We start from the raw sequence: 65239 nt of genomic DNA, 5'->3' as shown, positions 1-65239 counted from the left end.
GGATCCCTCGTCTCCTCCGAGAATATTCTCCTCCTGCACTTCCCGACGGCGACGTGAATATTTCATACGGAAAGTACAAGGAGTCCAGATATGCCGTTCGTCCTTCTGCGTTTGTCGCTAGCTAGACCCTAAGGAGGCTTTCTGTCGACGACATTGGACTGCGTGAGCTACATATGTCAGACTGAATGTTACCAACCCCATGATGGAAGGGAGCAGAAGTCCATTGGGCTGGCAGTACGAGAACTCCATCTCGGCCTAGCAACCCCTCGACCTGTTTCCCGAATGCGTCAAGCTCGCGTAAATCTTCCTTATGTTTGGCGCGGCTATGGGATCTATAGTGTTTCTCCAATGCCGAGACGAGCGGGGCGTAAACCGTGAACTTCGACAGCCCTGGATCGAGGGTAGATCATTATCTCATTATGGAAACGCTGCCCCTCCGACCGAGGCATCCTGTATTTAATCGATGCTCCTGGGAATTTCCCAAGCTTCGGGCCATTCGATTGGGCCTCGGAGTTTCCTCTGCTCACAGTGCGAGAAATGTCGGCAGATCGATTGTAGGTCTCATGATCTCCCCATGTTCCCGGAAGGGATCCTTCAAACATCCATCAGGCTCTGCTCATTTATTCGGGAAAAGGGAATCGGCACCGAGTGATCGAATGCAGAATTCATCGCGGTGAAGAATTCACCTCGAGTCTAATCTGAGATTCCATTCTCAAAGCTACGCTCGGGTACGGCTCGCTCGAGCAATCAAGTCGGCCAGACGAGGGAATTCAAGTACAAGAGATCTACATATAGTTTTGTGACTCACCGAGAATTTTCCCGGCCAGTTGGAGGAATACGTTGACGCCGCCGGTCTGGAAGGCCTCATCAAGCGGAACCGTTCCGATGTCCACGAAGCGGGCGAAGCACCAATCGAACGAGTTTTTAAATGCTCCACATTCGAACGCTCTGGGCTTGCAGCCTGTGTTCAACAACTCGTTTAGAGCAATTTGCACCGCGGAACTTTTGCGAAAGTCGCTCGAGAGCGAGCTTACATAGAACACATTCAAATCGCAGACATCAACTTTTTTGTCAAGTCCGAGACGAGCATCGTTCCGGCTCAAAACTTTCAACATCGGTAGAAGGTCGTCAGCGGAGCGTGTCATGGGACCAGGAGACGGAAAATCCTTGATAGGTCCGGGCAGGACGGGATGGGTTCCTTGTAGACTCACGCAGCCCTGGGTAGGTTTGTGACCGAATATCCCGCACCAAGCCGCTGGCGTCCGTATGGATCCCGAGAGATCTGTCCCTATACCGATGACAGAACACGCGGAACCGAGAAGAGCCCCTTCTCCCCCTGCAAAGTACAGTTGATTGACGAAGCTCCTCGATTCTTTATGTCGAGCCCCTAATCGTCGGATTCGAAAACTCTCGTTCCCGTTGAGTTCACGGACAAGGAATTTTGAACTCGAGATAATCGCACCGCTGCTTCCACCGCATGTTCTGTGGAGATCGTATGGATTGTTGGTGCGGCCATGTGGTATGCTCGAGGTCTCGACCCACATCGAGGCTTCCGGTATTGTGGAAGAGCAGAGAACGATGGCACCGCTCGCTTCCATCGCTTCCACGACATCGGCGCTGCCATGATAGGTTTCCCCTTTACGATCGACGAGTCCTATGCAGCTGCATAAACCTGGAAAATGGGAAAGTTCCATAGGGCGTCGAGAACGTCATCACGTTGTCTTTCGCGTCTTGCCGTCGATGGCGTAAGAGCATAAGATCGGACTGAGACTCGCAGCGATCGAATTCACCCAATCCTACTTACCATCGACAGCGACCGATTCTTTCACCGAAAACGGAACTCCGTAGAATGGTTTCGCCTCGAGAAGCGCCTCCCTGTCCCCATTGTATGATTCCAGTTCTCTATCCAACGTCCGCGCCCTTTCCAATGCAGCCGAGAATCCTTCATCCGCCACGGCTTTGATCAGTTTATCCACCTCACGAATCCGTTCGATGAAGGCGTTCAAGACAGTCTCGCTCCTGGTCTTCAATACAAAATCAGAAATCAGGCCTGAACTCGCCTCCGATGAGCACAGTATCTCATAGACTCATGGAGAGTTGTCGAGGAGTCGATTCTTCACGGATGTGGGTCAGATACTAATCATTTGTCGAAATCGGGATGAAACCTCTCCGTAGACGATCATGCGCGCAAGATCTGTCGCGCTCCTCAGAATCAGCGTGGAGGTGATCGGCGGAATCCGATTTCTACCATCGCGTGTCCCGACGTGATACATCCGTTTGGAGATCTCGAAAATCCACGCTACAGCCGACAGTAGAAGTTCGACTGCGAGTCGACAAGGTTCGCTCGTGAAGTTCCTTGAAGGAACGTATCCGGCTAAATCTCCTGACTTGGCGAAGGGCGAGCTTTTGAGTCGGATCCATTTCATCCAGTCGCCAACCTGTATTCGGGTCTCCTCAACTAGTAATGAATTGCCCGCGAATACAGCGATATCCAGCCCGAGAACACGCAGCCCAGGGCGAAACCGGGGAATTTATTCACCTGATCAATCCCATGTGGAACTTCCAGCGTCTACAGGAGTGTTGGCGTCGTAGGAGAGACGGAAACCCGCGTGAAGCGAAACTTCCGACCTGTCGAAAACAGCGACCGACCGACTAAGCCCCGCCGCGACGGAGAGTTACACTACTTGTTGGAGATGATCTCGATCGAGTGCCGCTATCACTCGACATGAAACGACGAAAGCGGAGGAAAGGAGACGAGGGAGAAAGATAACAAAACTTGGCGAGAGAAAGAGAGGAACATAGACAAAGCGAAACTTCAACGAGAGTGACGAGCGCCGGAGCTCGCAGCGACTCGACCTCCGACTCTGCGGATGATCGCCGAGAACTAGCGATTTTCGACAAATATCCCGTAGACCAAAATAATTTCACTTCCTGATCGCATGATTCCCTAGTCGCGACGTCTTCTGCTGCCTTCCAGGTTCCGGGGGATTCTCTTCGACTTCTTGACTCGCTGTAACATACGGAGAACCGAGAGGACGGGCTGCCAGCTGAGTGACGCGCGAACTCATCCTGGACCGAAAGTTCCAATTTTTGCGACGGCAGTGACATTGGCAGAGTCACTTTGTCCTGCAACGCGTGCGCCCATCCCATCAGCGAACTGTTCGCTGACTTATCCTGCAATTCGTTTGTGCTCTCTTTTGCTGCGGACGTGTGATTAACGGTTAGAGTGTGTCCTAGCGACAACTTTCAGCGAGTTCGTGTGTCGGTATCACGCAGGAGTCCCCTCTCCTCGTATATCGTTTGATATGTGGTCCGACTAATGCCGTATTTCGCCAGCGCGGATCGCTGGTACCTCGTTCATTGCGGTGCATTCCGCATAAAAAGTCGACGAGGGCGCGTGCGATCACAAGTAAGTTCCCGTCGTGAGTTTTTGCTGGTTTCCGCGGGGAAGTTTCGAGCGAATAAGAGTTCCCGCACAGCCTTATTCCGAACTAATTAATCCTCGATCCCGACGCGTCTGTGGAGCTTCATATTGTATTCCTGCATTAGAAGTCATAGTCCCCGCTCAGGAATCGCCGGACTCCCCCGATCGCATTCTACGCGGCGTCCGCTCGACGTCATCTGCCCTCTGTGACGACAAGCCAGTGCTATGCATGAATAAAGATTTTCTGCTCATTTCGAATGTCAACTTCAGTTGTTTTTGCGATGTTCTCCCACGTCTTTTTTCACGCTCGGAGCTCATTCGGCTGGTTCCTTCTCGTGCCCGATCCGTTGTCCACTCCGAGTGTCAATTCACAGGCACGCATTTTCTCAATGTTTCCCATGCGTTCCATAAAAACTAAGTTCTGAACCGAGTCATTCAGTCAGGATCCGTTGTCCCCGTCGTCCTTTCTGCCTGTCATCTGTCCTTCTGTCTCCTGCTTGCCTGACGGAGCGGCTGGTTCGCTCGGTTGCGGGAGCCTGATCATTTGCAAGTGCCATTGCCGCATCCGGTATGACTTCCGCTCATCAGAATTCGCTAAGACGGCTCCTTTCTGCAGCCCCGAGAGTAAGGGCAGCCGCGGCAGGAGAAGAAGCCCGCCATCCTGTCGACAAACTGATTTTTAACTCGGTTCGCTCAATATCCTCTCTTCTTTCTTTTTTCTCTCGTCTCTATATATTTTTCCCAACTTTCTCCTTGGCCCGTCCTTCTCGTTCCGCTGTCGAATCGGTCAGTCGTGTCACTGTATACTATAGACCCATTGTATGCGTGTATATGCGATGATGTCATGGCACATCAGGCGATCCGTGTGCATATGAAACAACCAGATATCCGCCCCGCTGATGATGAGGGAGAGATGACATCGTCCTTTTGGAATCCGGATTTCACTTTGCGCTCAATGGATGTTCGACGTCAGTGCCAATCTACCACTGATGACGAGATCTAACTCATTTGCCTCGGTCGGCGTGTGGGAGAAATTCATCACAAGAACTAGCTGCTCGGCATTCCATCGAACTCGATCTGCTACTTTTCTTCGCTTGCCACTAGACGAACTGCCTCGCTCGCGCTCCTCTGTCTGCTTTCTGAATTGAGAAAATGCGGACGCAGCAATCTTCTATTTCGAATGCTTTCCCCACAACGTTCGCGCCGCCGCTTCCGAGCGGTGTCTGAGTGAGTGGTGAACGTTTCGTGTGCGCGAACGAAGGCAATTAGCAAAATAAAAAGAGGCATTAGCGCCGAGGTTCCTGATTCGAAATCTAGTTATGGGCGCTACCGGTCGTGACCGCGTACATCTGCTGCCGGTATCGCTTCTTCATCTTGTTATCTTTGGTCCACCCGTCCGAACGTTCTCCGACTCGCCGTACAATACGATGTCGGCTTACGGTCAAGAATCGGCGACGATAGCTTCGGGAGTGCTTTTTCTAACAATGTGCTCGCCGACAAACATCCGAACGCTCAGGTAGGCATACGAGCGAGCTCAGTCAGTCAGAGCGCTCTTGAAGCACCTCCTTCACATTTTGCCTTATCGGTAATTCACCGAAAAGCTAGACGTTCCTCTGCTCGGCTGTCCGTTAACACGTCGCTATTAGTGAGCGAACGCGGCGGATAGCAGCACCGGGGAATGGTTCCGCCCAGACAGCTGGCACCAACACCTCCACCAGGCTAGCGATTCTCATTCCCCGCGCCTATCTGTCTGTTCGCACCTCTTTGAACTCTTCACGATCCGGCAGCAGGAGCAGCCTCCGACAACCCGCTCGACAAACCATTAAGCTCATTTAGAACAGACAAGCGTCTTTAACGAGAAGGCAAATGCCTGACGTCGATTGAAAGAATTTGATTCGGTGCTCAGCTTCTACGCACGATAGGAGCTGCTACCCATCGAATATTCGATCAGTCATCAAGCGTTCCCCTTCCGACTCTCGACGCTCGCGTAAGGAGTGGAACTTCCGAAAGTCTTCCGGGAAAAAACATTCTCCCTCAGCTCCGATGAATTGTCACCGGGAGATTCGTCGCCAATTTTCGTTACAGCGATGGCTCGTCACCGTCGACTTGGTGAATCTTCGCGCAGGAAGAAGAATCATAAATTCTGACTCCGCTGGCTCAACGGGTGGTGCTTCTGGCGGCAAATTTGAACAGCATGTAGTCCGCTCGAAATATGATGATGAACATGATCCGATTACCGCCGGTAACTGCCGGCAACTCCGATGAAGCAAAGTCGCTTGGTCTATGGACCGGCCTGCCGCCCGCTCCGTCGGTCCGGCGGCAATCCGTCGATGCGATGCGCTGACAGCGGTAACGACAACAAGTACCGAGGAGCAGCAAGTGAAGAGACGCCGCGCTCTGTACCGTCTCTTATTAGTGCAGCGGCAGTACCGGGATGTAGGTACGGCTAATCTTGCTTTTTCATTTCTTTTTCTGTGCGTTTCCTATTCGATCCGAAGATGAGACTGAAGACGGAGGGAATGAGGAATTCAACAAGCCGAGGGCGAAACAGGTCTCCTGAGCCGAGCTCCCTCCCGAGTTCGCGGCGCCGGCGTCGGGTCGGGATTCGGAGGGAATTCAATCATATTCGAATGGAAACGAATCGGTCAGGCGAGGAAAATGTTCATAGCGCCGAGAGCGAATCCTTCATCGATCTACTCAAAGCTCATTGAGTGTTGAAATCAATGATTCGAGGAACGATTCTCCGTCGATCGCTTGTTACTCATCTCGGGAACCACAACGAAAAACCGACTCGACGGAATCTTTCCCGAGAGAACAAGGATTCATTCCTCTAGCACTCCTTGAGTTTAGCCTCTAGCAGCCGTCTCTCAATACTCCCGACGCGTAGTCCCAACCTTTCAGGCTAATTCCTGCCGGCGAGCATTCCTTCGATCCTTCCATGGCGATCAAGGGCTGACCCCGAGGGATCGTCGTAAGTCTCGGCGACGAGCTTAGGTGTTTCTTCCGAGCTGATTTGTGGAGAGCCGTGATCAATCGGACGGCCCCCGGGCCAACCTCGAGCCCACGTTTTCATGATATAGCTCTGACGCATCCATCTCCTGTGGAACCACCGAGTGTTGTGCTATACGGTGTCGAAGGATGCGAGTTGATGCCATTTGTTCCTCGCCAATGGAGCAATGACGGTATTTTTCGATAATCACTGGGCGTTCACCCATTCGACGCGATGTCTTCCCAACCAGAGACACCCGCTCTGACGAACAGAATCGACGACATTTATCGCATTTCTATGCAGTGACGAAGGTTTTGCGTTCCGCCATATCTTCGGCATACGGAAGCGAATGCCGAAAGAGACGGAATTTCGATCAGCCGAGATCGGTGGATGCGTGGGTTCGATCGATATTCTCGAGTGCGTTCCTGGACGCTCACCGGCGCGGAGTATAATCGCCTTCCCCCGAAGCCTGAGAATTCAATTGAGATCGGTGCACGCTTGACAAGCTGCGTTGTTAATTGCATTAATGAGCTGGTTCCGAAGAAAAAAGGCGGAGGCCTCCTGTTGACGGGTAAGCGCAGAATGTTTAGTCGGCGTCGCGCGTAGAAATTTGATCTGAAGGTGCAGGAGGTTCTTAATGAAAATCACTTGGCACCTCACTTCGAAGCCGGATCGGGAGGAGTTCTCTGCTCTTCGCTTCTATGCAGCTCCTTTTCCCCGACACTCGCTACGAAAATGATGAAGACCGAGGAGACTTGTACACACTGGGGCCCGGAGCTCCGTCAGCAGAGATCAAAGATAACCTCTCACTCGACTTTTCATCGGCGATTACTCAAACCAGACAAACTGCCCCGTCATCGTCTTCATCGAAAGCCAATGTACACTTTTCGAAGGAGGATGAAACTCCGTTACACTCACCCCTAAAAGCTTCAAATCCAAGTCACTCTCCGCGCGAGCGGATGAAAGCTCAGTGAGCGCGACACGGAATTCTAAAGCTATATCCGAAGGCCATGTTGGTTCGCGGAATTCCGAATTTTTCGACGTTTCCTATTGAGGGAAAGTCTCGGTCAAGGTGGTTACCGTTTGGTGTCGTCGGCATCTTCCGATGATACACTTGGCTTCCTCAGCTCATGGATATTTTTTTCTTCTCCGGAGAGCTTTGCCGAGGGAAACTCTCGCCGACGTGTCGCTACCTTTCATCAGAGAAGAAACGAGCGCCGTCATCGTATTTAACAAATTCTGTTTGCAGCAAGTGTTGGCACCTCCCACAAGACGACGGAGCCGACGCGTGGTGCGGTATCCGGGTCCCGACTCACTTAATGTCCAGGGTAATAGAATATGTTATTCCATTTCACTCGGAGTTTTCGTAGTGGCGTAAATTGTCGGCAATTATCCATCCTAATGTTCGTCCATGGAATTTATGCCGCGGCCTGATTCAATTACATAAACGCCCACCCCGAACAAAGCCGGTGAGCGACAGCGGGCGCGGTGAATTCAGCGAATCGACGTATACGATTGCATTCGGTCAACTTCGATCGAGAACTCTTCCAGCTCCGGAGGAAACCTCCGTCGCTACGGTTTGTGATTGGCTTGAGCGAGCGACGATGATGAACGTCGCAACGATTGGTCAATATTGTCGATGGATTCTGCGGATCCGAGACTGACAGAGATGGAGACGAGACGTTTTGCTTGATGCCGCAAAACCGTCGCGTCGGCGTCGTCCCGAACGAGGTCTGCCATTCGAGGTTGCACTGTATCCCCTGGATCCGGGCGCTTCTTCGTTCTTTCGTTCGAGTCGGAGGGCTGGTTCGCCGCGATGGCTCGGATCTAAAGGGTCGTCGTACGCGAGGATGGGATCCACTGCTTTTGTCGGGCGTGTAGATTTTCCGTGAAGTGATCACCGCGAGCATGGGAGCGAACGATCAAATCTGCCATTTCTACAAATTCATTAAAACTCACACCATTTTGGAGCTGGAGTTTCTTTCCCGTTGTCCCTCCGGAGGGTGACGCGACTTGTCCTTGAATTCATTCACCGATTGGAACCAAGATGAGCTCTTCAAGAAAAATCACGAGCTCGAGTATTTGTCACCTCCGCAACCACTCCAGCGCTCATAGTGCTCCGCTGTTTCGAGATACACTTCCATACGAATTACCAACATTCACATCGAAGTTGAGAGGAGTTCGACCGACGCGACGCTGCACAAGCGCGTCATCCTGGGGCTCCGCATCATCTTCAATAGAAGTATTACTAATATTGTTGGTGTCGTCCTAGTTAATGTGGAAATCTGAGTGATGAAGACGGATTGGATCGCCGCCGGAGAAACGAATGAACAACCAACCAAGCGACCACAAATCGGGTTCAACAAGAAAATGAATTTGGCGCGGCGCGGCGAATCACTCCACCCCGAAAAATTGTTCACGCCAAACATCTACGCAGTCCATGAAAATCGCTTAACATCGCCGCCCGAGCATCAACGTGCGATGACGCTTTCCGTCATGAGTTCCAGTAGCGTCGTTTTTCTTCCTCAAACGTTGCGCGTTGGCAGTTATCGAGCCGGTATCCACTCGATATCGATAGCAATGAGAAAGCGATGTTCGGTGATCTGCAAGCGGTAGCGCTGTACACCACAATCGAGGTGAAGGACGAAAATAGCTTCGTCTGTGCGAGGTTCCGGAATCCCAGAATGTGCACCGGTGTGTATTCCGGCATCAAGGAGATTTCAATGAATTTTTAATTCGCGCGGAGCAAAGTTCGTTCATCACGATATCAGGGCTTCCGCGCTGCCTCCTCCGAATCGATTCGGGATTAAAGCTTCCGAGGCTCTCTCGAGAACCGCTGCGAGGCAGACATGCGAAGCCTCTCTAACGTGAACGTCGAGACTCGTCGGCGTGTCACCGTAGAGCTCTCCAGAACAAACTTGTGGAGTAAATTCATGAAGTCGACAACCGGCATCCGCAGTGGTCCTCTAACGTGTTTCAGAGATTCATGTCACCGAGTTCTTCTTTTGCCATCCGCATTTCGAGAGCGTTCCTGCTGGGGCCACGATCCCTGAAACTTCATTCGACTAGACGCAGCGGTTCCCTCGATCACAGGTTCATAAATAGTCTGCGGAATTGAGCTTGAAGCTCATCCGGTCACTCCGCTCAGTCAGCGTAGCAGTCTTCGCTGAAAGTTGAATCATCGTCGCTCGGTGGAAGTCCGCGCGCGACAACAGTTGAAGAATGAAGAAGGGAAAGGGAAGAAAGAAGGTTTATGTCTTTATGCTGCTGAGCTAATAGAGTGAGTTCTCGAGGAAAACATAACATCATTAGGCGGAGCAATCCGAATAGAAAAAATATGGCACACGAACGTTAAAGGTTCATAGAATTCCAGAGTTTTTTTTGCTCCATAAAACGACCTTCTGCCAGCTCGTGAGCTCTGACAGTCATCGCGATGTCAAGTGGCCAGTACTTACGATATGAAAGAAAGACTCAATTATTCAGTCGCAGTTTAAAGCAGTTTCTCTACCGTCAGAAGAGACGCCTCGAGCTCTTGAGCGTGAAACGGTGAATGTTCAGTGCGGCTCGTACGAAGCCCTTCTTTATAGCCACTCATCGCTTTTTCTCATTTTTCGCGTCGTTTTACTAAAGAGCGAGCAGAGGCTAGTTGCTAGGTAGATCTGGAGCCTGGCAACAAGCGAGCGACCGAAGAAAATTGTGCAAATTTCCATTTCATACTCGGGTACACTATTTATCTCACTTAAATCGAGTTACTTTAATAAGCCTGTCGGCACGTACCGTTCTGCTGCTTGCCTCTGAACCACGGTACGGCGGCTTCACGCTTAGCTTTCGCCGGTGTATTTCTACGCAATCCAAAGTCGATCCGCAGGTTCGGATATTTGTTCCGCGGTCTCTCTTTTGGTTCGGAGAGTTTGTTCAACAAAATGGTTCATGTCGTGTCCATTCGTTCCGGACTCGGTTCGTTTTCCCCGCAAGCGTCCAACCAAGCTCGACTCTCATCGACACAAGATATCTGAGAACCGCCGCACCGCATCGGAAACAGGGGTCTATCAGTGTTAACACGCTGTTTTCCGTCATTATAAGTTATAATTCCCCAAACAACATTACCCAAATTAAGCATAAATCGTAAAATGGACTCGTCTTTAGCCACTCATGTCCCCTCAAGAGCAGCGATAGTCGAACGTCTTCCACACCCGTATATAATGCGAGGTCTGTTCGGGACTCTCTTGTCGTGGTTATTCGAAAGCTGCGACAAATCCACGGAAGATCCCTAGGAAAAGCGAGCACGAGGCTCTGTCCTTGCACCCGAGCGACCGTCAGCAGGTGATCTGGATGGTACACGCCGTGTCGTAAGCCACAATGTTCGTTGGATAGCAAGAGGGAACCGAACATTCCCGGATCGGGATTATATCTCGGAAAGCTTGGTATACCGTGATTAAATGATTAGTACGCTTCATTTCTCGCACGTTCGCTTGGGCAGCTCTTCGAGGGAGCAGGCAAACCGTTGAAAATGAAGGAAGAGGTCAGGTCTATCATCATCTATTCAAAATGGGGTGAAGTTTAAGATGATAAATGTAATCTGCGCCCCGAGTTTGTGTCTATCATTTACTTACGTGGCGTGTCATCGTATCATCGTAGTAGTGTTTGCAGAAGTGTTATCTTTTGGTTGAAATCTCTGAGCAGACCACTTATGATCTCATTTACATCATGAAGCATGATCGTTTGTTGAGCTGCTGCTGGCGTCGTCGGTGCTGGTTCGGCTGCCGCCACCGCTGCTGCCGCCACTTAAAGAGCTATCAGCGATGTTGTTTGATTAGATGAAGAAGCTCATTAGTAGTTAGAGCCACAGAGCCGGCCAGGCAAGAAGGTACACAAGCAGGCGGCTTGACGGACGGACAGACAGACAGGTCGTTTGCCGATTTCTTCTGCAGGCGTACTATGTTTGGTATCCACGGCGGCGCGCGGGGAAAATGCCGGAGCAAATCGTTTTAATTCACGTCTTGTTCGATCATCATTTCAGAAACTTCTCTGAATCCTGTTGTCGTCATCGTCGGATCCGTTGTCGGAGTCGTCGCTCTACGGGGTGGTCTCCGGCTGTCTTCAGCAAAACCGAGCGACCGAACGGCAGACCGATTGAACGAGTGAGACGATCATATGGAAAGGAAAGATAGATCTCGAGGAAGCAAGACAGATAGGAACAAAGATGATTCGTCGAAGACGATGTTTTTGCCAGACGAAAGAGAGAAAAAACATTTAATATAATTCCGAGTCCTGTTGTCCCCCGGTCGAGTGAGAGCCGTCGCGGTGGTACCGAAGACTCGAGCAGCGGCAGGCGCCGCACCGGATGCTTAATCCTGCTCAGTTTTAATCCCTCTTGTTTCAGCCTAATCGTACTGTTACGGATCGATTCCTGACTAGCCCCATCCTCGGCTTTCAGACCCCCACCTTCGTGATCATACGTCTTCACGGCGGTGACCTACCGCGTCGAATTATGGAATTTGTATTGTCAGAGCGATGGCGCGCGGATGGGTTGACGGATCATGGGCAACTCGTAGATGGATTCCAGAGCTATCGTAGAGAAAAAATGGAAGGAAGGAATCGGGAAGAATATCGGTTGAGAATGAATATTGCTGACAAAATCAACCTCCTCTCTCTCGGGCTCTTTCTTCCGCTCGCTCAATCGATCGGAGTAGCATTTTCGCCGGAAATAGACTCATGGTCTCAATACCCGCCGAGGCATTTAACGAGCGGGTGACTGGTATTTCGATGAGCCCGTGCTCTCGAATCTGATGAGACATAATCGTCTTGTCGTGCTGAAGGTTTTACTCAGAAAATGAGACGACTTTCGAATTAATGACCTGGGAGACGTTTAACAAAACCTGTGATATTGCTACTCGTTCACGAACGACGACAAGTGCTGCTTCTCGGTCAGGATACGAAATCATGATTACCGTTCTAATTTACTCTCCCGTATTAAGAGCCAAGAGAATCGATTTTATGTTATTTGGACGATCGCAGCCGTGCTCCCGGAGCAACGGCGTGAGTTCTCTACTCGGGAAAGAGAACGGAATAGGGGATCTTCCGCACGGGACAGTCTTTGGTACGGGAGTTTCCCCCAGTCGTCTAACGGCCCGATCGATAGTTCGCGTCGCGTGTCAGGCTCTCGGCCTTGGGGGAGCACGCGGGAAGATCTTTTCGAATTTTAGCAGATCCGAATGTTTAGAAATCCAGCACAAATGAGGAAAATCATTTCGGTCGAGTCGTTATAATCAATGATTCGGATCTTAATGATTCCGAGCTAATGAAAAATGGAACTAATTGTCTCCGCCTGCCCAAGTCCATCCCTTCACCCCCGATTACTCTCGACGAATTCGGAGTAGTTCAACACCGCAGCAACCGCAGCGATCGCCGGTGCCGGAACCCGGCGCTTGGGGATGACTCATGATACGAATCGAAATCTCTGAGTTTATGAACGAAGACCGGTCGCGTGGATATTCCTTACGAAATGTCCCGAGGTACAGATTAATCTTATACATACTCCTTTACGTTAGATGGGAGACTGACGCTCGGAAGTGCTCATCGATCGAGGCGATGGAATTAAGTTCATAAAGTTCGACGAGCCATTATCAAGCTTTACATCAGGCGATATTGCCTCACCCGTTCCTCCAGAAATTGATGCATTCGAGTCTCTAAGAAGGAAACTCAAGGTATGTGCAACCTCGTGGAACCACCTTGTTGATCAGAGTTCTCGGAGTGTTGCTCTCATCTGCTGAACACTAGTTAGCTCCCTATCCCCTTGAACAAGAGCCCATCCTCAAAGCGAGGAATTCCCGTTTAGTCCTCGGAGGAACTCTTTCCGAATCCCAGACGCATGGAGCGCGAGGAGTCTCGGATCCTGCGGTGACCTCGCTCATCCGGGGCGCTGAAGTCTCTGACACGCTCTCTGACTGCTACAACTTCCTTTGGAGACCCCTCAAAGCTGCCGCTCCGGGTCCACGAGAATTTCCTTCGGAAAGTCTGCCTTTCCTCGATGCTCCCCACCGATACGATTTCTCAAAGGGAACTGCAGCCGATCCCTTCCGATACACGTCACATGTTGATACATTATGGCTTCATCATATTTCGGGAGGCGAGGATTTCCTCTCTTATTTAAGCCAGATATTTTAACGACGATTACGATGGAGCGACCCGCGAGTCGGTGCAACAGCGGCGGCGACTGCGGCGGCACCAGCCGCCAATTTGCGTCACGACTCGAACATGGCCCCGAAGCCAGGGATGGTAGGTAAATACGACCAACTATAATAGCGGCAAGTTTAAAATTAATGGAGGCTTTCAGTCATTCCGCCACTCTGAGGTTTCGTATTTCGATTCAGGTCCGACACTCGAGCTCTTCGTCCGGCTGCGGAAACGATCCGGCGATTCCGATCCGCCGTGAGGACGCGCTGATGCGAGCCTCCCATTCCACTTCAGGTATTCTGGCTCGCTAGGGACTCATTGATGTTCTTCCGGAAAAACAATAATTTGTGGAGAGTGATGCCCACTCCGTTGTTGTTTAATTCTCGAGGTGCCCACTCTCGCTCTCCTCGTGCACGAATCACACACCTAGCCGAGCCCTGAGAGGACCGGGCTTCTTTCGACGCGGATTCTTCGGGAAGCCTCATTCTGCGGAGGAGGAAAAATACGCTCAATCTCGAGAAATCCGCTGAACCTCTGGAGGGGAGGAGGGAGGGGGGGGGGGTGGCATTCAATGTATACAGCCCTATTCGTGAATTTTTCATTATTTGCTTTTAGGTAAATTTCGATTCGATTTCACCGAGAGGATACACGGAAGTGTTCTATTTGGAGTGAGCTTCAACGCATCCGGCGTGGTGACGAGGCGATCCGTCGGAGGAATCATCAAACATTCGACGCGCCACCGCGTCGAACACGTAATTACCGGATCCGATGACAGAGGAAACACATTTTCTGCCCAACGGAATGCTCAGGTATTGCACCATGTCTCCGCGAGGAAAAGTGTCCACCTCATTTGGCAGATTGACGAAGCCGTTGAGCGCTCAGTCGTGCAGACAAACGTATGCGTCGACCGTCCGCCAAGAAAAAGAACAGCCATAACACGCCAATAAATGTTCGATAATGTTCCGGTAATTCACACTTAATCATTCGCGTCCGCGAATTTGATGACGGTCGACGCGGCATCGGAGGCGAAAAGAGCACCGCATCGTGGATCTTCTCTCGCTCGAGCTAACTGACTTTTGGCTGGTCGCTCGCTCGATCGTCTACTCGCCACTCCACCGTCGAAATCAGCAGTCAGTGAGCAAAACTGTACGGCGTACAGCCCGCCTGCCGTTCGTCCGGTCGAAAACGCGTCCGTCCGTCGACTGGCCGAGCGAGCGACCGGCTCACTGAACGGACTGCTTGTCGAACGGCATCCGCTTGACGATTCGATGGGTGCCGCTCAAAAAATATAGATCGATTTTGAATGACTAGAGCGACCAAGTAGGACCCGAAGAGAGACGGACGCGCGAGGAAAAGACATTTAGGTTCAGAAGCGCCCATCGGGCAAGTGAGCGATTCAGGGATACCAATCGTTGAGAAAAAGGTTCACTCTGAGTGCGCAGGCGCGAGGGACGGCAGGGAACAGTACTTCGCAGATGGAGATGGAATTTCTGACCTCCCAGTGAATGATACCGAATAAGATATCCGTGACGTCTAATTCCACACATCGCACTGATCACGATCGACAGCGACGTCGGGTACGATCTTCCTCCACGTTAGGGAACAGACTCCGGAGCGGCGCGAAATTCAACTCCATACCGGTCATTTTCCAGACCACCCTTACTCTCTGGCCGTCTTGGAAATGCTGCGAGGAGAACAAGGAAGAGAGACCGCGGCTGAGACATGTGGACCATGCCTTCCTTGGCGGACATGATCCCTGAGTATGAGTCGAGTCTCAGGGAAAAAACTCGTTGATGACGCGATGATTCTCTCCGCCTGCTCATGCCGTATCCTCCCCGAGATGTTCCAAGTGTTCTTCTCGATCTCCGCGGATGACTTATTCGCTTCATTGAATAAGCCTAATTCGCGATGATACATGGGGTACGTGTCCATGAATCGGAGAGGGGTACCGCGACTTCCTGGAGGCAAAATGAGGGGGACCTTGAGGAAATTAGATTACCTAAACACCGTATGTGTGACGGTCCTCTTGCCAGGGAATTTCTCAGGGGAGAACGGAGAAAAATGAAACTGCGACGCGTAACACTCCAGGCGAGGAATAGAAGTGATTCACGACTCGAGAGCGGCTGGATCTTCGATGGCGATGCGGTGCGACGTACAGCGCCGGGCAGCAGCGATCGCTGGGTCGGTGGATCCATTGTGATGTATCAGCTCTGGAAGATTTTTTTGGCGTGGCGTTTATTTTCTCATTTGTCATTTTGTTCCGTTCGGTTGTGTGTTAATTGTTGTAATATCTCTCTGTGTTTCCCCGTACAGAGTCAACCGCCCGCCTGACCGTCCATCCCTTCATCTGCCCGCCCGTTATTCCGCCTGCCCACCCGCCGGTCGGTTCGCTCCGTTTCCTTTGGTCCACCTGTTCATTCGGACTCATTCGTTCGCGACCTCGATTTGGACAGACGTATCTCAATGACATTTCGCGGTTTGTTGACTCATTCTCCTGGATTGGAACGATTCCTCATCTCCAGAAGGGAAGGGAACGAACAAGAAGGACCAGCGGAGCAGATGCGCCACAAAACCGCGGGCTCTCTGCCCGATCGTCGAGCAAGCGAACGAGCGAGCAAGCGGGCTGCCCACCGTCGCTATCAGATAACGCGCACAGACACATCGCGTCGCTTGTGATTGTTCCTTGAGTCAGGGTAAGAACAAGGTCTTAGAAAGAACGGGTAACTGCGGGACCGAGAGCGCGAGATACAGCAATACCAGCGCGACCGCAGGAGGACGAGCGGAGATGAACTTCTCATCGTCTTCGTCCCCGTACCCAACAGTCGGCCGGGTAATTATTGTATTTCGTTACAAATCGTTGTTTGCCCGTAGCTATCTGGTTCTGTATCGCACTGTTGTCTCTGCTCGGATGCAAAGACAAGAAATCAGGCAAGCGACAATCATCAAGTATTAGAAACCGAAAGCCGACTTGCCGCATGAACAATGATACGCGGGCCGGACCCATATGTTGGATTCGCAGGGGAAAATTTATCTCGATTGTTGATTGATGGACTCGGGTCAGCGCCCCCTCGTGAAGCCCTCGAAGCCTATGTCTTTCTTAGTTCCTCCTCTCATTGTTAGATACACTGTTTTCGGGAGTGATCGCCATGTAAGTGAAAGTTGGCTCCCGGTATCATTTCCGCCGAATCCGAGCTCCTTGCGAGATGGAGGTTAGGTGCTCATCCTGCACATCAGCCGAAAGTTAGAAATCCCCGATTTTGCTAATGCCCTGAGCGACGAGGGAAAGTGAATGCCGCGAATAAGAAAACCGGAATACAGTAGCGTAGAACTCGATGTCGAGTCCTCGCGCGGGAGCCGCGATCGAAGATCTATGAGCTGCTCCCCAAATAATTCCTTGCTGCAAACCCTGAATCCTCCTAGATTATAAGTCGGTGCATCCCGCGGATGATACGATGATTTGACGCACCCGATCGCTCGCCCACTGGCCTGAATGTCGGACCTGAGCTAAGTTTGGGAAGCTGCTCGATTACTGCTCCGATGTTTCTGGAGAGAGTGAATCAACATTGTGCGCGATCATCGGAAATAAATTCACGCGGCCAAATGAAACGATATTACCTCTCACAAGCGAAGAATGAGCGAACGTGGCCGTGCGAACGACAAAGAAGACGGTGGCGATGAAGCAAATGGACCGATGGACCGATAGACAATTAGGCGCAATTTAAAAGAGATCATTACAGAAGAGAAATTCTGTGTGTGACGAGGGCGCGGCACCCCTAGCAAACCTACATGTGCTCACAGACAGAGAAAATGGTCGGGGAGATATTTATCAGTTGACTGAAACTGAACATTGGACGATTACAAACTCGATTTCGCTCGCTAATCACGAATTTATCTAAATTTTCGATTCATTGAGCGATCTGTGGAGCGGTTCCTCGCAATTGGCGTTGAATAGGCACTGAGAGATTGACAAATCGAGACCCCAATCGATTTTCTCCGCTCCTTCAGAAGTTGGAATCTTTCATCGTTCATGAATAAGGGCGGACGTCGAGTCGCGGAATATTCTCTGCGTAGAGGTCTGCACAGGACTCATGCCGTCATGAAGATATCCACGCTGGCTGACCATGAGATGGCTATTGAGGTTCCGAAGAAGATATTCGATGATAATAATAATTGTCTTTCCGAGGCGAGCTCAATCTCGCCTTGAAAATTCTCCCCCAACAAGGGTACGGTTGCATCTCGTTGTTGTTGTTGCTGTCGTTGATGATGTGCTTGTAAGTGATTCTCCCGAAGAATGAGAACGGCGTTTAGTTTATGGTCGTCAATTTGCCGTGTAGGTGATATGGGAGAGTCATAAAAAATAATGACCGACCGCAACAATGCGGACTTGAGTAAATTCTACTCTGTGCCGTGTTCTGTGAGTCGCGTGAGCTCGAAGCTCGCCGAATCTATCTAAGAGAGGTTCTGAGGAAACTAGAATGCCTTCGACGTGAGCCACAGCTCAAATGCGTCAAACTATTTATCCAAGCGGTTATGCAGAACGAAGCTCTGAGCGAGAAGAGCAAGATTGGAGTCAGGTAAACTCCATGTTCCGATCTCAGATCGGAAATGATTCTAATCTGATTGCTACTTGAGGTAGCATCGTTGCCGTGTCGGAATGGATCGATTTGCGGACTTTGTCAGGTTAGTAGAGGAGAGAAGGGGCAAAACTCGGGAGACGGAACCTTGCGATCCAAAGCATGAAGAAATATCGGACTAAAATCAATTGAGAGTGAGCCGGTCGAGTGGAGAGCCTTCCGCCGACATCAGGCAAATACCGAATTCGTGATGTTCAGTACTGCCCGCCGCTCTCTGATAAATGTGGCTCTTTTTGCCGTCAATTGTTGTCGATTGCTAGACGGTGCGCTGGACGGCTGCGCCATTGTAAACATCTTCAGTGAACGAAAGAAATTAACCCCCCTAAAACCTGTGGCTGCTCTGTGCAGCTATTTGTCTATTACGGCAAAAATGCAACGAAAAATTAAAATGGACAGAGAAAAAGCGCGGCGCACTTCGAACAATAGACGAGCGCTCGAATGATGGCCGCTCTGAATTTTTCGACGTCGGCGCGGCTTTTGATACGATTTAAAGCGGGAAGAATAGAAAAAAACCAAAGAGATAGGAAAAAGTATAATTTGTTTTTATGGTACGATGGCCCTCATCGCTTTCCTGCCGTCATCAATCGAGGTACTGAATTGAACCGCGATGCGGTGCGAGTGTGAAGCACCCGGTTGACTTTCTACCGCTGCTCGTCGGAGGGGCTAGCAAGTCGTAAGAATCTCAAGGCTCCGAACTTTCCGCAAACTGATTTCTGTCGGAATTCTCCTCTGAGCACGGTAATGCCTCCCTTAAGGGGAGAATTTCGCGACCGCTTCTGCTCGAAGGAAAAGGCTCCCCCTACGACGTGGAGAATCATCGTCTCTCTAAATCTTTCTTCGCATTTCTCGCAGCCCCGTCGAGATGTAGCCTCTGCCGCGGGAAGCGTTTGTCTCGAATTCCGTTGGGTCACGAGGATTCATAAAACGTAAAACATACTCTATTATCGAGGAGCATCAGCGGAGTCCTTCCGGAAATTTCCCCACTCCCAATAATCAGGAGGATCTGACTGTACCTGTTCTGGGACAACGAGCTCCAGGCTGAGCCTGCGTCGGAGTTTTTCTGATGTCTTCATCCGACTATTCATCCGTGGGTGTGCTTCAAGACGTGAAAAGCAAACTGAAATCCTTCCAAGATCCAGGGATGCCTTCGAGGAACATTCTGTGCGGCTCGTCAAGTCGTCAGAGACTAAGGTCCCGTTGCGTGCTCCTCTCGTGAGCTTCGACCTATACGCAGGTATGCTCAGAGCTCGAACCTTGAAGCGTGCTCGACTCGGCGTGTTGTTTGACTGCGTCGAAGATACGACAGAGACGGTGATAGGGTTAATAGCATGTATGGAACCATTGATATTGACTCGCAATCGGCGAGCGGGCCGAGCAGCAGCAGCAGCGTCTTCTATCTATAACGAGGAGGCTGACTGACTTTGTGACTCTTTCCGGCCTCGGCGGCAGTCTGTCTGCTGGGGGCGTTTACGGTGACAGTTGGAGTCCGTCGTGAAGTAAGTCCGGAGTCGATTGATCTCATTGAGGCCTCATTCAGCCCATCATTGAGTAGTGGGTGGTGACAGACGAACGAACGGACGGACGAATTGACCGTCGAATAGACGAGGATGACGGACGGACGAACGCACGGGCGGATATACAGACAAACCAAGCAGCGACTGGTGGTCATCCAACCGACCGACTGGCCGGCCGGCCGACCGGCGGAGCGACCGTCCAACAATCAAGAGAACAGTAAACAATGCCGGACGGTCTGTCGTCGAAACAGATGCACACCCAAGGCTGAGAAAGCAATTCGACTGAATTGAACCACTTTGCAAACGATACACCAAACCTAGCCGGCCAGCGAGCGAGCGTGCACCCACCACTCACCGAAAGACCAACTATCTGTGAAAACCACTGACTGAGATTCACCGAAAACGCTGCGTCCAAAGGTTTGCCACAATTGAACAAGCAAGACCCCATTTATCCCTTCTCCGGATTGGTGTTCGAGGATCATTTTGTTGTTAACTTTGTCTTCATCCTATTGTTCTGCCCTCAATATCCATCTGATCTACACCGCAACTCATACGTATTCCCCCAGCTGTCCCGTAATTATCCGATTAAGGCATGCATGTATTCGCGTTGGTTTCCTGTGTGAGAAATATGCTGATTGAAAGATATACGAGGGGAATCATTAATGGGGGTGTGATGTCGAAACTGTCTTGTGGTAATTATGTCGTACGAAAGCCTCTCGATCCAGGACCAATGACTCGCATACACTCGGATCATGCCCTCGAGGTCTCAGCCTATCAAGAGTTCGGATACCTGCAGCTTCGGTAGATCTCCCTCGACGGACAGAATCCGGACGCCGTCCTAGAATGTCTTCCTCCTGTTCTGGATGAAGACTTCCGCGTTAAGTAAACGCGATCAGGTCGTAGGTCAATCTCCCCGTAGCAGGCACGTAGATCCGCAAATCGAGGTCGCTCTCCCTTATATGCAGGTGCACTCTCCGTGAGAATCAGGTCTGTGGTACGATCAGACTTTCGAGTATCGGGAGAATCCGTTTCATTCAGGACGAATCCCGATGTCCACGGAGGTATTGAATGATGGTGGTGTGCCATAGCGAGCCGCGTAGGCCGACGGGCTTTCGGTGAAAATGCGCTTGTCAGACTGATTTTGGATTCCTACGTTTCCTATGGGGATCGACTGAGCGAGGGAAGAAGTCGGTTTAGCATTACTGTTAAAGAGTACTTCAAGACTCGGCACGGTCAGAGTCGTCCCGGTGACGGCGGCAGATTTGGACATCCTCGTCGATGGGTTTTTCTCTGCGTTTTTCCCTGATTTTTTTTGGATTCATTTCTTGACTGGCTCGCTGACTGGCTACCCGCGCGTCAGTTCGCTCATCGTGAAGCCCTATACGACGGACCGCTACGGATGTGACAAGTGGTTCGTTCTTCCCTCGGACGAATCTAGCGATTGTCCGCCGACTGGCCGGGCGGCCGACTACTCGATACGTTCGGGGTGGCCCTCTGCTTTTAAAGACAAGTTGATCATGCGAGAAATTGGCCTACTTGATCTCTCGCTACTGGAAGAGCATCAGGCTATTGGCGTGAATGTTATTTCATCTTAGACAGTTTCAAAGTCGGACCACCCTCACACCCGCGTTGTTGAAGAACTGCGGGCGGGTGGGCAGGCGGGCGGGTTAGCGAGAGAAGCCGCGAGCGAACGTGCGAGTGAGAAGGCAGGCGGTGAATTAAGCGGAGGAGAGAGCATCCGCGCATAACAACCCACGGCGACATCGGGAGAGAAGATGAAAAAAATGCCACAGCTAAACGTCAGTATTTGAGTCGGCAAGTAGCAGGCTACCGCTTCGACGATCGGTCTGTCGGCCGGCCGGCCGGTCGGTCGGTCGCCCAAGCAGGCAGTTCCTCAGACAGTCTGTCAAGCATTCGGGCAAGACAGGAGGCAGGTCGTATCGTTGTCAGGTGCGATTGCCCGAGTGAGATCTTCATTTTTGATCTCCTTCAGAAATGACTGATTCTGTTGAGGTTCGGACGCTTTTGAATTCCGCCGTCGACTTGCCTCGATGGCTCGCATGATCGCGCGCGAAATTTTCTCCATGGATTTATACGACGTCGACGGCGCTCTTCGTGCAATGCAGAGAGGTCTCGAATACTATTCATTCCACGACTTCTACTGTGAAGTTTTTCAGAATAATTATCTCCGAATCCCGTGCTCCTTTGAAAATATGAGCCGTTCCATTGGACAACCACCTTCTCAATCCGTGATTAGCGCCGTAGCTCTGTGGATATTATTCCTGTTCCAGAAGCCGTAGAAGCTTTCGGAGCGCGAAACTCGGAGCCCAACCCTCTCAAAGTTCCTGGACTTCCAATGAAGCTGAGTGAGACGAAGAAGCACATTATGCTGCTACTCGCTGACGGTTTCCATGTTGTCTCTTCTTTCTTCAGCTGCTTTGTTTCCGTCGTTGCCGTTTCCCTCGTCTTCATCATTTTGGATGCGGGACGAGAGGAGCATGACTGAGACGGCTTTGTTCGGGGATTTGATGATCGGCACGACAACTGAGTCAACGTCAGTCAGTCGACTTTCGATTCTGTCGGATCGAGGTATAATGAGATGGCGGACATGCGGTCGGTCGCTTGATCGGTCGGTCGCTTCTCGTGCTCCGTTATTGATTGCGATTTCAGAACAGCGGCATTTGATGAAACGCTGTTAAAGAAATGATCTGCCTTGTGGGCGTCGGGCTTGACCCCGGGCTCGTTGTCGAGTGAGCGAGCGGGTGACTGACTGACTGACCGACGGATCGGCCGCTCGTTTCGATTGTCCGTTTTTCGAGCGTTTAGAGTGAGGAGAAAAGAAGAGGAAAGCAAAACGGAAAATCCAGAACAAAGTGCGCGCACGCTTGAATTGTTCATGCATCCAAATTGATTCGTGTATCTCGTGGGCGGCTCTTGTCTTCAACGAGTTCGTGAAGGTTGCCGCTCGCTTACTCCAATAAGGACTGCGACCGAAACTCGCGGACGACGTAAAGTCCAGTCGATTGAACGAGCTGCACGAGTAGGCTGTCAGATTACATCCTAATATTTCACCCTGAAGCCAAGTAGGCTGAATTACCGCCGCTAAGTGACTCAGCGAGGGAAACGAACAACGATGCACGACGCCTCGCCACTACTCACCCAGATCAACGTTCGCGCACGATTCGTCGTAGGCGTATGTGACAGATTGTCGTACTTGGAGTGAAGAGCTTCATTATCGGACCCTGTACAAAAACAATTGAAACGGCGAAGACTGCGAAGCGATTCTTAATGGGAGCAAATTTCGAACGAGGTAAAAGTCGATTGAGCCCGGAGCATTAGCCACATGCTCTGACCCGTCGAATCATTTCAAATCGCTGAGCCCAGCCGGCGAGGAAATTACCGTAGTGGTCACAGGGTGCTGCAACAATACATCACCGCACTTCGTGTCGGGGTGCTTGTTGACTATATCTCGATGAAACGTATCTCGTCAGTGAAATCCTCATGGAATAGACATGAATAGTTCCGTATGATTCCACGAACTCCACAACCGGAGTAATCACAGACCTCAAGAGGTCAGGGACGAGGAAGACCGTGTTCTGAGCGATTGGGGAGAGCAGGAGAGAAGAACGGAGAACGCTCTAGCTGCGTCCTCCGAGGCGTGCGGGTTGACAGGTTGTCATCTCGGCTTGTGAGCCCAGAGTCTCGAACGCTGCCTGAAACGCGATCGAGTGGGCTCAGCTCCCTTCCTTGCCTTTGAGTGGTGACAGCAGTTGACCCAGATCATTGGGAGGAAGCTCGATAAGAGAAGAAGAGAAGATAGGAAAATGAAGAAACGTTGCCCCTCTCTATGGAGACCCGCGGAACTCTGCGGGAAAATGGGCGTTCTCTCAAGCACTTCGACAACCATCGGAAATTAAGATCTTTCGAGGGACCATACATCGCAATATTATATTGTTCTGATTCCAGTAAATATACGTCAATAATCTCGCGGGAGACACCTGTTGATATCGTCTGCGTTCTGAAGTCTCAAGCGAGGGACGAAAGTTCGGACACGGATACCTTCACCCATTGCAGCTTGAGAGCGGGGTGGGAATCGTCGATTCGAGTGCTCTGCACCCGGATTCTCCGCAGTTCGAAGCGCTTGCAGTCCTGAACTGCGGCACGCTGACGTCCGATCGCATTCGGAAGATATTCAGCGCTCCGTTCAGAACGACCGTCCATAATCGAAACAGAATGAGGACTAAGCTCATCAGAACTTTAGACGTCTGATGAAGCAAAACGAATTCAGAATTTTTTGTCGCTTGAAAACTGACAGCGGCGTGGTTTGATGGATAATTCCGCGCATTTTTTCGCTTCTGTCTCAATGCTCCACATATGTTTGAAAGGCTAGATGCATTTACTCCCGGCTGCTCCCCACTCACTCTCACGCTAGCGGCTCGACTGGCTTGCGGCCTGTCTCGCTGTACCCTCGGTTTCGGCGAGGTTATTATCGAAACGAATCGAATCCAAATGACGCAGATGAATTGAGCGGAAGATTTTCATTTAGGGCCAATTAATTACGATCGCGATTTCAATTTCATTTTGAACGAATTCCGCCCCGAATGCTTCTGCCCTGCGACGACGGAGACGACAAATTCCCTCGAAGCGACCATCGCGGTCCGGGCTGATGCAGGAGAACGACGGCGAGCGGGAGCAGAAGGAGGAGGAGCAGAAGTCTAAATTCCTCGTATCACGCAAGATGCGCATCACTCTCCTCGAGAACGACGTTCCGTTTGTCCGGTTGAGTGTTCATTCGCTTGTCGGTGAGCGCGGCCGCCATGCGTTCGCTGTCCGTCAGTCTATTCATTCATTTCGTTCATCATCGTATCTGTGATGAACTCTTCCTCCCCCCCCCCTCGATGCTCTGTCTGCGGCTTCGATTGCCCCTCATGATCTCGTTCCCCTGTCGGAGCCCGGATTCCCTCCGAATGTCATTTCTCGGTAATGGAAAGAATTCCAACGATGAGCTCTCGTCTCGGTCGGGGGATTTGTTTTCGACCCACCCATCGATTCCTTGTTGCTCCTTCCTTCTATCGAGTGTGCTCCCGCGTTCACTTGCTATATCCCCCGTCGGAGAGACCTTGCTCGATCAGAACTCGCGATGGGGAGCCGGTCTCCGTCCGGAAGATTCCGGAGTTCACGTCTTCCGGCGAGCCGTTACCCCGAGGACTGGATTCGCTCCAATCTTACAAAGATATGCTGGTCGTCGCTCTGGTGATAATTATGGTGTCGATGACGTCGACAATGAAGAGACCATGGTGTCGATTTTCTGGTGTTTTCGGCGAATGCGTTCAATGTTTGCAAGCTCCGCCTCCGTGATCACGATCGTGCCCCTTCCTCTATATCCTTTTCGCTGTTACCTATTTGTTCGCTCATTGTGAGTAAGCGCGTTTGTGAGAAAAATGGAAACGGGGTGCGAGAGGCAGCAAGAGCGTGAGTTGCTCTACTCAGTTTCCATCGGTCAGCCTTTCGCTCGGTTGCCTGGTCGGTCGGTCAAACCGACAGACTTTTCGTCGATCGCTCCGTCGGTCGGTCCGTGGCCGACTGAATAGGCAGGCCGCTGGCAGCTTAACTACATCTAAATATCCTTCACTTTGGGGGTAATTTATATTAAATAAATAGCGGCCGTATTTCTTTTACGCGTGCTTGTGTGAGCGAGCGGGAGCGTCTGTTTGTATTCGCCTCTGATTGGCGCCGTACGTACAAATGTCGACGAGAAGCATCGTCAGAGCGAGGCAGCAACAGACAAGTCGACGACTACGACGGCGGCGACGATGGGAAGGAGAACAGACGCACGGGTACGGCACCCAAAGCGACTGCGGACCTTCTTAGGGAGACAAACAACGTTTAAATCATCGGAAATTCTGCTCCATTTTGGCCAAATTTCCACTAACTGCCCCCTATTATTTGATGCGATAATCGCTCCGTATAGCGTGGAGTGTCTGTCTGAAGCGCTGTTTACAGACATACGTTCGCATTCGGTGAGCGGCACACGAACCTGCAAAGGTAACGTGCGGCGCTGGATGTGACCATTGGTGGAACGAATAGGGGAAGCGCGGCTGGCCGGTACTCGGAAGCGGCGCTCGACCATTTTGCGACGGCCGAGGTTCTGGAAAGAATGAGGAATCAGAGTGATCTCCATGGGTTTCCAGGCTCGGGCCATCAATTGGGTTCTCCGCAGGCTGCTTCAATTCGCGAGCGAATTATTGACAACGGAACCACCTGCGAGGTTCAACGGGAGGAAACATCAGATTTTTCGGAGCTTTGGTCTCTCTGAGAGCGTCGATGGAGTTTCAATCTGTTTTCCTGGTGTGCGATACTCCTCCACCGTCAATACAGCTGGGTACGTCAACCCCCGTTTCGATGCGCCCAGATAGCGTTCTGGGATGTTCCCGAACAGCTCCAGCTTTCGATTGGATTTTACCTTGAATTTTCCTCCTGAAGAAAATAAGGCAGATGGACAGCGAGCTCTGACACTTCATTCTAGGCACGAGATATCCTTGCGACATATCTTCTTCATTCTCTATTGCTCAACGTCTTTCCCGATTCTACATCTCAGGGAAAGGTTTCGTAGCTGGATTTTGCTGCCCCCCCCCTTTGAGTGCCTGATGTCTGGCCGGGTAAATACTCGATTTCAGCTCGGGGCTGCCCTTGGTCCATCTTGATTCTCGGAGCTCAACTCAATTATTGTGACTTTCATTTTCAGGGTGAGCCTCGCTTAGACGATCACGCGATGAAACATGAGAGCCCACCGCAAGATCTCGTCGCGCCAACCGAGGGGAACGCTCTTACTACACTCGTCCGAGATGGAAATAATGTTCTTTTTAATAATAATTGTTGAATTATCGCATGTGATCGAGAGTCAGGACGTAAGGCGTTAGCAACTCCCTTCGCGACAAGAAGTTCACGTGAGCGGGTTCTGTGACGTCCACGGGACTCGTAGGCTATCGAATCGACCCCAGCGTCTGCATGACGATGCACTAAACGAGAACGGAGAGCCGTTCACTTTTATGGCTTAATTGGCTGAATCGTGATTACGGGATTCCGTCGATTTGTTCTGCTATTAGTCAGCTGGACCGCAGAAGACAAACGATAGAACGATTTGTACTGGCAGAAATCGGACCTCGCTGTGGGTTTTTCGGAAACAGTATCAGAACAGAATTATTGTGAGGGAGCGATTTCCTCTGCGATTCCAAGTTGTGAAACTTCCTCTTCCAGAGAATTCTGTGCGGAAAAATCAGAAAACCTACCACGCAGTTGCCGATGAACGGAAAACTGCAAGTTCTGCTCCAGACTCGCAGCTTCTCCCTAGGCGATAGCAATTCGAGGACCCTCGAGGTCGATGTCGGATCCGGGATAAAAACACGGGCGAGAATCGGGAAATCAGGCGATACCGTCTCCCCGGTACCGTCTCGTTCTAATTCTGAACTCGCTCGCTTGGCTTTACCTATGTAGCTTTGTTTCTACGGTCGTTGTCTCTTCGCTAATCGCTTGTTCGGCTGGCCCGATTCGGTCGTCTGCCTGCTCGGCGCGCCGCCGTCACCACCACCCAAGGCTCCTCATTGAGGTACTAACTGTAATTACAACAAGAAAAGGGAACGAATGAACGAAGCGACCGACCGTCGAGCGAACGGTCAAGTAGACGAAGACGTCGAAGCCAACCGATCGAAGGGCGGGCGGAGAAGCCATACGACGAATGGTCTTCTCCGCGTCAAACTCTTCCCCGGAGGAGACGCGAGAGTGGATTAGTCGAATCATTCTGGAGCTCATATACCCTGGAGTCGGCTTTATCCCTATGAATCGAAATCGTCGCTATAAGCTGAACATATTCGAATATCCTGCATTGAAGGAGGGTGAAGCTTTCTGGGAATGCAATCCAGCCGGAACCTGCGTCGTCACCAGTCAAGACCACGGGAAAGCTTTACTAACAGCTCGGTACATCCAATAGAGATAGGCGAGATCGCCACGGAGCTCCACTGGAGATGAGCTGTCTCGATTAGAAACCCGAAAACGGAACCCCACGTCGGAGATTCCCATTCAAGCTCTCGATCGTTGATGCTCCTATCCGTCCTGCGCATGGGGTGATTTGAGTCGATGCGGAAAGAGTCGGAGGCACGTTCTTGCTGAAAACATCTTTCCGATAATGCGCACAGCTACCGGAGAGCCTGTCCGGCAGAACGTCGACGTCACACGTCTTGAGTGTGAAGCACAATTTCATTTCTTTGTCTCTTCTGAACGTGAGATCTTTCTTCAGACCGTCGGTTCCAGCGCTAAGCCGACGTGCTTCGCGGTCGTTAGTCGCCGATTGCCGCGAGAAAGCGAGAATCTCATGAAAGAAACAACACGTGTTTAAATTACGTAGAAACTTCATTTGCATCATGTATCTTCTTTTACAGCCAGGCAGAGGAACGCTCGTACAAAAATACAATCGAGCCCTGAGGCGATCATGTGAACTTGGAATACCGTAAAATCATAACGCTAGAGGACTTGCTGACAAATCTCCGGCAACAATCTTACACACTCGTCCTTCTCCGATGTTTAAATTAGATTACTCCCTTAGACGGCTACGGTGTATGTTCCCCCTGTGGGAGGGGTCTATTGGCTCCGCACACGCGGTAATACTTTGATATTTATCATCACCATTTTCCCACAACTTCGAAGGAATTTTCCTACCTACTCAAGAGAATACTCATCTTCTCCAAGTCATGAATTACGCACTAGGCGCTGGCTATACAAATCGGACAGTCTCGACATTTGATCATCTCTAACACTTGATGAGGCACTCTCGAGCAGACACTTCCGGAAATCCGCAGTTGTCCCCATGATATAATTCATAATCACCGTCGAAAATTTCTGCCTCAATGAATGTCCCAGACCCTAGACGACAATCGAATGGGCTAGTCCGAATTATCGCTGAGTCTCCGTAGCTCTTCCTCGTGCTCGCGGGCTTTGGATCGGAGGATGTCGATACTGGATTGATTGTCATCTTTGCTGTCATCGAAGCTCGGAGCTTCTTTCGGTTCGACCTTTACGGGCGACCTCGAGCGTGAGGAACACGACTTCGTCGAGGCAGCTGGCGAGGGACTTCGGCTTTTGTCCTCGACCTTACCCTGAGCTGCCATGGCAGCCTGCAGCCACGCTTGCAGGTGGTTCGCGTAGGGACTGCTGAGGGCCGGCGGCAAGAATGGGTTGAATTGAGGAAGACCGGGCAACATGGCAGGCAAACCGGGAGGCAATGTCATGCCGGGCAGCATTAGCGACGCGGCCGGGCTCGGTGCGCCTCCGGGAGCTGTGCCGTACTGGAGCCTTTCGGTCGCTTGTTTCCGACCGTAAATGGACGCGAACGCCGCTGCAGCAGCTACAGATGGCTGGGCCGCCGCTACGGCCGCGGCGGCTACAGCTGCAGGGCCGGATTGTGTCGATCCCTCAGAGGACGTCGTCGACGGAGGCAAACTTTGCGGAGACGAATAGGGATTGAAGCCCGCACCGGGGTTCGGGTTGCCGTTGGCTTTCTCTTGCTTGCGCCATTTTGCGCGTCGGTTCTGGAACCAGACCTGCGGAAGAAGGAAGGGAGAAACTTTTAGCGAATCTGCTCGGAGGGTCAATCCCGATTGGCCTCGTCGGCCTCGGGTGCCATCGAAGGCATTCCTGGTGATTCTCAAGCGAATCCGCGGAGGCGTCGGTGCGGGTGCGATAGACGTTCCGGCGGGAGGTTTGCGAGATGATTGTAGGCTTCGATGGACATGTAGTCGGCATGCTGTCCGACGACTTTTACGCGATTGAGGGAGTTTATACGACTGAGTGAGTATGTGTGGCTACGAGTGTGTCTGGCTGTGTGCGCGAGCGAGGGAGCACGGGAGGCAGCGGGGGCTACTTCCATTCAAATAATTGAAGGAGATCAAAGATTCAAGTGACTTAAGAATCCAGTGGACCGACGGAGCGAAGAAGGCTCGCTCTGTTGGGAGGCCTCGACTCGCTGCCAGGCCGACGAGCATGTAGAGTGGCAGGCAGCTAAGCAACTAGTCCTGCCGAGTGAGCGAGCGAGCGGCAGACAAACCCGCTAAAAACGTGGCGACGACTCAAAACGATTTTTTGCCCCGAGGACGACCGGTGGTTACCACTTCGCTTCAAAATTCCACGATTCCATTCGTCCGCACATCCTCGCACGCCTCTCATTCGGCGAACGTCTTGTCGTTCGACGCAAGGACGACGCTACTCCATGAGCAGCGTTCGTCCAAAAAACGCTGACAACGATGACATCAACCAAAACGGTACCGACGGCGGCTACGGCGACTTCAACAAGAGCCGTGATGGCGGCAAAGCGCGCCGAGAATCCAACCTGTGCGTCAAGCCGACCCGGGACCCATCTCGAAACGGTATTTTATCATCAGACAGTCCGAACTCGAACCACCTGAGGGACTCGGCCACCTTGCGCGAAAACCCCTCGCTCGGCTCGACAGACTGCTGTTCTGGATCATCGCTCAGAATCTTTCCGTAGGTCTCCGAATTCGGACTCGGCCGTCAATGAGCTCTGAATGCACGCCAACAAACATGGAGTTCTGTGTGATAACCAACCCCGGGCTCAATCGAGTTCTCGAGAGCCCGAAATTATCCCAGGCGCCTTGGCATTACGGTGTAGTATTCCGGAGCCGTCACGTCCGAGGGAATATCCTGAGAGCGTCAGCTCAAAAGTTGTTTATACAACTGCACAGATTTGATTCGACTCGCTCTACGATGCGAAGCGTTCCAGACCTCAATGTCTGTAAAGCCGTCGACTTCCCCACCGTTCCCTGCTCCTCGAGCTTCATCAGGTGTTTTCGAATACAGACTGAGGAGCAACGAAGAAATTTAACCAAAACCGGAATTGAGCTCAGCGAGGAAATTAGCTTGAGATAACATCTCTCAATGAAGCAATTTGACCGATTCTCCCTTCTTCTTCCCGTAGTAGGTCCGCCGTGTTTGAGACAATTATTATTACAAACTTAGGGATGAACACAGAACTCTTGAAGCTGTTGCGTTAAGCCACTCGTTTTGTAAGTTTCGTCTCTTTTATTAGCGATGACGCTCTTCACCGCTGCGATGCTCAACACCGTCGAACAGACCTACCGACCAACCGACCGACTGCCTGAGTGAGTACCCCAGGACCCGTCGGAGCTCTCGGGAACGGATCCAAGCCGACAGCCGCCTATTGAAGGGCTAATGACTCGACGACACTCACTCGAGACGTGGAACCGGCAAGAATTCAGAATTACACCGTAATAAAAGGTAGGAGATTAGGTCTGTTAGCGCCCTACACTGCGTTCTCTGGCTTTTGTCGTTTCGCTTGGCGGTCTATCGGTCTATTTCACTCAGCAAAAAACTTATTCGGCTGCCTCATGGTCGTATGCAATTGTAGCTTCATATTGATCTCCGACTGCAGTTTCTGCCTGGCGGGAGGCTGAGCTCTCGGTATGCCTCTAAATATCCTCACCGAGGGTACGCGGCGATCACCACAGCAAAACGACGTGTGAGCATCAATTTCACTATTCATCAGCCGAGCATTTTGACCGACACCTCTCTTAGAAGCGACCTTTTTTCTCTTCTCGTGGAGAAGCCGAAAGTCGAGCGGATCGACCCTCTGCGCGACGCCTATTACGGCTGACGCCGCTGCTTGTCACTGCGTATGTTGCTTTCTGTCTACTAATGGTCATTCCAGACGATTGTTGCTTCCCTGTCGATCACGAAAGGACGATGTAGACGCCAATCGAGGCATGTTGAATAGTCACGTTCTCCGGGAAGATGATTGACACCCGTCATTGATAAGTTTGTCACTGATTCATCGAAAATGGAGACCCAGTTGCATCTACGGCATTCTGTTCTGTCACTGGATATTATAGATCGGGCGAATGGTCTTCAGGCACTCTGGAGCTGTGTCTTTGGGCGGGGGAACCGTTGGAAACCGTGCGAAAAGGCTAAATGACTCGATGGCAGAGGGATCATGGAGACAACTCAACCACAGAGCTCAACTCCGGATGATCCAGTCTCTGGAGGAATTGAGTGTGGTTGCCAAATCGGATTTAGCGATAGTAACTTGAACATGAACCTTTCTCAGCATGGACGAAGCTCTTTTGAAGAGTTCATGAGTCGAGAAATGAAAACTCCGTCACAATTCGAGCTATCCCACGTGTCATAACGAGTGAAGTCTGTCAATCGCGTCAAATTCTCGCCAAAAAAAAACACAGAAATCGCTCATGAAGTCTTAATTGAAGCCAGGCCGCTTCTGTCGCCGGCCGCCCCGTCGGCCGAGAGACCGAGACACCCGACGGACGAAAGAACGAAATTATTGACGACACTCGATTGCCGGCTCGAATTTCGCACTTTTCTCCCTGTTTTGGTCTTCTTCGACTCGTACTTCTCACTCACCCGGTTGGCAAATGAACGGGGGCTCGAATTTAAATTACAGAGTTGACTTGTCGTTCTCAAAGCGTTCGCTGCAGCTGTCCGACAAGCGGAGAACAGTCGTCGAACGGAACGTTTCATGCTTTCGGATACGGTGCGGTCGCCGTTGAAATCATAATTGCATCCATCGGCTCCTCGAGTTCTGCTCATCGTGGCGCAGAGGATCCACAGCAAGTTGTTCAACTCCTCCGACGAAAGGCCGCCCGCCTCCATGCCGAATGCGACAGAATCAATCGCGGGAGTAACTCGGAAAAGCCGAGGCCATCAGCCCGGAGAAATTATGTGAACCCTGGATCTCGGTGGTGCACTTTACGGTCTTCCTTCTTGTTCCGTTGCGCTTCAACGCCTCGGTTTCACGGCACTGGGATTCGGTTCTGCACCGAACATCTGGAGCACCCGAAACATCGGTCTGGCCAGCATACCTCCGTCCGAGATTCAGAAATGATTTTTAAGCGACCTGCGATTCAAGTACCTCATCGTCGTTGGCGGCGTCTGCTGTCCTGAGCGTGAATATCCGCGCTCATTCGGGCTCATTTTGACAGATAACTCGGAATCCGTCCTAACGTTCGACTTTTAGCAAAAAAAGGCTGAACGCGTCATGTCGAGGTGTTTCTGAGATGGAGTACGAGACCGACAATCAAGACATCATCTCAGCCTCCCCGTCGTTTTAAACAGGTGTCACAAAAGTGAAACAAATTGGGACGGCCTAGCGACGGAACTTACTTTAAGATCGGTTGCCGGCGCAACAACGACGACAATCAAGAAATGTTGGAAAAAACACAACCAACACCGCTCGAGCTGGCGCGAATATGCCGCCCAGCTCGCGTTCACTCCATCACAATTCTTTCAAGTGGATTGTTGTCAAACTACGGCGAGCAGCAGAAACAGAGCAGACCTGAGCGAGTTGATGGCTTAATTTCTTTTTCTCACTCTTTTCCTCTCTCATAGACGAAACTGACCAACCTGCCAACTGGCATCCGCTGCGAACGAAGCGCGGTCATCGGCTCTGGCGCCGCGTAAACTTAACCGAGCTCGGGCTGGTCCGAGAGCTCGTTACAGTCTTCTCTGAGAAATCCTCCATCGAATTTGAAACATGATCTCCGATCTAAATTCAGCCTGTCCCCAGACTTCGACCATCCGATCGGGAGTTTACTTGCAGGGGGAACAGATGGCAGGAGCGTCAGCTCGTTTTCCAACGATGCTCGAAAGTTCACAAGTGAAAAAAGGACTCGGTCTGCCCGAAACCACGACGAGCGTTGACTGTATTCGGAGGAATCATTCCGATTGCCCTTCATCGGCGCCGAATGAGCGTTGGTGGAAGGCAGGAGCTAGCTCCTCCGTTCGTTCGTCTGTTCGTCTCTGCGTCCCCCTTCGATGCCTACGGCTTGTCTAAAAAAGGCGCGAGGCGTCGACAGCAATTAGCTTTGTTACTTATAGCGGCTATTTCTGGCTGCTGTAATGCGATTTTGTTCAGGATAATTGTTTGTTAAAAACAAGAATAAAAAAATGACAGACGGACGGAAGACTCCGACAGAAATGCGAGAAGGGAAACTTCGAATGAGCGGTCGGCTCATTAATGTGGTTACTGCTCTTCACTCCCAGATCCATGACGTCATCCGGTGGGTCCGTCAGTTTCTCGATCGGTTCGTTGGTCTGCAGCTACTTCAATCTTAATGAGATGGAAAATTGTCAGAAAAATATGAGCATTCCAGACGAGAACTCAAATGAGACTGCGAGACGGCGATCCAAAGAGTAGACGGCATCCGGTGGCGCCAAGCCTCCACCGGGAGCCACTACGTCTCTTACTGACAGTCATTCCCCCGAGCTGCCGAACGCTCGAGCTCCATCGAACTTCAGAAGTTCGGAAGTCCAATGGGATAATAAGGTATCGCAATATCGATCGTGAGCTTCTGGAGGCACCGTGTCCGTCAAGGGCTGCCACTACCCGTTTCCGTTGCCTATTCCTACCATCGCATCGGTGTCGGTCTGTTCGGATATGATGGATGAGCGGCGGGGGCTTTTTGAGAGCTTATCTCCCCGACGTTCCTCTTAAGAAGCCACTCGTTGTATGAGTTCGCGCATTTGTGATTTTCGCTTGTGTTTGGTCTTTACCCGTCCACCTCTCCGCGCTTTTTCAGGGCAAGCGAGCGAGATTGCCAAATCTTCCCGCAAGGGTCTTAAGCCGTGATTGAGAGCGACGAATCTAATCGATACGCTGGATGGAGGGACGTGTCTCAGCCGCAAGGAGTCGCCGATCGAGAGTTCCGGTAGGAAACAACGGGAAGACCACTCTCACGCTGCTGTTTCGATGGGAATACGGTGGGAAAAGCCCCTCCCTCGAGTCACATGCGAATTAAGTGGAGAGGATCGATTGAACAGAGTGATTTTGGAATTAGGGAACTTACTTGGACACGAGCTTCGGTGAGGTCGACACGCATCGCCAGTTCTTCCCTGGAAAATCAAAGTATTAGGATTTGATATGGATGCTGCCGCTCCATTCAGAGTCTCTGTATGCCCCTCGGGTAAATCCGGGTATTGATTTATCACAAGATTTCAATTTATTCATTATCTCTATTATTCAGACCCTCAAAGTTTCGACGCAGCGATCTCAATCTCCCGTTCCGCCCGTCATCCGACTACGTATCGTGGCTACGATGCGGATGGACGTATCGATAGATTACAGCCGCATGGCCTTCATAGAAGTTGATGCTTAGAGGAGAAATACCCGGTTCCATTACGGCGTTGCATCGAGCTTTTCCACTGAGTGAGGAGCGAACGCAGACGAGAATGGCGACCGCTAACTCAGTATGCTCGAGCCGTAATTACTGCTCGATATTTACCGCCAGCCCAGCTGCTGATATTCGGCTAAACTTGAGCATATCGACAAGGAAACATCGATACTGCCTTCACTCCAAGACGTCTTCCGTCGACAGAATGCTCCCTCGGCGAAAAGGTTATGCTCAACTCATTGCCTGATCCTCCTGGATATTTTCTCTTCGACGATGTCTTCCCCCGGCTTCATTCAAGAGTTGCCCCAGCGAGAACCGGCATCGTACGTTTCGCTTTGCCCATTACAGGAGGCCGATGCGGAAATGGTGGATTTCTGTATTAGCGTCTTTAGTTTGCCCTTCGTATTCATCCCGGAGAAAAATAGTGCACTCGGTGGGTGGTTGGGTCTACTCGGCGAGACGATCGACCCACCGACCGACCGGCCGACCAACGGATCGATGTATCGACTGCCAACTTGTTCCGCTTTTTGGCTGTCGTCAATTTGTCGATCGTGATATTTGCTTAAGTAATTTGGGCTGCCGTACTTTAAGTGGATTATCCGTTTTCAGATGATTTTGTACAATTACTTGAAATTACATCAAGCGCTGCCTCCGCGTCTGGGAAGGAGTGCCCCCGTCTAGCCGTCGTCGCTCACTTATCTCTCCGCTTGGTGGTACCTAGTGGGTTTGTTCAGCGGATTTTCTTCTCCTCCTTTTTTCTGCTGCCATCATGGCAATTTCTCATGTTCTCGAATGAGTTCCTCGGGCGACCTTATGGCGCAAGCGAGATCCTCAGAAAATACATATAGTTGTGCTTCATAAACGATTTCCTCATATATTTGCCTGAATTGGTGGTGTAGAATTGGATTACGCCTGGACGGTCCTGCTCCTGTCATATGGCGTATCTCGAACGAGAGCGGACTGTCCGGTGGGCTGATGTTGACAGAGACCTTTGAATAGAGCGTCAAAGAAACGCCAAATGCTCTCGCACTGCCGAAGTGATTCTCCACGGTGGAGATATGTTGTTGTTTACAAAAACGCTTCCGTTGACGCCTCGCCACGCGAGCACAAAGGCCTCGAAGGGCGTGCGAATGCCCCACTCGCCGGTCAGAAGCGGCGAAAGACAGAGAGCGCAATCACAATAATGAGTTTAATACGAGGAGCTCGACGACCGTCGGAAATGAAAAGAAACCTCTGAACGTTGCCACCAACAAAACCGTTTAGACATTTAAGCGTTGGCCGTCTCGACGAGGGCGGTTCTTCTTCCTCGCGGACGCATTGCCTCTTGACACAATGCAGCGGCTTCCTACGTCACCGACGACGACTCCATTCGGCCGCAAACAACGATTTCAGACAGCAACTCTGGACCAGTAGCCGCTGCCAGCACGTATGCTGAAGTATTCGCTGAGCATGGTCAAGCGTTCGCGAGCAAAAAAAAGTCATTTTCGAAACCTTAACGTATCTTCTCAACTCAATACGGGGTCGAAATGTTCTTTCCGCCGTGAACTGGCTCCGTGCTGGTCATCTTTGTCGTCGACGTTTTCTCCGTAAATAAATAGTAAAAACGCCTTTGTCTGTCCGACTGACCGAGCGACCGAATAAGTGAGCCTGGATAGATGAATGCATAGATGAATCGTCTTCATTCGCTCATTCCGACTGAATGGACTAAGAGAGACGATGCTGTCCGGCTCTGGAGTTACGACCGTTCATTCGCTTAGATCGTCGGCCGGGAGCTTATTCATGAATTGCCGCGATAAAATTTCTCTGCTATATGCGTCTCAGCTCACGAAGCGACTAGTGTTTCGAATCCGGGACTTCGAATGCGTAACAAAGATCTTCAGGGATGGATCGAAACAGTTTCCCCTCCCTGCGGTCAAGACGACCCTATCGTATGAGCCGCGACCGAAGCTGCAGTTGCTCAAGTTCATTTTCTCGTCCGACCCTCGGGCGAATCCCTCACCAAGCATCGGCAGCCAGGAGAAGCCGACGAGGCGTTAACAAAAAGGAAGAGGAAAAACTTTCAAATCAATTACCGTAGTCACTTGTTGCTTGAGGTCTGTCGGCTTGCATTAGGTGACGACACGGCTCTCCGAGCTACTTCGTAGCACACTGACTGTGACGATTACAGCAGGACGCAGGATTTGATTCCAGCGACCAGGATGTCCTGTCCTCTCATAGGAACAGCAGAGAAACATGAGATCAGAATGATTGGCTGAAGTCGCCACCGAATCCAACCCGGTGCTCCAGAGGACTACTGGCCCTTGGATGAATTCGCTATGCTGAGCAGAGAATAATGGACCCACACAGAATTTATAATCGAGAGATAAACGATCTAATTGAATACATCAGATCGATGACCCACGGGTATCGCACGATAGTCCTGACGGGTTCCTCATTTGCATCCGCGCGAGATTCCACGGGTGTGGCTCTCGGGAAAGTGATTAGGCGGCAGCGCAACGGCGTGCTGCTTCATGAGCGGAACGTGCGAGTTTCGTAAAACTCTTCGTAGTAACCACCGGAAATCGAGAATATGATTCGCCTTAACGACCAGAAAATTGCCAGGGGCGAGGGATGGAGCCTCAAGACTCGAGCTTCCAGGATCCGTCACAGCAGTGTGGATTTCGAAAGAATCGCTAACTGAAGGAACTAAAAAATTGTCTTGATTCAGAGAAACAGCGCTTGAAAGAAACAACTCAATGCAGGCGGCAAGTTCTGACGGAGAGGCGCATCAATGGTTTAAAATCGCGCTTCGTATTAAGGAATCTGACTGACACCCTTGTAATAGAATCCTCTGACAACAAAATTACCCTGTATTGAAACACGTAGAGCAGCGCCGGTTCAGCGGCATCGCTATGATCAGAACGGTCGTCATCATCGTAGTTGACGTCGTCGTCCTCCTGCTCCGTCCACTCGTCTATCCATCTTCTACTTGGCTATTCATCTGTCCTTTCGTACGGCATCGTTCTATTCGTTTATGCCGGACAATCGCATGCTCGAACATTTTTGCTGCTGAAACTGTACAAACAACAACCGCTACAAGCAACTTCGGCGCCGATACCGGATTCGACAGCAGCGCAACAAGAGATCTGAAGAGGAAATGCCGCGAGGATGATTAAAATCCGGTGGTATCGGTGGCCAGACGAGGCGAGAGAAGAAATCGTCCTTTGAGCGTGGTTTTTCTCGGGAAGCATTTCTCCTCACTCACAAAAATCGTCAGGGAATCTCCGAGCCGAAAAAGCCTTTCCGTCCGTAGACTGAACGCAATAATTATTCGTTTTCCAAAAAATCATTGAGGAATTTCGCGGTACGGATCGAACGAGAGTGATTGACTCTCGAAGATCAACGATCAACCGGGTTTATGCACGTTGAGATGAAACATATTTCTGCACAGAATTTCGAAACGAAACCGAGAGCACCAGATGAAGGGAGGCATTCTCTGGAGAATTCAGTCGCTAGCTCTGGAAAACCATGACTTCAGTCAGCGCTCGGGAAACGTCTCGTCAGCACTCTATGCATTAAGCTTATTGCGCATTAATGGGCGCGAGTGAGAGCAGCGCTTCGCTGTAATGACGAGCACGTCATCAAACTCCCTACTTTATTATCTGGTGTAATTGTCATAGTGATTTCAGTTTCTTTCCAGAATAATTATTCCAGTTCTCAGTTCTCAACGACTTTGGCAATTAAACCTTTCGCGCGTAGTTGACTCGACTTCGAGCTCTCATGGTGATCCAGTAAATCACGGAACCCTCTGCACACTTTTGGGACGATTGTGGTTCCATCGCTCACTAATACGATTAGGCAGAAAAAAAATTTACCTATTAAGAACGGAACGCGAGATTTCCCTCAGAATGCCTCCTGGATCCAGGGATCTGAGTCCCGCTCCTGTGATGCTCCCCACGTTTTCGGGCCATATGTCGCGAAAATGCAGAGATCAAACCACCTATGCGGAGTGGCATACGAAAGCGAAATCCGCGTTTCCCCCAGCGGGTTCGAGGCACCCTTGTTCCTCGCAAACGCCGGATAAACGTCCGGATGGAAACAAATCAGAATGCAGACTGACAGCTGGGTGCGCACGCGGCTAGGATCATCGAATGTCAACTCCGGTGGAGGCAATTACATTCTATTTGCTCTCACGAGCACTGAGTTGATTGTGGGTCTAGGTCCGCGAAGTAACGGTCCCGTAGCAAGGGTCGGGCAGATAAACATCGGCGGTGGGGCGAGCAACCCAGCGAGAAACGACTCGTCGACCTTGTTGATCACTACCTACTTGAGAGGGCTCCGGCCGCGCAAGCTACCGGCCCGCTATTTGGAGTCTTATTCATGGCAATCATGAATACGAACATCAACGACCACTACCGCCGCCGTAGCAGCTGCCCCGGCCACGTTGCTGCAGGGTTCATCGCTGTGGTCGGGCAAGCTGCAAAACTCCTGGCAAGTCGGGATACACGTCCGCCACTAACGAATTCATCAGTGTCCAGCGAGGAGTTTCGCCAGAGACCCGTGCCCATCTCCTGACGCATTGTCCGACAGAATATATTTGGAAAAATGCTTCGACGTTCGCGGCCTGGGTCCGAAAATGTCGTATTTATAGGTCGATACACCCGTGTGGCGGGACTGAGCCAACTCCTCCCGCGGGATTCTTGGAGCTCGAAAGACTAATCATCGCTCAATTCGAATCAACCGGGATCTGTGGCCGGAGACACTCGCAAGTACCCGTACTGACGTGAGATGGGGCGCGGCGCCCGAATCTCGCGAGCTGATATCATGCGTCGATGCCTAGCGAATGGACGCTTCCACTCACCTGGTGAAAACGTCAGGATAGTGCGTTTTTCCGAATGCTTTTTCGAGCTCTTCGAGTTGGTACGAAGTGAACGTGGTCCTGTAGCGGCGCTGCTTTCGCTTGGGGAAATCGTCGAGGATAATTTCGCCACTCGGCGATGTACGAGCGTGTTGGGCTAGGAAAGCTGCCGTGTTCGGACCGACTTTCGGGGGAAGTCCGCTCGTCAGAGTAGACATGAAAGAAGCCAGAGGGTGCGGAAGCGGAGTGTCCATTTCCGTCAACGGCACGGCTGACTTCAGAACCGGCGACCGGTAGTCGAGAGGAGACCCACTGCGCGTGTCTGGGAACAACGGAGCGTGACCGGTTAGAATTCGAGCACACGAAAAGAGCATTCCATCCGAGTTTTCTCGGTATGGTCATTTATTTTCCTCGGGTTCGAATTGAGATCTGTCCAGCTCGGCATAAATTCAATTGTGAGAACCGAGTGATCCTCGGAGCTCTCCGCGCGGATTCCCTTTCCCGGCAGAATCTTAAGCGAATGCTATACACTCTGCTTCAAGATCTCCATGATTTTATCAATGACGTCTCGGATCATCTGATTTTATACCTTTTTGCGGGGAATCCTCCCACGGTCGTCGGTTGACGATGGTCTTCGTGGTTGGAGTTTCCTGAGATGAGGACGAAATTGGGCTATGGACCATCATTGATAGACGGCCTACAACAGAACTTGATGAACAACCGAAGTCAATGACAACGCACTTGAGAGACCACCCAATCAATCCTCGAGTAGCAGCACGAGCACCACAGTTCACTTGTTGTGATTCGTCAACTTCGACGCACTGTCCACCATCCAGCGCTTTCACAGAAGCTCCGCAGGCGGCTCGCAGACGCTCCGCTCACCAGAACCGACGAAGTTCAACTGAAGACCAACCGAAGACCGGCGGCGGCTCTTCGGGCGCTTACGCCGAAGAGGCGGAGCAACCAAAGTCTCCTCCCGTCAGGCATCTGGTGCAGAGCGGCGACTGGTACAGAGCGTTCGGTGAAAATAATGGAATTACCTATCAGAGTGGTGTCGTCTCGACGTGGAGCTCCTGGCTGAATTCATTAGGAACTGGTATCGTTGCTCGCGCTTCGAATTACTTCGTGGTGTTGAGGAAGATGTGGAACCGCCTTGCTTCGCCTGAAAGTAGGATCGAGGCTCCTCCTGGGGAACCCTGACGAAAATACCACATCATGTAAATCAAGTTTCTGAGGGAAATGCTAGCGGAGTCAAGTTCGAGGAATGAAGTTCGAGCAGCGGAGCTCAATCGGCCAAGGTCCAGATAGACTCAGGGCATCAATCCTGATTACTTCCGGAAGGAACAAACTCTTCCAGATATCATCGAATATTTTCATCAATGTTGAAAAGACATCGTGAAGTTTTACACTTCAATTAGGTCATTGCTCCGTCAGAGGCGATAGTCGAGCGACCAGGGGTAGTATCGGTTAGACACACCCTCCTTTTCGGAACGATTCGAAGTGACACGACGCGACGCTGCGATCAGAACGTCGAGTCACTGACTTTATGACTTCGTTTGGAATGGGTGCGTCCGAGATTCTCAAAAGTTCCACATCAAACAAAGGAAGCAAAACAATGGCGAATGAAACAATCCCCTCCGACACTCTATTCAATAAATAATCCGGAAAAGGAGTAGGTCATTCGACCGAGGTGCCGAGCGAGCTCGGCATCGCAGCATCTCATCGCCCACCCATCCCGCCGCCCCAACCAACTTCCATCCGGTGATGGATCTGCAATCGAAAACGAATTTGCCTGATGTTTCGTCAGTCACGCGCTAGGAATGAGCTCGTCTGACTCAGTTACGCTCCCGAGGTTGTTCCGCACTCACTTTGCCGGTCCTCCTGCCTGACGAACGGACGGAGAGACCAGCGCACTGGCTATTGCCAGATCGGTTGCCGGGCCGAACATCTCCATCACTCTTCACACCTCTACACGTGGAAGCATAAGATGCAGTCACCAGGCCCCCATTCGAAGTGAGACCAATCTATCTGAGTCCTACATACGTGCTTAAATACGGCGGTGCGTTCGTTCCTGTGCTCGGGAAAAGAAGGACAACTGACGAACGGCGTTTTTAGACGTTGAAGTAGCGATTCTTAAGTTACTCATTGCTGTAGCCGGGGCTAATTTGAGTTCTGTGGCTCGAACTCTCCGACTGGACTGGCAGAAGCGGCGGCGGCGGCGCCAAGTAAAAATGAGCCAGGCGAACATGACAAATGTATTTATAAAAGCTGTCCGTTCTTGTTTCTGCTCAACTTTGGATGATTATTCACGATCACCGCGTTACCACTCGCTCCCGTGCCCGGCACCAGAGAACTTCAAGGCTTTATGCTAAGATGCGTTCGCCGAAACTCCTCTAATTGTTTGTGGCTTGTATTACATACCACTTGTTCCGAAGACCGACGGAACGAACGAGCAGCCGGCTGGTCAGTCGACCAACCAGCTCGTGGCTGGGCAGCGAATGAGTGAGCGTCAAAAAAACAGATCTTCAGAGAATGCTGAAATTATGTAGAATTACAAAGTAAATCTCCTTCTCAAAATTTGCCGCCGCCTCGCAGCGGTCGGAAGCAGCGGGAGCAGAGGAATCATTCTGAGGAAACAAACCATCCCCGAAGCGACCCGTTTATTCGGCCATCCGGGTAAGTGGCCCATCCGCTTTATTGACTTCTTCGGCCCGAACTCTCCGACCCCGATATTTCCAGCGGGATTTCCAGCCGTTCGAACGACCGTCGAGGCCGCTCGAGGAGCCGATCAGTTGGAAAGGAAGAGATGAGGGCCTGTCGCATTAGGAATGAGCCATGGGCTATTTTTCACTCCATCATTCATTGGTGGAACATTTCGGTCGATTAGCATGAATAGGCAGGCCTTCCCGTTGTCCCTCACGCCCCATGCCCCGGAACAGATATACGGCGCTCTCAGATTGAATCATGGTCCCTATCGTATACGGATCTGCTCATCGGACTAGATACCCGTCGATATGTACGTACTGGGAATGCGACCGCTGAGATAATCGGAGGGTCAGGGCCTCCAATCCTTAGAGCATCGGAGAAGCCATCAACCTCGTGAGATCCACTTCTCGTATTCCGCTTTGTGAGTTCCATGGGGTGAAATTCATTCATTCAATTTCTGAGATTGGCTTCGCGCCACGGGGATGGCTGGGTACTCTGGTTGAGAAACTTTTGTAGCAGGAATCTTGGTTCCGACGCCGCCGTTGCGACGGTGGACTCGCTGCGTTCTTGACGTTCGGAATGCCCACACATCCAGCTTGGGATCTTCGCTTCCACAGAATGCAGGGTACCTAGCTCCCTCCTGTGGTCGACCTCCCTTCGGTTCGATGAAAGGAACCTCACAAGACCTCACCGATCCTGTTTTGAGGGAGAATCACTTGTGTCGGGAGCTAGTCCAGAAGATCATTATAGAGACATGTCCGACGACTCGGCGAGACGAGGGAAAAAGAGCAATTTCTGCACTTACTATGTGCGGTTTTTTCCTTTGACAACTCTCCCCGACTTTTTCCTTTGACGTCCCAAATCATCGCTGAGCTTCTACGGGACAGCGGAAGCTGGTTTATGGGGATCCCTCCCTCCCGATAGCTACGACTAATGAGTTTGCCAGGGTCTCTCGGCGAACTTCCCAACGGCGTCTCGTGCTCTAAGGAGGCACAGTAGGTTCTGGACCTAAGACCATTACGGAACATATGTCCGGAATTCAGGGAGCAGAGAGTTCCTGCGGATCAGATGTAGAGATCGCGTCGCGCGGGCGAAGCCGGTTTCGAAAATCTCGATCAGGCCATCGATCGGGATCTCTTGCCGCAAGTCTAATCAAGATCAGCACTGATGAGCGTGTCACGCCCCAAGACCCCTAACCCATCCGGACAAGAAACCCGTACGAAGTGGTGAACTCTATTTGGCCGATGGAATTCCGAATCAGGTACCGCTACTCTCAGCCCTTGAAATATGATCCCGATAAGTTCCTCACTCCTGGTCCTCAGGAACCTTCCGGCGGAGCCCCTTCCAGCCGGCGACGTCTTTTGCAGCTGTGGACCCCTGGCCCGCCTTATTCAGACGATTCCTGTCCTGAGCATCGCCGCTATACGAGTTTCCACAAGTGAGAATCCCCTGCAATGATCGGGTAGGAATACAACGGGCCCCGACATACCCGGATACCGCGATTCCACCGTTCTCCGTTCCTTCTTTCAGTCCCGAGAGTTCGTTGCTACTCCGTATCGGCCATCACCATTGGTAAGGGCAGATTGTATAAATTCTGTAAATATTGAACAGCCCCGGCAGCAAAGTGATTGTTGTTTGAAGCAAGGCGTCGATGATGACGGGGATGCTTGATCAGAAAACGTGATTAAGTTGGTAGGGTGCTCAATCTTTGGCTACACTTCGAGCTGGCGGAGCCTTCAGCACCTCATACGGACACTCACGTTCATGAAGCCTCTGTCGATCTATACACTAAATAAGCGAATTTGCCTGCAGTCAACAGAAGAAGCGGCGTGTATCTGATGAGCTGATGATGATAGCGGGACCGAGGCGGTGGTGGCGGAAAAGTTTAAAATAAACATGGCAAATTTGTTCACTAGCTCGTCAGTCAGTATCAATCACTGGATCATCCGGTCAACGTAGCTATGCAGAGCCAACCCACCGCCGATCGAGCACTTGGTCAGCGGGCAAAGCCGACAGGGGGACGGACAAGATACCTTTGGTCCTTGAGGAGAAAGAAACGAGAAAATATCATGTCTTTGAAAAAGAGCCGATACCAAGGCTCCTAATCCCGAAAATGAGTGCTTGCGCGAGAGTTGTTCCTCATTTGAAGAATCTTCGTAAGGAACGCCATGGTCCTCTCGATCACCCGACGAGATACTCTTAAGGTGTAGGTGGTATCGGAGATGGCGCAAGGCGAGTTTCAGCGAGACAAGGCCTGAATCTGAGGTTCGAGCCTTGCGTCCGTATCAGGAAAGCACTCGCTTCGAATGACATCGATTACTCTTAAATCCAAAGAGATCCTAGCGAGACCGAATTCTATCTTTGTTTGCGGCTGGTGCCGCAGCTCCGCGTGAGCGGCAGAGTGACATCAATTCAGCCAATTCTAGTCAATTCAAGCCTATTCCCGTGAGTTCCGTTCCTCAAGCCGGCTAGCCGACCGACCGTCCGTTCGTCTGTTCGTTGGTTTCGTCGGCAGAGCCAAAGACCAACGGAGTCGATTATAGTTTGGAGAGCGAACGGCTGCCTCATCTTGTCTTCTAAACGCCATTGCGGAATTGCCGGCTACCTGAGACGAAGACTTGTTGGTCGCTTGGCTGCGGGCGCGCGCGATTGAACACTCTTTTCTCTGGCTTGATTTGCTTCGATAGAGTTAGAGCGACCAAAAAAAGAGAATTTGATCCATTGCGTCTGAAAATTGTGGATGTCTGGATGGATGGATGCACTGACGCACCAAACGACGAAAAAGCCGACCGGTTGCAGCTCGAACGCGGCCGCAGAATTCGTGGCCGGTCACAGCAAAGGTTGTGCAGCCTCGGATCCCTGCGCATTTTTTTCTCTCCCCTCCCACTTTTCCCCGTCGAAAAATAAACCAACGAAATTGGCCGAATTTCATCGGTCTGAGCCATTGGGAAAGGAGCGATGGACGGACGAACGAGCCAGCCGACTTTAGATCACGGTTTGCGGTGTGGATCATCTTCGGCAGGGTCCTCCCACCTGTAATCAAAAAGTGGAAGCAGGCGAAGGATCGAAACGGTGGAACGAGCGAGGCTAACGCCAGCGTTCGCCGATAGAGCGTCAAGCGAGTAATTCACACCTTAAGCAAATACGGCGGAATCGTTTGTGCAGTTTTATGACCACAATTATGAGTTTTCGTTCAATCTCCACGCCGAAATCTTTATGAAGCATTGTGAAGTTATCGTCAGTCAGCGTGCTTCCTGACCGGCGAGTTGGCTGGAAACGACCTGGCGGCCACATCGCAGGGCGGTCGAGCAGCCGAGAGAAACAATGTTCCCCATACAAAGGGGCGTACCAGCGTGAGAAGGAGTATTTCATTACCGATCTTCGGCCTGATACCAAGTGACCATTTGCTCAGGGGGACGGATCCGCAGACACCGGCTCTTCAAATTCACTGGCTCGCGCTCATCCTCGTCGCTCACTTGCCTCACACACGCGCGCACAAATAGAACCGCGGATGGGGACAGGGTCCGAGTGATTTCTTATTTTTCCTTCGCCAAAGACTTCGTTTCGGCGAGGGTGTGGCGTCGTTGACGTTTCTGAAGAACGTTCATTGACTCTTACAATCTATCTCCGCTTCGGATCCCCTCGATTCCCCCAAATCTCCCGGGTCTGGGCTGCTCTCCGAACCCGTTTTCCATGGACAACCCATGGAATCCGATCTTTGATCCGAATCTTCGATGCCAGTCCCGGACATGGCCTACCCGGAGCTTGTCTGTCTTAGGGTTGTTGCTTGCCTGATGACATGAGGTTTCGGGATGGACATGCTGGGTGCGCTCTCGAGCGTTGCCTTTCACAAAGAGTCCCGGGAGCGGATTAGGGAGCGTGGTGTTGTATCCACAACGAGGTCTCAACCCCTTTCTGTCTCCGGAGTGTAGTTTTTTGTTGTTTCTCCCATTTTTTCTGTTCCCCATCCGACACACTCAGTCAAGCGGACGGTCAATGCTGTTGCTGTTCTCGTTGTTAGTGTGCGGCTCTGTTTTCAGAATGTCGAAGACGATTTTACGCGCTAAAAAATTGATTCGGACAGCACAGAAGCCCGCACTAGCGAGCGAAAACAAAAACTTAAACATCCGACAAGTAATAAAGAACACAGATGGAGCCGAAGAGGAGGCGTAGGAGAAGAGCAACGAAGACAAGTGGAAGAACAAAGAAACATGACGTTTCAATCTTTTCATTCGGTCGGATTGCGTCTGATCTGCGCTTTTCGGACACGCGAAAATCAGGCTAAAGAAGCATACTCGGAAAAACGGGATCCGTAGTCGGAGAATTCCTGTCGAGCGATACGATCCGGCAAGCTCTAGATTCGGTCAACATCCGAAGGTGGGCGGTGTGAAACTTACTGTTGTTGCCTATTGGGTAGGAGAATATCCCGGATGGTACCGTCAGGGACCAATCCTAAGAAATGAACGCGTGTGATCGGGAGCAAAGCGTAGGCCGAGGATCCTCATCCAGTTCGTCACTCGGGTAGGCCCAGTTTCGCGAGATTTCAGTTTCCGGGTACCAGTGGCGAGCCGAGGAGATCAGATTTCAGTCGATGATGGAATCATAAGATTGGGTTCACGGCGCTCTCCACTTCGCTCATCTCCCGACGAGCAGCTACCGTATTGTCGTACGGCACGGGAGTTCTCATCCCGAGTTCATGACCAGAAACTACAGAAGTTAAAGGAAACATTGCGAAGTGAGATGGATGCGAGACTCCCACGCAGCGATGTAGACGGGGCTCCAGAAAAAAATTCCAAGACTAAGGCGGAGTCATGGATAACAAAACTTATCCAGGGCCTCCAAGTCAATATTGGGCAAGTAACGGCGTAGGAGCCACCTTCAGGACCGGAATCTCGACGGACTCCCAAGAACTCTAAAATCACCGAGGAAGCATCACCTTCGGTGGCGGTACCTTGCGCGAGATGCTAGCTCATTGTGAATGGGAATCGGTATCCGTGAGACCATCCAGCGGAATTACGCGACTCGGATATGGGCTCAAAGCCACAAGAGGGCGTTGATTTGAAACCGTCCAAGAGTTCCAGTACCCCCCAGAGCTATGATTTCGGTCATCCAAGATCCGATCCTGGTTCCTGGGAAACACAGCCCGCAGTAGAGCTCTCACTGAAGGCGTTGACTCGATGATGTCGACCGTATTCTTCTTCCAGAGAGTCGCTGTATCTCTTGCACGATTCGGAGCTTTGCCGCGCCAAAGAACCAAACAAGGCCTCTCGAATCCCTCAAAAATCTCTCCTGCACATGAGGACGTAATTTGTGATGCTGCGAATTTTCCCCGGTCACTGGAGAGGAAGAATCTCCAGCGGATCATCGACAGGGAACGGTCCGTCGATGACTTCTCACTCGCATAATTCAGGTTGGCTCCACTCGGACACCTGAATGTTCCGACTGGGGAGGAGAGATCCAATCTCGAGCTTCCTGAATTGTTTTTCGACTCGAGGAATCGTCGTCGCCTGAATACTGATTGTCATCAGCGACAAGTCCTCGTCGCCGATTCAATACTCCCATCGTCGTCGTCGACACTCGTTGAATGAGTGAGTTGTCGGCACAATGGTTGAGCGAAATCTCAAAGTTGATAAGGAGTTTTCGTCTCAATCTGTGGTTCCCTAACCGGCTCCCGAATTACACCTGCGCTCGGCTATCCGGTAAGGCGGTCCGAAGCTTGTCTATTTACCGAGTTTGCCGGTTAGCTCGGTTCGGTTGACTCAGTGAGTGACGTCTGAAAGACGACAGGGTTCTGGCTGTCCGACTATTTGGTGGGGTCGTCCGTGCCAACTTCGCGACGGACGTACCGCTACTGGTGGACTGGCGATTGTTTCTGAATAAGTCACGGACAAATCCGATCAAGTCGGAACAAGGACAGACGAACGTACCCTTGAACGGAATAGCCGAAGAGAAAACGAGCCGACCGAGCGCCGCTAGTAACAACTACATCAGACTATAACGTCATTCGTCGTCGACCATCATTCGACAACATCAGTAGCGGAGGCGCCGGGTCAGATCGGACGACACGATAGTTGCTTCTGCGAGTCGACGTCAACTGTGCGAATAATGCCAACATCATCTCGAAGTTCATCTTCCGAAAGACGACAACTGCGATGAAGTCCCCGGGGATGACGAAGCGTTTATTATGATAAACGCAATTCAGCAGTGGCTACAACGGCGAACGCTCAATCCTTCGCCGGTCCAGTTGAAGCACGATTTTCCGCGGTCTTGAAGCGTCAGTGACCAAGTCGTTCCTTGGCAGGCTGGAGCCCAGCGCCACTCCTCAGTCGAAAAACCTCGAGCTGATCGAACGAATTTCCTTTCTCTGACAGTATCGCGCGGCTCTCGTCGCTGAGATTACTGAGTTTCGCGCAATAGTTCGAATCGAACTCACGGCGAACGAATAAATCGGGGAACGGCGTCGTCAACTGACTAGACTCGATTCGATAACTCCAGGAGCGAAATTCATTTCGTTGCGGCTACCAGAGCTCGCGGACCTATTTCCTCTTACGATACCTATCGTCTTCGCGAGTGCGCGAAGCATTGTGTTGGCGACCGTCGCGTCATTCGGTCAGATCGACACCGAGAAGGAATTGAACGGGAATCGACCACCAAGGAAAAACGGCACATAGGAAGCTAGTCAATGAGCGAATTTCCCGCTTATTGCTGGTTTCGGGGTTAGTGGATCTGCGCAACGAAGTCTCCCCGAAGTCGCTTTTTTCCGTCTTCCTTAAATTTTTTCTTTTCCTCTAGGAGCGAGCGTTCCCCCCGTCCGAGGTGAATTCACCAGTTTTTGTTCATCGTAAGGGGATCTGCCGGCTCGCCGGTTTCTGTCCGCGCTGTTTACGTCTGTGTCAAGGTACCGGAGGTCGCTACATCGCTCGATTGGTAGGCCAACCAGCAGAAGAGTAGATGGGAGGGTGGACGGTGAAATACGTGCTTGTTCGACCGACCGGGTGGGACCGACTTCGTAAAAGCTGTATCGGCAGCGGTAGCAGCATCAGAAGGACTGGCAGTGCTTGGTGATAGACGTGTTTGTGAGCCCATTACGTCCCGTCGACGTCGTTGGAGTCTTTTTGTCTTTGAGCCAGTTTCACAGTGGATGCCTCCGTCTCTCTAGCTCGACTCCCGTTCTCCTCTTTCTCACCCTCCTGCTCCTTATGCCGGCGGGTAAAAAGAATTTAGGAAATTCGATCCATCCCAACGACGGCGACGGTGGCAGCAGGCAGAGTCGGGAAGACAAGCAGGCAGCGGAGCACAGCCAGTGAGCGAGCCATCTAGTCATCCACCCCCATTGACGTTGTTTGGCTCGTCCTCCCCCTTCTCTCGGCCAACGGACCCTATCAACCCAATCCGTCGGACCGTTCGTCAGTCCGTGGGTCCCGTCGCATCGGCCGAGGGTTCTACTGTTTGAACAGGCGAACGTTTAAGCGTTCTATGCCAGCGAGACTCGCTTTTCTGTTGGGAGAAGTCCTCCCGGCAGAAGCGATGGCGGTCGCAGCGGATTTCGCAGACGAACAGAATTCACCAAGAACTGCAGGGCGTTAGCCGATGCGTTTTTCGGCACGTTGACGCAGTCCGAAACGGTGCTCATCGATGGCTTCCTTCCTCTCCGTTGGACCAACCGAGCGTCAGCCAGCCATCTAGTCAGTCAGTCAGTCAGTCAGTTCGTCCATCGATTCGTTCCACGATCTGACTGGTTCAGGGTCCATTCCGCACTCCGCTTCAGCAACTTAGCAAACTGTTTAGTCAATTTTCAGAAGTCGATCGAGCCGGGCTCAACTCCGGTGATCGAAGTCGGGACGGAGCTTTCACGATTCGGGCTCTCGCAAATAATTTGTCGCAACGCCAGCATTGCTAGCCGGTGGGTTGCTTTATCACATCGAAATTATGCGGTTGACGGGAATTTTTCTGACATGCAGGTAGATATCCGACACAGATGCTCTACCTACTCTCATTCTCGACGTATCCGGTCGGAAACACGCCTCGCGGGAGGGAAGACACGTATTCAGATGGAGTCCGGCGGCTGACAAAAACCTCATGACCTGAACTGGAGTAACTGCACATTATGATGAAGTTCAGAACTCTTGAAAGCTAGTCCCTTCTTTTTTCATTTTTTCCTGCTTTTTTTTCTTCCTCTCGTAAAGAACAATCCTTGATGACGTCAATGGTGGTCGCTGGCCATCTGTGCGAGACGATACGAAACTCGCTCTATTTCTTTCGAAACGGTGACGTCGACTCCCTCCTGTGGCCATCAGAATGAAGTTAACAGCTTGGCCTCTCCGTAGTGCGTACGTCGTCCATCCGATTGCCGCTGAAGAAGTTCGCAGGTGTGCAGACACACAGCCAGAGAGTGGATGAGTCGTTGGTGAAGGTGTTGAATGAATCGATGCAGCAAACGAGATGCCTAAACGTCGGACTGTATGGTTTCGGGGGAGCGCATCGCTCGCTGCCTTTGTCGCCGAAGTCGACAACGTTTTCTGACTCTAGTGGGCGGAGACAAGCGAGAGGAGATGACGATCACCACTACCTGTAAGGTTTGCTGATTCTTTTTTTCGCTCGCTGTTTACTCCGTTTTGTCTCTAAATGACGAATTCTTCTACGCGCCATTGTGTTAGGAGACGACCCGTCGACCAGGAACGACTGCCGCCGTTTGCATAGGTATGGACCGACGAAAAGAAGCAGCCACGGCATAGATGGGTGCCGTTTCAGATCAGACACCTTCTAAAGTCATCGGAGCTGACTATCGAAATGGAGCTGACAAAATGCTCCGAAACAATGACGATTGAGGGAGACGTTCCGCTTGGCTCCGCGCCATTTCGAAAGTCTCGGCGCGAAATTCAACACTTGACTCCATATCCTAGATGGATCATCTTCGAATTCCTAACAATAACTTAGTGGAAACGGCAGCATTCAGCGGCTAGGGAAAAGTCTTCCGTCGTTTCCGAAAGCTGGTCAAAAGCCGAGTGAGTGCGGAGCGTCGCGCAAGGGTTACAATGCCGCGGCACGGACGCGTGCTAGCCACCACGGATGACTCGCGCCCAGAGCACACCGAACTCCTGAGCCGAGAAATTCAGGCCTCGAATGGATATCTTGAAGATGTGGGATGAATCGAAATCGAAGACGGGATCGGGGTGACTGGAAGGTCTCTGGAGAGTCGACCGAATACTGATCTGCTCATTCGAAAGGGATGAATGGTCGAGAAGTGACTACGACGCGGGAGTCTGTCCTATCATGATGACTCCGCGGGTTCGCAACAGTGTGTCGATCAGAGTGTCGATATTGATACAAAGTCTCAACAAGTAACGGATCAAGGCATAGGAAATTTGTCGACTTCTTTAAAAGAAAATAACTCAACCACGCCCAATGTGATTGCAGCATTCATGCTTCCTTCCTTCCTTTTGTTAGAACTGCTGTGTGCCCTTTTCAACCGGCAGACAGAGACTCAACCGCGGTTCTACTTGAAAGATGTGACGTCCAAGATTATATGGACGACATCCATAGGTGAGCGAGCGCGACGGTCGAGCGATGCTTTTCGGAACAGACTTATCTTCGCGATACCGAGTGCGAGTAGTAGAACGTAAGCTCCCGCCCGGCGAAATTTCCTCGAATCGAATTCGACATCGATGTGGTATAAGACTTCGACGTGTATAAATGAGCAAGCAATCCCAGCAAGCTACGAAGTTGATTCCGCCAGTTTCTGAGATAATTCGAGTTCCGACTGGGAGCAGGGCATTATTTCAAGGTACCCCGAAACTAACTAGACGATTCTCCCTGTCTCTTAGATAGAAAAACTCAGAATTGGCAAAGATCTGAGTGCGCAGGAGAAGAATCGACGAGATAACAATAGTGAAAAGTCCGCCAATTTAATGCGACATCAAATTCATTTCGGTCAGCTGCAGCTGTGTGGAGCAGCACATTTTCTTTTTTGCCGTTTCTGATTGGGAATAATCGGGGAACCAAGACCGATTGACGAGATGGCACTAAACGGCATTCGCTATTGACGATGACGACGTCCCCGTGATCGGTCTCGATTTAAGAGACTCTTTATTCATAAGTATTTTTTCTTTCTTTGATCCTCGAGCAGAAGCCTCTCATGAAAAGACTGCTTGGCAGCTTCAATTCTCTGCTTGTTACTGTCCCTGCCGCCGAGGCGTCATGACGGTGCGGAAGACTTCATAGATTAGCAGCGTTATGGATGATTTCAGAGAGCAGCAGCCAGCATCCGACATGGACGACACAAGTCATTTTGCGGATTCACTTAGAAGAGAAACAATCAGAGAGAGTCGAAGCGTCTCAAAAACACAATGACAATGAGACTTCGTCCGCTCCATCTATTCGCATGTGCATCAATCCATCGGTCGCTCGACTGGTGACCCGGTCGGTGTGCGGCCCTCATTCCACCAGTATTAGAGCTGGCTAGCGTTTAAGAACTCTTTTGTTACGAATTCCGCCATTCTTCTCCTCTGTGTGTCGTCTGATAGATTCGTCTTCTTCTAGTTATTTTCAGCGTTTCTGTCTGTTGTTGTCGTTGCAGTCGATCGCCGACGCGGCTATTATTACGGACTTGCCACCGCTCCTGCTGGAGCTCGAGGAAAAGTGTTCACGGCCTCTCCTTCCGATTCTCAAAATATTCGTATTTCGAACATCGGGATCGGAACGACATTTTCGCTGCTTCTCATCGAAGTCAGATCACACGGATATGAGCGACTATGCAGCTGATAGGCTCCCGAGCCGGCCAGCATGATTCAATGATCGAGGAATCAATCGTCGATCAGGGAGCTTCCTTATTGAGGACTCTCGCAGAATCCTGAACTCTCTCTAGACCACCAGAACTTATATCTGAGATCGTGTCAGATTCCGTCATTGGCTGTCACGTTGCAGTGTTTCATCTGAGGCTCATATTGGGATTAGACTGGGGTGGAGGTAGAAAGAATTCGGGGGAGGGGGTCGAGTGATTGCGGATGGGGAAGAGGCCGACGTTTTGGTCTTGCCCCAGGATTAAGGACACATCGAGGGAGCATGGAGCTGATCGATCAACTCTTCTGCGGCGAGGTCTGTCGGGCGGCGGAACATCTCTCGAGGATGATCTCAATCCTCAGACGGCCACCGGAAGTGTTTAGAGCGGGCTGTTTCACATGACTCCCTACATTAATCCTTCTTTCCATATACTCCCTCTTCCCTAACGGGTAGACTGAGAGCTGACTTCAGTTCCTTGACGCGGGACATCGACCTGTGGCCTCGACGAAGTCATAAGAAGGAGAGCTCACAATATCCTCATATCCTGCATGAATTAATAACGGGAAGGCTCGTCGAGGAGTTCCTACTTTCTCTGATCGGAATAGATCGGTCTGCGTCAGCGTCTCGACGGTCGTCGAACATGTGAGGTTCGGTAATTGGAATGAACGAAAGACATGTCCAGTTGCGTTTTTATTCGTCGAACTACAAAAATCATCCCCTATCCAAAGTTAGATTTCATCCGAGTAGCCTCATGCCGGCCACGGTTCAGAACTTCATTCTTTCGTCTTGTGCAGCGTGCGGGGGACGCAAAAACGTCTTCCGGTGGGGCCATGGGGCACTCGACCTACTGGATCGACACGGCTAACGGCGTTCGGAATGAGACCTAACACTACGCATGGAGATACCGCCCTACTATAATCTGCAAAATCTGCGAAATCTGTGTCGATCTGCTCGCGAGTCGAGAGTCTCCTTCGTCTCGAGTCTGAGAGGGGACCGTTCGCAACCGGAATCTCTAGGCAGAAGATTTTCTCGACAGAAGAAAAATGCCTGTCATCCAAGATGTTAAGTTCAAGGTCCGCGTCTTCTGCTTTGTATTTGCGTTGAGTCTATTAGAAGCTCACAGGAGACTGGCGTGAAAAAGAGCCGGTAAAGTTCATTCACACCGTTAGATGGATGAGAATATATTACCTGCCTCCTGTGTGCGTTTCAGTGCGCGCGAACCTCATGATCGCCCGCTCGCTCGCTGCCGGCTTTCTCGTTCGCTCGTTCGAGGCTCGATGAGATCACGATAAGACGCTCGCTAGATAACTCACACCTTCATTCGCGCTCGCATCGATATTCGACTACATATAGATAGTCTTCTCTTCTCCTAAGAAAGTGAAGAAACAACGAGAAGAAACAATTTGCCTTGTTTACACAGGGTGAGCAGCGTGCGGGACGTTCGCCTTCTCCGACTCCGCGCTTCTCGACGCCAACATCAACAACAACTGAATTATACATGCTGCGGATCTTATCTCGGCGCAACAGTTCGATATTTATTTTATTTTCCCCCGGTGACTTTGAGGCGGAGAGAGGCGTTAGAGATCGAGAATCGATGATAAATTCTAGGGTGAGCGGTGAGTGATTTGCTTGTTGCGCCGAAGGAAAGCTCGAATTCGCCGTGACAACATTGCTCCATGGAGGAGCGAGGCCAGCCCTCGTCGAGATCGCCTATTATTATTATTATCCGGAGGCGAATTGAAAATCAATTCAACCTGAACGCGACTGGAATCTATTTTCATTCCGCGCACTTTGGCAAAGGCTGCAGGCGGCAGGACTCTTGTAATATCAGTAACTTCGGCCGTGTAAATGAGAAGTGTATGAAACGACGCTCGGAGGAAGTAATACAGCGGTGCGGAGCCAAGTCGATTCGTGACGAGGGACGCCTTGTTAATTTATTTACGTAAGAAAATTCCTATTTACATCTGGTTTCAGCTTCTCGAACGGGGCAGCCGCAAAAGCAGCAGCTCAAATTACCGAGGTGTTAAGAGCCTGGAGAATTGCTTTTGCGTGAGCCATGTGAGAAATTGATTGTCCACACTTTAAATTAGTTTCCGCTCGAGCTGTTCGCCGGGTCCTGGTGATCCTGAATTTCTGGTCGGGCTCCCGGCAGCGAGTTATGTATCATACCGGACAAAATGGACTCCGTGCTCCTCTTAAGTTGGACTTTCGTTTTTTTTTAGAATGAGGAAAAACTAAACGCGGAGTCAGCTCTCATTTATAATGAATTTCCCGTGGGAGAAAACTTCGTGCATGCTAGCTGGGCTGGTCGAGCACCGATTCCGACTTTTGCTGTAGGTCCCTACAAATGATGACATCGCTGTCATACTGCCTCAGATCCATCCGCACAGGCGGTGGAGAATGCCGCGAAAATTCAACAATCGTGCGGATTTTTCCCTCGTCTCATTCTTCGCCCTTCCCCCTCCCCAAGAAGACTAGTGTCTGGGCAGGACCATGGGGTCACCGAGAGGGGGGGGAAGTAATGGGTATGTGTCTCAAAGGTTCGAGCCTGATGAACCGAATCCCACGGTTTGCGAGCTGGATAGCCGTCAAGCTCCACAAAGAGAGAGTGATGTGGGAGAGCCGCGCCATCTAACATGCACCAAGAGCACTTCGTCGGAGGTTTTGAGGGAAGCAGAAGGAGAGCTCAGGGTAATTCGGCGCAGGCAATGTTTTTTCATGGGGGTCACGTTCCGACTGCTGATGAGACAAGATACAATACTAGACCCGCTGTTGGAGAGCTCGGGGAGATGCTGCTAAAACAAGCAAACCACAACGACAGCAAAACGACTCGGTCATTTTACTCCAGTATCTCCGGACTTCCGCTTGTCTGTGTGTGTGGGAGCTGTCGGATGCCAGGGACGATCTTTCGAGAGGTAATGAGCTCATGAGAGCGGTAGATATACGATTTTCGGAAAGATGCGTAGAGTCTGTTTTCCCGGGGAGCTATCGATGCGACCTCTCGGCTCGGGAGAACGGATGAATTTGGACGGGATGTCGAACATTTCGGATAGCAAAAAGAATCTTCGTCGCTCGAAGCAAACTGGGCTAGGATGCTTGTACACGAGAATGTTTAGGTGTCGAGCACGGCGCTTCCCGTCACGAGAACCGGCGCGGAGATTCGGGAGGGAAATGAGCGACAGATGGTGATTCTCAAAATATTGTTTCCTAGGAAAGCGAGATCATTTTCCAAATCGTGCCGTTTCTACGACGCTTCGCAATGTCCCCGATACGGGGAATTGATCATTCTACAGGAATTTCTCAGAAAGCATTTGTCTTCTGGGCCCGTGAAGGAATCGCGAGTCTGCCAAGTCGTCCAGGGGGCTCGATGAGAGGAATTCGGAAAAAGGGATCGTCGTCATCCAAAAAAGTATTCGCGAGCCCCTTGAGGTTTTTCGAGAATCGTGAGAATGCAGCCATGCGCTTACAGCGGAGGAAGGGGAGAGCTTATCGCTCCGAACATACTGGACCGTTCTTCTTTTCGGACACTCTCCTCTTAGCTCATCCTTTTTCATGAAAATATAATATACCTAATCACATTATTTGATGTCATAAGTCCGGTCGACTGGGGATACGAAACGGGGAACAAAAGAGCTTTTTACATTCGATGACCACGTTTCCTTCTGCTCAAACTGACCGATGTATGCTTTGGAACCTTCGGACGGGATCAGCTACTTTCTTGGCTAATAAGAGATACAGCAAACGCCTTATGGAGTTTTTTTTGTCTCGGTTCGGTGGCTCTACATCGTCAAGATCTGCGCAAGGAGGTGTGCCAACGACCAATCGGAGCCACCTCATTGGCTCTTTAACTGACGGACAGACTGGATGAATCGCTTACTTTTCTGACTGACTGACTGACTCACTGACTGACAGACAGACAGACTGCTCGACTGCCCGGTCAGTCAATCTGCGGTCGGCTAGTTGCTTGGTTTGCCGGTCGGCTCGCTCATTGGCTGGTTGGTCGGTCAGCTGCTTGGCATGCTTTCTCGGGTAAACCACATCAGACGCAATCAGGCTCTTGCGATCTCTCGGTACGTGGCCACGGCGGCGGCATTGCGCCGGTGGTAACATGATTTCTCCTTTGTCCTGCCGAGATAACACCAAGAGCGTGCGGCTGCTCGGTCGACGGGTATTTGAATCGGGGTTAAACGCTACACATGACGGGTGCCGCCCCAGATGGAATCTCAAAACAAAGTCAGCGGTTTGCTGCTCCAAGCGAATGAGCGAGTTCATTGCAAAAGAGGGGGCAGTTCCACTCACGACCTCCTTAGCTAGCTAACCGACGCCGGCTGCCGCCGCTAGGTACGTGCGTTTGTGCGCGTCTGCTTATTTGTGCCTTATCAAAACACGGCCAACGCACGATGCTCTTCACCAGGTCGCCGGGCGACTCAGCGTAAACAGCAGAAGCAGCAGTGCCGAAGACGACGAGAGCAAGTCACCAACGAAGTATGTGTCTCGCATCCCGCCTGCTCCCGCTTTCCGGAAAAGTTTGGGAAAAGAGTCCGAGCTCACCGACTTTGTCGACCGTGGCTCACGGCCGGAGGATCGAGCATCCTCTAGTGGTCGTTTCCCGGGAATCAGAAACTCCATCAAATATAATTATTATCGACAACTCTTCGACTTATTATTTCCGCAACCCGAACTCCGTTAGAAGGATCCATTAAGCTGTGCCCAGCGTCAGCGACGATTCCAGCGAATCCCCGGAATCTTCCCGACGTCCATCGGACTGCGCGGCGAGAAATGCATGCAGGTTGATGGACAGCCTCCGTATCAGGGAGATCTGCACTGTGCGACCATCGCAAGTTGTAATTACTCGCGCTGTGGGCACAGCGAGTACGACGACAGCCACCATCACGTTAATACCGACAACAATAACATGTCGCTACGAGTGAATCGTGCTAAAGCGATAGACCTTGCTGATCTTGTTGCCAAGGCACAGAGCCCGCATGCCGCTCACAGACCGATGTATTGTCAATACGATAAGCGACCCTGGCTCTCAACCTCTTGATGGAAACGGAGTATGTATGGAAGAGCAGATGTGTTCCTGAAAAGAAGTACGTCGTTGCTGAAGCTCGGACCGCTCGTAGCCACCGACATGGTGATGAATTCTGTTTCCCCGACCAATCGTATTGCGCTCTTGAAGATGCTCTGGATGGCTTGTCCATCAGACCGGAGAATCGACTGGTCGGCGGACCAATTGTCCGACCGCCTGACGACGCCGACGTTGGACGAGTCTAGTTTCGATGATGGTCGGACCTACGAGAGCTCCGGCACCGAGTGCTCGCCCTCGCAGAGACGCGCCATCGAAATTATCATAATGTCAGGTCAAAATCAAGGCTAGGAATTTTTTCTCCGGGAGGAACGAATATAGAAATTTATTTATCGAATGATTTCAAGAAGTCGTATTCCATTGTCCGCCAGGTTCTTCACAGGATCAGACGCCGTTCAATCGAGCGGGCAGCTGAAGAGCACCGCATCTTCGAGTTCCTGATCGGTGCGATGAATCTACATGCGCCTATAACAACTGACGGCAGCCGCCGAAGGAACAACGATCCGTTCGGATTTTTCTCTTTGAAACGAATCTCGTGATCTCTTTTGATTTTCCGCCAGAAGTGTTCGTCTTTTGTGCGCGCAAGAGAAGTAAACTCATTTGGTCGTAGTCTTTCTTTCTTCGTCTTTTTAAACACACCACCGCGAAAAATGACGACCACGGCCCAGTGTGCTCTGCTTGGAACATTGAAAAGCTGTCGGGAACCGGGAGCAAACAAAGTCTTCGGAGAACAAAAAAGACGTTCCGCCGCTCGGTCATGAAACCTCATCCCACATCAGTGTCCGAAGAGTACATCCGCATCGATTTTTAATGACTATGATACGGCTACGGATTATTATTGTCGACAGTCGACCGTTCGCCGCGGCATTCCACTCGACTAGGCTAATTCGTTCAAATACAACCGAGAATCTGGTCGGGAGCAAGTTAAAGCAACTCTGTGTATGAGGGCTCATATCCCGAATAAAATCACCTCACTGAAGGAGTTTCCAAAAAGTTCGCTCCATCGATCAACGAACTCATACGCGGTACGGATTGGGATTGCGACCCTCCAAGCTGTGTCGGTCGCTCCGATTTCACATCGGCTCGTTGAATATAATATGACAGCCGATGGGTTTATCTTCGAAGTTTCCAGCGCATGTCGAGGATTACAGAGTGAATTATTCAGAGGGATGCTATTATTAAATCATGTCAGGAAACTGATACAAGTGGAATCGGAGTTCAAGCACGCGACGAACTCAACTACATCGCCTCGAGAGCCGTCTCAGTCAGAGGAGTGTCGACTGATTTATCCCTACAGCTCCCAAGCACTCACCTAGCGAGCAATCCATATTCAATTTTTATATACATTCGTACATTATATTGTACCTGTTTTGAAGAGAGGTCTCTCACGAAGAGTGTTAGAGAGCTCAGCAAAACTGCATAGATGTTTGCGAATAAAGTTCGTTGAATTCATCTAGCTTATCTTCAGCCTCTCAAAGCAACATTGCGTTCGATTCGAAATTGGATATCGCCTAATATTGGAGTGCATGGTCACATATATGACACTATCGTCGACTTTTTTCTCAGTTCTCCGGTGATGTTACTCGTCTGTTGTTCGGTGGAGGTCTTCTTCATACAGAGCAGTTGTTGTCGCCGCTGCTGCTGTTGATGTTGTCTATGAAACGGCTGTCATTCCGAGCGGTCGGTTCGTGCTCGAACGGACCGTGATGCTGTGAAGGCTGAATCAATCCATGTTTGCAATTACATTCGGAACGAGAACGATTCACAGACATTCGAAACAACATGGAAGCAATGACAATACGCCCCTCAACGATCCCGCCGAGTCGGCCGACGGCCAAGAGAGCGAGCCGGTGAGTGAAGCATTCATCCGAACCACCGCCGTCATTCAGTTGAGAATTCAGTGGAGTAATTGTGGCGACTGTAATTGCCTCGAATGCCATTGGCATAATGTCTTGCTCTCTTAATCGGTTTGCCGATAGCACCGCCGCTTATCAGAAATGGAATCACGCGACCCGTACATTGCATTTAGCGATGCCCGATCCGCTTGGAAATTAATCGACACGATGATGTTCCATCTGCGGCTGCCGCTCAGCTTGGTGACGCCGATGAAACCGCTGATGAAGATGGAATCAGAGATGAGGCGCATTGAACGTCGACAGACGAGTCGCGGCTCGTGCTCGACGTCGCGATACACCTCTGCGATGCCACCGCTACCGCGAGCCGAGGGGAGACTTCGGAATCATTTTTTTCCAGTTATCCCGATGAGGGATATCCGGAGCACTCCGCAGTTCGGGGTGACTCCATCTCCGTACTCGAAAGGAGTGGCACCATTGACCATTCGAGACCATGAGCGAGGCCGATAGCGAGCTAGCCAGATAAGGATCAGAAGCTTCGCGCTGATCCTTGACTTCCCTTGTCGCTCTCTTCCGTCCTTGCGCCCCTCTGAACCGAATCGAGGAGGTGGCGGCTTGAATCGAACGTGTCATGAAGAGTCGAGAATCAATCGAGGAATCCAGGACAGGCCGCTCTGGAGAAACAACGTTCGAGGATTCCCCTGATATCGAAAAATATCCTACAACGATCTCAGGCTGGAGCTATCGGTCTATTGGGCATCGTCTGTTTGTGCCTCGATGAGTGAAAAAAATTATTCCCGATCCGATCAGCACGCGTCAGAATAGGTGCAAGAATTCTGATTATAGACCCTGGTGATTGAGAATGGAGCCGTGCGATGCCGACGCGTCGCCCACAGGAGCGGCCATCGGTGGTCATGTGAATTGGCGTCGGATTTTCGGTGAGGTGGAACATCGATAGAAGAAGCCCGAAAAGCTCCATCTCAAACTTGTGCTCCTCCTTTGAACATATGGGCGTTGACTGGCGTTTCGAATCAAGAGGTCGTCAGTTGAAAGTATATATTTTATTAAGACGTGGATTGTCGCGACGCCGGAGGCGACCATACGACGAGCGACGACACGTAGTCTGACGATCTTCTGTCAGCACATGATTACCGACGATACTTTCTCTCTGTGTGCATCTCCCTTGATCTATCGCTCGTTCGGTCGCTGCGGACTCCGTGACTAGCCGCACCTTTTATTGGGTTACGGCTTCGAAAGCGACGCGGCGGAAGGAGACCATTCAATGCTCACTGCCGGTCTTTCATCGACTAGCTCGTTCGGATCGTGGGAAGCATCAGAACTTGAAGTGGAGGGTAGCTGCTCAGAGTAAGGGGATTTAGAACCCGCCACCGCATGGAATTCGCATCTCGGCATTCGTTCTATCTTACTCTCAATTCTCCGGAGCTCCATGGAAAGCCATCACATCGATTACACGGATTAAAGTCTCGGAAAAAAATTCGATCATGCAAAATTATTTGGCCATGGCGCAGCCACGGGAAATCGCGTGAAAGATATCTAATGACCAAACGGAGTGGAGGAGCTTCGACTTCCATCTGTGGTCCGCGACCGGGGCTACGACCGCAGAGACATCGCTGCGGATGATGGCGAGCACCGAGAGGACGACTCGCTCGCTCGGATTCCGTATCCGTGTGTGCGATCGTCGACTCAGTCAGAACAATATGAATGCTTGATGAATCGGCGTCGAAATAATTTATTGCTTCTTGACATCCAACGACCGGAATAAGTGAGCCGGACGAACGACCGGCTTCGAGTGGCAAAAGTCACGTGGTGGTGAGTCCCTAACGATGCCGTCTTGTCCTAACGGCTATGAGAGCTCGATCCTCAGCTCGAAGTCCATGACGCCGTTGTCGCCTTGGTGAATGCACAAAGAGTCTCTGTCTGTTTGTGAACCTGTCGATGGATATACAAATTCATCGTTTGTTCCACACTTCATATCCCAGTCGGCTGAGTCAGCTTGGTCCCTGACTGACTGAGTGAGAGGTGAGTTGGGTGGTCACTTGGATCAGGACTTCGGTTTGAGGTTCGAGCCGCACCAGCCGAACGCAGTTGACCCACTTGACCTGCTCCAGCGATTGTTCCTCGTCTTTGTTGCATTACTTTCCCAGTCCACATCTGATTCGTTACTTCGATCGCTCACTCGCTGAGCGACGGACCTTGCGGTCACAGATATCTGTGACTTCTCGGAATATTGTTTCGGCGGAACACTACTTGAATCGGGCCAACTAGCTCGGTTGCTTGCGGTCGGAGAAATCGCCACCCACTCGATTCGAAATGAACCGATTGGTGCGAGGGCGAGAGAGGGTAAACGTGAAAGACAACTTTGCTCCCACAAAGTGCCTGGTCGTAATCGATTTCGTTGTTTGAAATTATTTTTCTTCGTCTTCGATCGCTGCCCCTGCGCTATCGACGACACGAGTCTCGCCTTTTAGCGTCGACGACGCCGGAGCTCCGCTCAAGAGCGAGAAAAACACTGGACTGCAGTGCACGCCCGCTTCTTGACGTTTGGAGTTTTTTTTCCGTCATCTTTTTTTCACCTCACTCCTGCCCTGCCGCCTACTGCCTTTCCTCCGTCCACTGATCGAGCCACGTTCTGCCGGAGAACGTCTAGGGCTCATGGACAAACGAGGCGGCGGCGGCGGTGACGTCGGAAGCGCCGAGCGATGGAGCAAAATGAACAAGTCATTGTGAATTTCCTAAGCGGAGACTTGTATTCCGTTGAGAATCGAATGATTCGAGCCCATGAGCCCTGCATGGCGGGGAGCACGGCGCCGAACGAAGGGGTAACTCGCTGGATGGCTGATTCCCTGACTGGCACGCTCGCTCGCTGGCACGTTGGCTGAATGAACGAAGCGTGTCGGTTGCGTATTCAAAGGCTGATGCCATAGATCATTCGGAGAGCGTCCCTAGGGCTGGTGAGGAAGGCCTTCATCGACGCCACCGTCAGTAGTTCTCTTCTTGCTCGTTGCTCGAGCCCCTTCATCGCGTCCTCTCACGCTCGTTGCTCTCTTCTGCCCGCCCGTCCGCCCGCTCGCCTGCCTGTCTAACTGACTGCTGCTATTGCCTCGATGTAGCATCGATGGTCGACCTCGTCTCTCCGCCGGCGTTCGTAAATGATATCGGAGAGCTGTTGCGATAATTGTGTATGAAACACCAGAGGGCAATATAGACGAAGAAAAGAATCCCTGGTCGGAGAGCGGGCGACCAACCAACCAAACATCCAGTCACCCTCTTGAGAACTATGTATGTAGATGCAATCAGCAACAGCGAAAGGGCCGAAGTATTTACTCCGGCGATATCGCTTCATCCCACGAAGCTATCGCGTGTGTTCTTGGAATCGATTTTTTTCCGGAATCTCGATTCACGAAATCCCATGCCGAGCTTCCTCGCTGGTGAGGATATCTCCAAAAGGACGGGAGGGTGTGGAAGGAAGTTGCAATCTGCGGACGAGTCCCTGAGAGCCAACACGTGCATCATCACGCCAATAACAAACGAGCCCTCGGAATAAGAAATGATTTCGGGCCGTGTGGATGTTGTATAACGAGTCAGTCCGCTCAGCGGCCAAGCAACTCCGATAGCGCGTCGTCGACGTCGTCGTCGTAACGATGATTGGTTGGATGTCGTTTGCCATTGCCATCGTCTCTAGGGGACTCAGAGAATCGCTTCGGACAGCACCACTGCACTCATGGTGAGAGATATGCCGTGCTTGACTATCTTTCCATCTAACTCGCTGTCGCTCTGTCCGCGCGTCCGTCCGACCGAGCGTAAGTCTGTCTCTCGGACTTTCCGCGATGTGTGAATGGATGGGAGGAGCGAGGGGCTGTGCGTTGAATATCTCTCAACTCTCACTTACTCATCTAGACGTACAAACGGTCGGAGATACCGAAACACAGACGGACGGACGGACGGACAGACAGACAGACAGCCGACCGACCGACGGGCCGGCCCACCGACCGGCGAAGCAAACGAAGCACCGACGGACAGACGAGCTCGGACCGAGTCAGTTGACGAGCTCGGAATGACTCTCGAATCAATCCAACTCAGCTGGACTCTCTTTTCTCTCTTGAGAGACGATGGAGATCAACTTTTTTGACCTCCGTTTCCCGCTGAGCTGTGATTCAAGGGTCCGAGGGGACACGGTTTGTTGAAGGCTCTGTGCTTTGGAGCAGCAGAAGCACTCGACGCAGCGGCCAGCGATAGCGAATTTCAGACGACACCACTGGAGCTGCTCCCAATGATACTTTGAGAAACTCCCTCACCGCGACTGATCCCACAGTTCATTCCACCCACCAACGCGTGCGCACATGTACGTTCCCGGACGTCAGATGGATCCGGTGGCTAGTTGCGGCGAACTTCAAGTTGACGAGCCGTTTTTCCATGAGCGCTCAGAGTACTTCTCCTTCGTCCCCCCCTTTCCCCCTGTTTCCCCTACGGCATAATATGTTCACCGATTGTATTCAAAAGCATCTTGATGCATTCCTAATTTGAGAGCAATATCCGTCATTCCGGATACCGACTGACAATATCAATTTCAATCGAAGAAGTCGGGCGACTCAAGCCCAACAAAAAGCGCTCGCGCTACGGGATCGATTTTCGCAGAAGCCGGGCTAACCAGATGTGCGATGGCTCGAACGAGCGTTCTTCTCAACGTGTTACCGAACTAGTTAGGAAGATCCCCTATCGGTCGGTGGGCTGGTCGCTCCGCTAATCTTTTTGGGTTGATGAAAACAACAGAAACCGACGAGCGAGCCCGCGCGCGATGAATGAGCAATCCTTACCAAGTGTTATTCAATTAATATACAATCTACACTGAGCGGACGAGATGAGCTTCCGAAAAGCTCGGAGGCAACTCGTGAACGAAGTTATTAAGCAGCCAACACCTCATTAGGACAAAAGCCAGACGGCAGATTTATGGCTGCTTCCGTCACCTGTTATCGTGATTAAAAACTCACTCCCTAATACGTTTTTTTTTCGG

The 65239-nt window shown here is 51.2% G+C and overlaps 2 protein-coding genes across 2 annotated transcripts in view; both read right to left on the bottom strand.

Annotated features, from left to right (window-relative positions):
• LOC100902469 (fatty-acid amide hydrolase 2-A) overlaps positions 1-2273 on the bottom strand; it is a 2556-nt gene extending 283 nt beyond the window's left edge. The window contains exons 1-5 of the mRNA XM_029112522.1: positions 2166-2273; positions 1805-2024; positions 1463-1672; positions 809-1336; positions 197-390 (exon numbers count right to left, since the gene is read on the bottom strand). Coding sequence (XP_028968355.1) covers positions 197-390; positions 809-1336; positions 1463-1672; positions 1805-2024; positions 2166-2273 — 1260 coding nt within the window. The remainder of the gene's footprint in view (positions 1-196; positions 391-808; positions 1337-1462; positions 1673-1804; positions 2025-2165) is intronic.
• A 26400-nt stretch (positions 2274-28673) lies between these two features.
• On the bottom strand, positions 28674-40466 carry LOC100902326 (homeobox protein aristaless-like). Its single transcript, XM_003747118.2, has 4 exons — positions 40370-40466; positions 39784-40102; positions 34620-34665; positions 28674-29330 (listed from the first exon to the last, which is right to left on the bottom strand). The coding sequence occupies exons 1-4, from the start codon at positions 40464-40466 to the stop codon at positions 28674-28676; spliced, it is 1119 nt and encodes a 372-aa protein (XP_003747166.2).
• Positions 40467-65239: the final 24773 nt, after the last annotated feature.

The sequence above is a fragment of the Galendromus occidentalis genome, unplaced genomic scaffold (genome assembly GCF_000255335.2).
Source record: "Galendromus occidentalis unplaced genomic scaffold, Mocc_1.1 scf7180000077512, whole genome shotgun sequence".
NCBI classification, from domain to species: Eukaryota; Metazoa; Arthropoda; class Arachnida; order Mesostigmata; family Phytoseiidae; genus Galendromus; species Galendromus occidentalis.
Note: the sequence above shows the minus strand (reverse complement) of the source record. Positions and strands in the feature narration are given on the sequence as shown.

What these genes read in the sequence shown, in the direction of transcription:
- LOC100902326 (XM_003747118.2), bottom strand. Translation starts at nt 40,466, where the DNA reads ATGATGGTCCATAGCCCAATTTCGTCCTCATCTCAGGAAACTCCAACC. An exon ending in TATCCTGACGTTTTCACCAG is followed by an intron (nt 34,666 to 39,783) that starts GTGAGTGGAAGC and finishes TTGATTTTCCAG; the next exon opens with GGAAGAACTGGCGATGCGTG. An exon ending in TCACCGAAGCTCGTGTCCAA is followed by an intron (nt 29,331 to 34,619) that starts GTAAGTTCCCTA and finishes CTTCTTCCGCAG; the next exon opens with GTCTGGTTCCAGAACCGACG.